Raw genomic sequence first — 72,089 nt, forward strand, 5'->3', positions numbered from 1 at the left:
CTCACACAAACCAGTCCTTCAGTTTCAGTTATGTTCCTGCAATGCCCTTATTCTTATAATAATTAGGTCCTCCTCGATGGCGCAGTGGTTGCATAGTCGTCTTGTAATCAAGGGGTCCCGGGGTTCAATACCCAGTGGAGGCACATAGTGGTTCGGATCCCACTTTAAACTGTAGGTCCAGTCCCGATTAGCCTTCTTGTGCATAAAGTGGACTTAAAACAACAAATCAATTAAACCTTATAAAATTAACATAAATTACTGTTACTTAATGAAAATGTGCAAAATATATATATATATATTTTAGTTGACATTCAATTTGTAGGGGGTGTCCCCCCCTTCCTGATGACCATGCACATATTTAACTCCATGATGATTTGATCATTTCTAAAAACCTTGTGTACTTGTTTTGTTCAAATATGAGGGAAAGTTTTTGCCAAACAAAATATGAATGCATTAAAAACTACAAATTAAGAAAATTCAAACCCTTACCTGACACATTACTTACTGGAAATGTGTAAATAGCTCAACCAATGAATAATTTCATCTCTCCCAAATAAATTGTGCCAGAATTACATTTAATAGGATAATCTGGGCTTCCCCAATGATGTAGTGGTAATACTGTTGACTTGTAATGATGAGTCATGGGTGGAGGCTCAATGCAGTGGTTTAAACTTTAAACTCTAGGTTGTCAAAATTGGCCTCTTAAACCTCGAATTTTGACAAAAAATAATCTGGTCTTACTTAGGACCAGTGCTTTTTTTCTGGGAAGAAAGGCTCCAGTACTATCAAAGTAAATTTCTTATTGTGTTCATCATAAGAACTTTCCAGAATACAAAAAAATGTTATTAGTTTTAATTTTCACCTACATAAAGACACTGGTATGGCGTACCGTTACATGCCACCAGAAAAAAAGCACTGCCTGGATTTAGCACAGATAGCATGTAAATATTCCAATCTAACATGCTTTTTCCTGTGACATATAGCAGGAGGCAAATCTAAACCAGTGGTGTATTCTGAAAATTTGACCTGGTTTACTGCAATAACTTTTACTTATTGTATACGTTTATTATTTAATTAGATATAATAGAAATAAAACATCAATGCAGGCATGCAAGTAAAACAAATATTGAATTACGACAATTTCCACATATGTGAAAAAAAAAAGATGGATTAGCAGCGTAAACCAGATAACATGGATGAATACACCACTGATGTAAACTCAATGAAAGGGGGGAAAAGCATCAGTCATCATCATCCACAGAAAAAATCAAAATTCAATTCAATTAAAAAGAAATCCCATTCATCACAACTTGCATGTTCACATCTTCACTTAAGAAAGTAAAAAATGCAAGAATTGAATTCTCTTCACCCACACTATGTGATCAGTTAATTCCATCAGATCCTTCTTATGATAAATTATTTTCCAGCAAGAAGGAAATGTAATAATCAAATTTTCATTATCGTTTATGTGGATGTACGTCACGGACACTGCCGGCTTGTAATGAATACACTGACTTTCAATGGAATCGTTAAAAGCCGGTAGTGTCCATGATGTACATGTTAAGAAGTGTTGAACATGTGGAATTATTATTTTCATCAAAATTTGAATGAAACTGAACAGGTAAATATGAGATATATATATATATATGTATATATATTATCTGATGATAAATTGATCACATAACCATTGCTACATTAAAGAGTAGCATTTTTCATTGATTTGGCCCACTTCTGCAGAATATTCAACATCTAAGAAATAGCAGAAGACCCTTGACAGGCAAACTAACAATACTATTGCTTTTTCTTACAACCACTGCAAGTCTTTTGTGGAGAAATGCAGTAACAATAGGCAAGCAAACAAAAGGATAATATAAACAAAGACGGATACTCAAAATTTCATTATTGTCTCTAATTCATCATAACAGTACAGAAATATGTAAGAAAAATATATAAATTACATATGAGTAACTGTTTCTCTTTGTAAAGTTAACAAAAGTACCAGAAACCAAACCTCACCTAATTTTGTAATTTGTGATCAAATGAAGATTGATATGACATTTTAACCTATAGCCTATGATTGTTATGATATATCAACCTATACTTATATTGGATTGATAAACATTGTTCATTGCTTATTGCTATATCAGCTGAAACCAATAAACTATCAATAATCTGTCCCTTCTATTTTGGGCAACTTCCCTGACATGAATGGATATGCAAGGAAATACACATGCCCTGACCCAGACTTGAACCGGAAACTTTGGTTATGAGATCATTCCATGTGTTTGGACACAGAGATAGGACAAATAATATTCCAAAAAAAATGATTGTTCAGTGAAAACCCTTACTAACATGTATCTACACTGTGTTGCAGCATTTTCTTTATTACATGCCCAAATGCAAAAAATACTGGGTCTTGCACACAAACAAATGTGTTAATAGTTGACTTGCAGACTCATGCAGATCATTGTCACTATAATTTTAATGCAAAAAAAATAACACATGGGTTTATTTCACAATGTACACTTCTAAAAAGACTGAATTGCAGTGAATATGTCTTGGTTATTAAATTAAAAAGAAGCAAGAATTCCCTGAAAACTTTTGGGACTAGACAACAGAGCAAACATTGCAACTTGCCATCAGGTAGGGAATCTATACCCCAAGCTCCATCAAAGTATGAGAACAGGTTGTCAAAACAAGAACTTTATTTTAATTTTCATGAAATTTCCTTCATAACGCTGACACTATTCATTGTAGAGTACATATACCCTTGTTTTTCAAGTACCAATCTGAAATACTCTTCTTATCTCCCCTTATTCAATAAAGATACATTAAATCTAATAAAGGAAAGGGGAAAAAAGACACCTGCAAAATATGCAATTCCTCACAGTATATCACTTTCTCGCAAGCGCGCGCGCGCGCATGCACGTACGCACACACACACAAACAAACAAATGAGCAAATGACCACAACAAGAATTGAACTTTTGAAGAATCAAAGCACTCACCAATTACTTTTATCTTGACGTAAACTATATAACAAGAAAATATTTCAAGATCAGAAGATTTTGGAGCATGGAAACACATATTTACGCGTTTATGGTTGAGCTATTAGAATATATTCCACAACAGGACATCTTTGCACAGTGGGGCAGTAAAATTAATATCTTATGAATTTTTACTTCATTTCACACTTGTCACTTAATCTGAGCTGAAACCACTTTCACATTATGTATAGACACTGCACAGTATTTCTCCGCATTGCGCACTTCCAGGACTGGTCTTACAACAGCATCCAACCAATGGGAACATCTGTAAAAGAAAGAAGAAAAGTTAAGATTACTTTCACTCTTAATTGATAGTTGTACACACATGTAATGAAAATCACAAATGCACCCTAACTAGGTGATCTAAACACACACACACACATGTGCATATGGAATTCAAGATCTGAAGAAATTGGAATTTGTAAAATTTAAAGTTTGTTCACATGATGCTTATTCTTTATGTTGGAGTACTAAATCAGAATTTTAAATTTTATTTGTTATGTACCCTAATTACCCTATGAGTGTGTGCCTTGGCTGCCACTACTTTCATCAGGTGGTGAGAAGGTACTAATTTACTATAGTTCAAACAGATTTCTTCATTTTTACACAAGAAACTACTTACCGTAATAAGTTCCTGTAGCATTGTCTAACATATGGAAGGTGTTTTCTGTCATGTCTGAATGTATCATAGCGGAAATTATTTTTTTTTAACTATGTTTGCCTAACCTAACTAAACCTAACCTTACATAATGTTTCTTGGGGATGGAACAAATTTTAACTATGTTTGCCTAACCTAACGTTACGTAATGTTTCTTGGTAATATTCATTCCATCCTCAAGAAACACTACGTAAGGTTAGGTTAGGTTTAGTTAGGCATAGTTAAACAAAAATAACAATTTCCGCTATGATACATTCACACATGACAGAAAACATCTTCCAGATGTTAGACAATGCTACAGGAACTTCTTACGGTAAGTAGTTTATTGTGTAAAAATGAAGAAATCTGTTTGAACTACAGTAAATTAGTACCAAAAATGGTTGCTCGCACGAGAGAAAATGCATTCCGATGTTTGATACGTGTCAACAACTAAAGAGTGTATGCATCAGTGTAACAGGGCACGTCGTAGATAATGTGCATGCACAGCTAGCTCAAAAGCTAGCTTCATTGCGACATAGGTGTGTGTGTGTGTACACACACTCTTTCTTTCAATGTGTTTTCTTCATTTCTTCATTGAGAAATTGCTTTTCAGTACTGCTTTACAAACATATTGTATTGTGGAAGCATTTACTTATGAAGCAGAAAAACCTATATTCGAGTTTTACAGACTGAGCTTCTAGAGTGTTGAACTCACAATTTTGCCTCCAAAGGTTGTTGGTATCTTAAAAGTACTCCTAAACGTCTCCTTAACATTGGAGAAAAAACCCATAAATTGAACGGTGACTCCAAATCAAATCACCAGATATCCGTTCTTTTTGCCTACGTCGAGCTTCAGCCAACACGTCTTGCAGGTCAAAAGTGTGAAATTAAGTGAAAATAGAGGGTGGACCAAAGTATCATGCATCCGAGTTACGAATGTCTACAATCATATACGCACACCCATACATAATAATATATATTTATTTTTGGCAATCACACTATTAACAAACTAATAATTTTCTAACTACATTTTCTTAATATGAGTTAAGATTTATTGTACATACCTGTCTGGATTCTTCGGAATTCTGAGAAACGAAAGCTTCACATGGTGTTGATTTCTCCCGCAAATCAGACGAACTCGTAATTCGCTCGTACGAGGCACAGTGGGCTTTAAAATGCACTTCAACTGTTGCTAAGCCCCGCGACAGGTTAACCTTGCAGCAACTTTTCGCATATATAGACCCAAACGTGCGCGCAGAAAATAGTTCCGCTGCAATACTGCGGATTTTCTCACTGTCTGTGATATGAACAGCTCAGCGGTTAAGGTGAGACTGGCACAGGGATGCTGAGTGCCGCTCTAGAGTGGATTGATACATTAAACCTGCTGCAAACTTAACCTGTCGCGGGGCTTAGTGGGCTAAAGAAAACAGCCAGAAAGCATCAAAACAACACGCCAAACACGGAACACGAACAAAAATCAGCGTCCGACCGACGCGAACGAACATAGACGGTTACCCATCAATTTCAAATTCAAACCTGAGCACAGCGCAACGCCACCTTCAGTTGTCAACAGTGGAGCGCTACGTTAGTTGGGGGAGATGAACGAGATGCCGCTAGTGTCGCTGAGATCCCCACTTCCCCTCACTTCCCCTCCTAGCAGACGACGTGCGATTTCCACATTTGGGCGGACTTTCCCCTCTCATATAATCCCATTCTCTTTGTACGGGACCTTCTGACAAGGGGACGGAACCCAGCTGTGCAGAGAATTAAAACACCCGCGCGAACTAGCCCTCCCGTCACCCTGGGGCAATTTTCGAACAGAGACATCTAGTGGCCAAGTGGCGAACTATCATGAATGAAATTCGGCTGAAGCGGCCGTATCTTTCGCCGTCGATAATACATGACATTTTTAAACAATCATTTTGGGCTGTGCAAGTGAGTTTTGAAAGAAAAGTCCTCCCTAGCTTAGTCATAGAAGGATTGAGCATTACGTTAGTATGCATCATAATGGCCATTTTCGTTGGTTATACCCACAAATCCTATAACCATTCTGTGCTTATTTACGTATTTCCTTATGGGAAATTGAAAAAAAAATAATGGAATTTGTGCACATTTATCGAACTGAAATTGCATATACTGAAAGTTTCATCAAGTAACTTCACATCTACTGCGTGTTTTCCGGCAAATTTTTGTCCTAAAACGTTATATTCAACAAAATGCAAAAAAGCCCATGTTAAATTTAAGCACTTTTCACGGCGACCTTCGCCAAACTCCACCTCCCTCGCCTTGAATAACGTAGTGCGGAAAACGACCCAAGGAACTGGTTCTCCGAGACGATGACAAGTAGATGGCAGTGCGATCGACCCAGGTGCTAATTTTGTTATGAAAGTAATGCGGCTTTGTTAGTTTTTGGAATATATTGTGTAGATTTGTTTCTCTAGAAAAGCGGTAAGTGAATTGATGGAAACAGTTATATTTGTGGACTGATTTGCAGTCATGAAATGGCATTAATTTAGAAAGAAAAGTAAAATAAAATTAATAAATAGTAAATAGCATGCGTAACACATCGCAATGTGATTCCAGACGTCAAGTCTTGGACTGTGTATTAGAGTTTATTTTTCTATGTTATTAGAATATAAATAGTATCCTGAGAGATATATCATACCGAGGCGACAAACCACAAATGTCGCTTGAAAGCGAGCAGTCGGAAATCAATGCAGCCTTTCGAACCGTAGGGAAAAAAAGCTCTGACTGCACCGTTTCCTCAAGGAGATTTTACACCAAAGCGACACGCGACAAACGATACGAGGATTTCACACCAAAGCGACATGGGTCCTTCGGTCCAAGGCAACTTTCATACCGAAGTGGCACATGTTGCTTGGAAACGAGCCAATGAAGAGCAACATTTCACATCGTATCGGCATGACGGGAAGCACAGGCCAGCGTTCGGTTGGTGAAATCCTCAAGCGATAAGTGTCGCGTGCCGCTTATCGCTTTGGTGCGCAATCTCACTAAAGCAAGACACTCATTGCATCGCGTAAGCGCGAACAACAAACCACGGCAACATGTTGCAAGCTATTGAGGAAATGGCCGAGTTTGAGCGCCGCAGAAGCGACAAGGCGACACGTGTGGCTTATCGTGTCGCCTAGATCTGTTGTTGTAATGTGCGGTTTATCGTGTCGCCTATCTGTTGTTCGCAAGCAACGCTTGCTAATAGACTGAAGGCACCATGTCGCTTGTCACTTAGTTGGGAACTCCCCCTGTAGCGCGTCGCTTCGGTCTCAGCACCCTTCCTTTAAGGAACTTTCCGACCGAAGTAACAAGTAGGACGCGAATACGCCATATGAACGTGTCGTTTGCTGTTTGGACCCTCATGTGCAATGAATGCTATTTTACAGTCTGGAAGTGTGTGTCACTAGTGTGACAGTGTGAACATCCAGTGTCGCTTGTCCCATTGGTTTGAATGTTGCCTTACACTCATGTCGATGGCACTAAGAAAGTTTTGTGGGGTTCCCCTTGTCGTTTCATGCAATCATCATTATCATCATCGCCGCGATTAGTTTAAAGCAGAAGAAAAGAGACAGTAAATATCAAAAATACAAATGCTTCAGTGTGTATATCTTTAAAAGAAATGATGATGATGATAATAATAATGAACCTCATTCATACACAAAAATTTAGTAGCCAAGAACATTCCACGCGTATTTTTTCTCACGTATTATTAACGAAAGTATGACGATAACAGGACGTGGTCGACTGGCTAGAATGTTCGTTAATATCTTCGTGACGACTGTACCAAATATCATAGCAATTATCACATTCATAGAAATGCTTCATGTAAAAGAATCAGACGTTGCAGAGAAAACTCCATTTACTTCCATTATAAGCAGTCGAACACCAAGCACCGGGGTCAACACCAGCGCCTCTAGCGGATCATTTTCGAGTGGAACCAGCCAGAGCGTGCAGAACCATGCCGTTTTCCACACTACGTTATTCTAGGCGCTGTAACTTAACTAAGCAAGGGGGCTAGCCCCGTGAAATAAAAACAACACTCACGATTAAATTTAAACACTTGAATTGACTGGTCTGGCAGGGGTGTGAGAGAATGATAGACAAGTATTTTATAAACGTTTGTTACCTGTAGATCTCTAAGTGACGATCAACTCCCTGGTTCGTTGACAAAACTCTGATGAACTCTCCTGAAATAAAGCTCCTTTCCGATAGCGTACTACTCCTCGCTGTAACTCCTTTAGTAATGTACGGTAATTCGACTTTAAGTCAGAGGCAACAACTATTCACGCCATAACTTTCTTAGTTCAACAACTTGTATAATTCCGAGGCACTGACTGTGCATGCGGTAGATTTCAGATACCGACTGTGTGAAGAAATATTCTCCTGAGCTATTTAAACGAAATTCGAACTTTGGCCATCGAGAGAAACGTCTCTCAACAACGGTGCTTTCAGAGTAAAGCTGTGTTTGCAGTATCTTTCCTGCGATTCCGGAAGAATTCGTATCAGCGAATTTTTACATCCGCTGAAGATGGCAGGTGGAATTTGCTTGAAAGAAGCTCTTTCCAGCTTCTTTATTTGGGCCCTTTTTATGAAATGATTAGACTATCGGACTATGGTGCTCGGGGTCCCAGATTCGAGTCATGCCTTCGGCATGTAATTCAGTTCAGCGTAATTGATGAGACAGTTTCTAAAATGTGACATAGAGAAAGAAAATTTCCAGCATGATTTGATAAAGAACTTATACAAGCATTGAAGGTTAAGGAGCAAGAACACAGAAAATCAAAACTGCCAAAACTGTGTTATTATATTGAGTTTCTGTGCACAGGTCAGCATTTAAAAAAAATGCATAAAATGGAGTACAGGGGATATTTATATCAATTTGGCTGAGGAAATTGAAACAAATCCTAAAATGATTTGTGGTTATATCAGTGACAAATACAGGAAAATAATTTATCTTATGGAAATGGCTATTTCAACAGTCACTCACCCAGGCTCGAACCTGGACACCAAGTGACAAGAGCGTTGCACCTCAGCTCTGCACCCTGTCCATGGGGTTCCCCTTACTGAGAAGAACTTATTGCTTACAAATCCCGCAGGAAGAGTACATTATCTTTGGTAACGACCACCATATAAGTTATATTTTCTGGAGTTCTTTGTTCCAATCAGTATATTAGGACACTACAGTAAATGCAAAGACAATATTTTCAACAATAAGACATTAAATACTCATTTATTATTATAAAATTTTCATTACAGATTATTCTAACGAACTGATAATAACCAGCATTACACAATAAACGCAGTTTGAAGTTTTCTTTATATAAAAGCGACAAAAAAAACATTCTCATGTTCACATTAGTTTTTTAGGGGGTAAAAATCTAGATTTTTGGTCAACTAATCATGTGTATTAGAAAGTATCAATGTCAACTATTAACTAATAAATTCTGGGGAAGTTTGAAGTTGTTTGTTGCGGAACCTGAATCAACTGCCCTTATCCTCTCACCCCCCTACTATAGGGCTGTTCCTGGATGAGAATTACAATATTATATTCTACCTTAATATTATTATGAAGTACTTATCTCTGTGAAGGAAAGCTGGTCTCCATGGCGGAGTGGGTAGCGCAGCGAATCCAGGCCTGGGGATGTGTTTTCTTTGTGAGTGTCCCTTCATGAATTTAATCATATCATCAATTCATCCTCATCTTCGCGATTAAACAAAAGTGACACAAAAGCGAAATAAAATAAACTAGCTTAATCAATTTGTGGAGGAGAGAAATTCTGTCCTTTATTTTCTTAGGACTTTGGTATCCACAGAGCGCTTTCAAATTGCCACAAACCAGTGGCGGATCCAGAAGTTACAGCTGGGAGGGGCGAATTTCATTCGAATGTTTCACCTCACCGAACCTCAATTCTAACATACACTTGCACTGCTATATATAAACAACATATTATACTGTAAACAGGAACGAAGCTGTTTTTTGTGTTCTAGAAGATAGAGAATTCCTTTGCAAAAATAGAGGTCGAGGACTGGAATAGGTAGTTATTATTGTATCATAATGCCTCTTGACCTCCTATTGCCACAATGTAAACTGAATGAGCAGATATGAGAAATATAGTGAATACGCAGAGAACACAAAAGCCTGTTCCCTCAAGGGGTCTCAGTTCGATTTCATTTTGAAGCATATTGCACAGTGATTCAATACAAATTTAAACTGTAGTGTCAGTTTAGATTAGCTTATCTTGATCATAAAGTTGACTTATTTTATAAATATTATCGAGCCTTTTAAATTTGGGGATAAAAGGCGGAACATCTGAGTCTCAAAAATATCAGGTATAATATCATATCCAAGAACTGGCAGTTGGGAAGGGTGATCGCTCCCATCGCCCTCCCAGTGGATCCGCCTGCCACAAAAGTTGTCTAAACCACCCCCAGCCCCAAAGATCATTTCTTTGTTTAAAGGACATTCACTTTCAGTGTCACTTGTTGCGAGTCACGCGTCGTATACCGCGCGCTTTTCGTGGGGACCAATCGAAGGACGTCTGGGACAAGCAGGAAGTCATCCCAGAATAGCCTTGCCGTTGACATTGTGTGAGGTCGTCTGTGCCGTGGGCCAGAATAGTTTGTCTGCTGAGTGGGTATTTGAAAGTGAAGATAAGAAAGCAGGATTCGAAGGTAAGTAAGTTCAATAACGTTTTCAATATTTTTACACTATAAGTTTTCTTTATATATGCTCAGATTGTCCTATCCGAAATGCTTAGACTAAAATATGTTTCACATTTCGAAATAATGACAGTACACGGTGAGAGGGCACTGTTTAGCATGCAGTGTGAGCCCTTTCAATAGTTCTCGTCCGAAGATTGGCATTCGTCATGGTTTGATTTGATTTGTTTTATTTTACTTCGCGGTTTGTGACGCTTGGCTAATTTTCAGAAGATGGGGATGAGTGATGAAATTGATGAATGGACATTTACAAACAACCATGCCCAAGCGGGATTCGAACCCGGGACCCCTGGCGTCGCAGCTCGACGTGCTAAGACATTTAAATAACTAGCGAACTCACAAATATTACTCTTTATTACTTTGCTCCTCAGGTCGCCTAACTTGAAGATTTTAACAAATGTGAAAATTTTGGGGGTCCTTGTCCTAGCCAATTTACGCCTATGGTTACGGAGACTGAGAAATCATGGTTTAAGTTCGTTTCCGTCCTTCCCACTCCCATTTTTGGAAAGAAATAACTGGAAAACTATAACGATAAAAAATAAAATTTCAAGTGCACAAACGAAATTCTATCCAAGAAGTTTCTTGATTTTTTCTTCCTTCATGATGGGGAGCTTTTAGTTGTTTAGTTTAGTTATTTCAATGGTACAAACGTAATGATTTTGTCCTTCATTTTAAAGTTGGGGGCGAGGGAACTCCAAATATTAATTTAATTTACTCTCAAATCGTTACAGTACAATCGAAAAAATGCGCTGGGATAAAACTGTACGGGCTACCTGAAGTCCCCCCCCCCAAGTTCAATTTGTGAATACTCGAACTCTGTAATGTTGCAAACGAAAGTAAATACGATACAATCCGGTACAAACGAAGGATAATCTTACTTTAAACAGAATATGTGGATGTTTGGGGGAACAACGTCACAAAGGTTGACCGTACTACAATTATCACTGCTACTAGGATTCTCTATCATCTTTATTTCTTTCTCCGTTTTCATATGTTTCAATTTTTCTCTGCTCTCTTGGTTCCTCTGTTTCCATTTCCGTTATTCTTCTTTAACTTTTCTCTGTTTCTTTCTACGCTTCCTTCTCTCTTTCCCATTTCCTTCTTCTATTTATGTTCTCTGTCATTCGCTGTCAATGTATCTTTCGGTCTCTTTCACCCTCTCTCTTTGTGTTCTTCTGTTCTTGTGTGATTCTCGCTGCGCTGAAAGCAATCCCAATTTTTAACTGTTGGCTATTTGTGTTAGGAGGAGATGGGCCAAAAATATTTCGTGGTGGGCTAGAGCCCCCTTTGGTGTCGACTATTCTGACTGCGACTGGCACCTTCGTTTGGTGTGTGATGTTCCTAAAGTTGTAAAGTAACTTGTTGCGCATAATTCATAATCTTTCGTTATTGGCTGTCGGAACGTACCCTAGAGGGATTTGTAATTGATTTTTAAGTAAAGAGGCGAAAATAATGCAGTGGGATACTGTGGGACGTAAAGTTAATTTGCATGGGAAATATTATTTACAAAACAGGCTTCTGTAAGAGTTTATAAGATTTGTAAGCTGCTGCTTAAACTCCATTCATTCGTTGTAGTCGATTGCATCTAATTCACAATTTTTTAAAGGAAAAAAGACACATTGTAAACAAGGGCGTGAAAGTTAAATATACCTTGACATTAATTTTCGGGAGCAATGATCGTCTTCCCACATTCAGACGCTGATATTCGTGAGGTTTTATGTAGTGTGCGTCCATAGTATCTTCTAATTTTCGGTCCTTGGGGGGATTCTAAACATTAACAATTTAAGTTAAGAAAACTTACAATTTCGAGCAGCAGCTAGAATTTCTTTTAGAGTGTTTGTCTTAGATTTCTTTTACACATAAATATGGTTGTGTAACATAAAATTTTAAGTATTATTTTAATTTTCAACTCCTTTTCAGGAATGTGCCATGCATAGAGAGGAGTGAATACGGATAATACCCACAAACACACTTGCCTTAGTTCCAATCTACACTGAACATTACGCCACTCATCACTGACAGCAGTTTTTCAAGGATCCTGCATGGGTTGGGTTTACACAGATGTGCAATGTAAGTAGAGTAGTTCAAATCTAATTTTGTTCTCTTTTCAAGGGAATTTATTATTCATTATTTTCATAAGTTTTAAGCTGTAGGAACTTGAAATGACGGAGGTCTCTTAGGAAGTAAGCTTATATGTTGAGATGGGAGGGCCAGTGGCGACCACTATATGTACCTAGGTGTAGCGCACGCTAGAGGTGGTCAGCTAGTATTGAACATTTAGTCAACATAGTGAGTGTGAAAAGAAAATTAAAGTGTCAAAAGTACATGCATACTTAAATACATGTATCAAGGAGTCCGAGGTTCCATACTCGGTAGTGGTTCAGATTTCACTTTGAACTTTAGGTTCAGCCCCGATTAGCCTTTCTGTGCATAAAGTGGACTTAAAAACAAATTCAAACAACAAATCTGGAAATAGGAAAGGGTGGGTGGGTGTCTCATAGCTTCGGTTATTTCTGTTTCAAAGGGAGTGTTCGCCACTGGGAAGGACAGTACTAATAGTTATACACAGTGTAGGCTGGAGTGTAAAACTTTGTTGTGACTGTCTTAAGAAGTATTTTGAAATTGATATGGCATACTAATTACACAATGTGTACAGCGAGATGTTAAAATATTACCAGGCAAGTTGTTCATAATTTTCAATATTTTTTGACGTCCTATGTGTATTTAAGGAATTGAACTGAATTGAACTTTTCCTGGAAATATTTATGCATCTCACTCTTTACATACCTTTCATAATATCTTTGTTACACAATTAATTTCATGGAGGATCAGTGAAAAAAAATATGGTTGACTAGACCGCACAGTAAATATACTTCTGTGTCAGCATCTTTAAGTTCTGAGAATCGATTGCTGCTTGTGTACAATTTAGTGTTCTTGTGGATGTGGGATGAAGTAAGTGATTCCTACATTTTATTTGTTTTCCCTTTTCAACTTGCAGAGGGTCTGTGATGTTACATATATTGGCTATCAGTTACCCTGTAAAAGCCTACATACAAATTTTGTCTTTGGAAATACAAATTCATTTTGAGAAGTTATGTAGGAGAAAACACACAAATAAAGAAATTAATTCTTATTTGAAAAGTATCTAAACTTTAATCATTCTGGGTTTCTTTCACTCAATCTTCCACTGTATGTATAGACATTCCATAGGAAAATTAAAATTTCTGGGGGGATCCAAATGATACTAACTTTGCATGATAATTAACTTTTATATGTTAAATCTTCATGAACGCCTCAAATAGTCTACAATCTATTAACAAATGTAGTTGTACAATAAACTGTTGTATTGAAGAAGTTTAATTTTTGCTACTTTCAAGATTAATCTAATTTAAATTTATTCCTTATTTCAGACATTGAATGCTGTTTAACTAAAATAACCAACTCTGATGTTTGAAGATGATCCTGATTTTGTAAATGGAAAGGTAAGTAAATAAATCAATTAAGCTGTATGTAATCTGAAAATGTCAGAATCACATAAATAGAACTAGGAACGTAAAATATAATGCTGCGTGTGCCATACATACACACCTTTCATTTTGTAATTAATAATCTTTGGATATGAATTTCCAAAATGCACTTTAGCATGTTCTCTCTAATATACAAATTATAATCTTTATGCATTTCTTTCGTAGCCTACTAAACTTTCAACAGAACTTTATTTCTGCTACTTGAAAACAGAATCATATCCATGCTTTTATTTTTGGAGGGTTGTCTTGGAGCTATGTCTTGTTTCTATAGAAAATATTTCTAAAATTGTCAAGGGTATGTGTCTCTTGTCTGCTGGGTGAAGGGATGGAATGAGGCATCCACTCACTTCTCCTTCTGGCACTGACCCTGTTACATGCTGGTATAATGTACAGAATAAATAAAATCTTTTTGCCTTTTCGCTACATGATGTTTATACATACACATTGACAGGACTGATCTACAGGGTGCGAAATCATTGAAAACTGGTGGGGGGAAAGAAAGTTCTTAATCTACAAACCCCCTTCCCCCACATATGTGTATTATTACAAGTAAAAATAAATTACTCAATTAAAAATATATTATTATTATTACTAGTATTATTAATTAAATAAAGGAAATTAATTTGTTACTTTTATACATATCAGATATTGCAAGGCAGATAATTAATTCCTTTAGTAACTGGTTAACGATGTTAATAAATTATGAAATAGTTGAAGTGCTTTTATTATGTGTAAGTTTTTGTTTTGTTTGTGCTTTATTATAAATCAATTACATTTCATAGTTATAATTTTCTTGCATTCTTGTTTTACTTTAATTGTGCGCATTGGTGTAGATTTGTTAATGATCTCTTGAGAGAGAAAGCATTCAATACTCACATCTACACTAATTTGTATGTGTTTCCGATATTATTCTTAGTACAGTATATTTGAAATTAAAAGTAATTGCTTATCTTTCATTTGTTAACAAAACATCTTCGGATACCACTTTGAACCACAGGTCCGGTCTCGATTATCCATACTGTGCATAAAGTGGACTTAAAAAACCAACTCAATCTATCAATTGAACAGCTTGACTGATTGATTTTGTTTATTTTTCTTCGCATCTCTGTCACTTTTGGGCTAATTGCGAAGATGAGGATGAGTGATGATATGATGGAATGGATGAATGGACACTCACAAAGAACACCTGTGCTCAGGCTGGGATTCGAACTCACCACCCCTGGCGTTGTAGCATGCTTTCGTAACCACTCATCCACGAAGGATGTATGCACACATCACTAGTATACTCTTTGGGTATATATTAAGACTCATAAATGTTATAAGTACATTCTGAACTATCACACTCTGACCTAAATGCATTGTTGGTTATATTCTTATTTACTCTTACATTTTTTTCTCCTTTCAGATCATGGACGCCTTTCCATACAGACATTTTAAAGAAATGCAACATGCATATTTTTATCAATGAAGTAAAATTGGTACTGAAAAATAATTCCTCTTTTTTTGGATAAAATTGTGAGAACTATGTTGAATTATTACAAGATGAAAAGTACGTATATGGTAAATAAAGTTGAAATTTTTGCTAACTAGTGACTTTATTTCTTCAACCTAATCTTTGGGGTGAAAAAATTAAGCTCGGTATTTGAAATAGAGTGGTTAAAAATTATGCATATGAACATATTTATAACTTTTACTAAATTTGCTCTGCCTTCTTAAGAATGTACATTTTCCTTTATAATTAATTTATTAAAGTACTGAAATAGGTTCTAAGAGCACCAAAAATAACTCGCATTGTAATGATTGTGGCATTGAACTGAGTGTGCAGAACCAGCAGCAAAGGAAAGGTAAGGTTGAATTATTGCTTAATGTGTATGCATTTAGTGGCAAGGTAGTATTTGTCAGAGGTTATCCTCTTACCATGTATGTAAATACTTGCATCCCATGTATCGTACATAAAATTTATCTACGGATATACAAGTATACAGTATTTTGTTGTGTTAAGTATGTCATTTATATCCTAGCAATGTATGATTGTATGTGTGAGCATGAGTTGCTTTCCAAACAGTACAGAAAAAAGTTGATATTTTGTAATTAACGGGTGTAACTTCTGAAGATCAATCTCCTTCATGTTATATTGTACAGTCAAGGACACTTCTGGGTTGTAACAGCACCATTGAATTTCAATTAAATCATTACAACCCAGCAGTGTGTGTGACTGTACATATATCCAGTCCCAATTGGCTTCTAAGCATCAAGTGGAAGTCTCAAAAAAGACTTATTGGACAATACGTATATACATTAAAAGTTGCGACTTTTTTGTATGATTTAGAAATCGATACATAATATTACTTGCAAGCTTCATGTAATTTATGGATGGATTGTTCTTCTACATGAATACCTTGGTGAGCGTGCCGCATCTAGTTTCCTCTAAGATTTTTAAGCTTTGTCAAAATTTAATGCTAAATTGAATGATATTCTTTTCATAAAGAAGACAATTAATCACATTAAAATCTGAACACATTAAATGAAGAAACACTGTTTCCCTGTGATGTCGTATATTACACAATTCTCTACTTTGATAAATTTGCTATCTGGGAAGAAATTACAATGAAGTTATGATTGCTCTATCTTATTCTGCATTCATATTGTATAAGATAGAAAAGATCTGACTGATTCTTCAAGGTTAAAGGTAAGCATTATTATACTAGTTGAAGATCATTTACCTCTTCCTTACGAACCCCTCAAACTCACACTATGGGAGGAAAGACACACACTATACTAGGGTGAGAAAACTCACCATGTGGGAGGAAAAACACACTATACTAGGGTGAGAAAACTCACCCTATGAGATGAAAAACACACTATACTAGGGTGAAAAAGACTCACCCCATGGGAGGAAAAACACTATACTAGGGTGAGAAAACTCACCCTATGGGAGAAAAAACACACTCTATACTAGGGTGAGAAAACTCACCCTATGGGAGGAAAAACACACTCTATACTAGGGTGAGAAAACTCACCCCATGGGAGGAAAAACACACTCTATACTAGGGTGAGAAAACTCACCCTATGGGAGGAAAAACACACTCTATAGTAGGGTGAGAAAACTCACCCTATGGGAGGAAAAACACACTTTATACTAGGTTGCGAAAACACCCTATGGGAGGAAAAACACACTCTATACTAGGGTGAGAAAACTCACCCCATGGGAGGAAAAACACACTCTATACTAGGGTGAGAAAACTCACCCCATGGGAGGAAAAACACACTCTATACTAGGGTGAGAAAAACTCACCCCAATATGGGGTGTGGAAACTCACCTTTTGGGGACGTCTATTTGTGACAAGCCAAACTCACCCCAAAAGGTGAGTTTCCACACCTTTTTTTTCAGTGTGCAATTGCCATCTGAGTATGAGAAACCACTTGCATTCTAGCCGGGTTCGATTCCTGGTGTAGGCACAGTGGTTCATTTCCCACTTTAAACTGTAGGTCCACTCCCAATTAGCCTATCTGTGCATACAAGTGAACTTAAAACAAGACAAACTTTCATTCTAACCTCAGTCACTTGTGGGAGCTGCTTAGAAGTAGTAGTGTTGCTGGCATGGTGGACTTCGGTTCTTACTTTTGCTTTTAACAGATAGATACATTTTGAATAATAGTGAAATCAAAGTAATCGATTATTTTACCGAATGACAAAGTTATAATGGAATTGTGTTATCACCATTACAGAACAACTACCTAATCTCATTCAATTCCAGTGTTCTATCTGATAGATAGATATATCAACCTTTGCAATGATGTAAAATTTCAGTGCAATGGCGACAAAGGTCCAATAACTATAATGTCAAACTTTAAAGGTTTCCTGACAAAATGAAAAATGGACAGATCACTTACATTCTCAATGGACATGTTGAAAAAAAGACTAATATTAATTTTTTTAATTTCTTTTTTAGTGCAGGTAAAAGGAAGTCACTTGAAAAAAGTGGAATATATAATCAAAATGTCCATCAGCTATTCATTGATTTAAAAAAAGCATATGATTCGGTCAAAGAGATAAATTATATAATATATTAGTCGAGTTTGGAATACCTACGAAGCTTGTTAGTATGATAAAAGTATGCACCAGTGAAACAGAAAGTAAAATTCGTGTGGGTATTAATGTGTCTGACAAATTTACAATTCATGATGGGTTAAAACAATGAGATGCATTATATCCATTGCTCTTTAATTTTGCCTTAGAATATGCTGTTAGGAAGGTGAAAGAAACTAACGAAGGACTAAAATGGTGTGACTCAGTTGTTAGCATATGCAGATGATGTAGACTTATTAGGGGATGATGTAAATACAATTAAGAATAATGCTAAAATACTTTTCAAAACTGCTAAAGACATAGGTTTGGAAGTTAACAAAAGGAAAACTAAATATATGCTTACAGGCCGAAACCAAGTGTTAGGTAATAATCAAAATCTAATTATTGATAACAACTCGTTTGAACCAGTTTCCAAATTCAAATACTTAGGAGTAATATTAACAAATGAAAATTATATTAAAGAGGAAATAAAAAGTAGGCTTAATTCAGGAAATGCATGTTACTTCTCTCTTCATAAACTTTTGTCTTCTAGTTTAATAACTAAGAAACTAAAAGTTAAAATATACAAAACAGAAATTTTGTATGTAGTGCTCGTATTACAGTATATGGGTGTGAAACTTGGTCCCTTACATTGAAAGAGGAACATAAATTGAGAGTATTTGAAAATAAGGTTCTTAGGAAAATATTTGGACCTAAAAGAGATGAGGAGACAGGTGAGTGGAGAAGGTTACATAATTTAGAACTACATAATTTGTATTCATGTCCAGATATTATTAGACTAATTAAATCAAGAAGACTTAGGTGGGCAGGCCATATGACACGAATGAGAGAGGAAAGAGGAGTTTACAGGATTCTTGTTGGGAAACCTGATGGTAGGAGACCTATAGGAAGACCAAGACGAAGATGGAGGGACAACGTTGAGATGGACCTAAAGAAAATCGGTGGGGATGGAAAAGAGTATATAGAACTTGCTCAAGATAGGGACAGATGGAAGGCCTGTGTTGCTGCAGCCATGAACCTTCGGGTTTAAGAAAGCTAGAGAGTTAGTTATTTAGTTAGTTTAAAAGGAAGTAGCTAAAAGTGAGTAAATAAAAGAAATATTACGTGGCAGAGCGGTTAGCACAGCGCGCTACGACGCCAGGGGTCCCGGTTTCGATTCCCGGCCTGCGCATAAGTGTTCTCTGTCAGTGTCCCTTCATCAGTTTCAGCATCCATCGCTCATGCTCATCTTCGCTTTCTGAACCGCCAGATTACCATTTCGGGTGTACAGCACGTGGCGTAGCGTTTCGCGTCCGAATTCCAGGAACAGGCAACTTACTGTTACCTGACCAAGTAGCGTTTCGTCCGAGGGCTACCATCCTAATAGTGTTTAATGAAGCAAACTCTTGCTAACACTCTTAAATGCTCCATCCAAGAAAATATTTTTTGTTTTAATATTTCTTTCCCTCTGGAAATTGCAAATCTCACCTTCATAGTTGTCAGATAGTAAGAAAGCGTTGCCATCTGCCATGACTAAAATTTCTAGATCCAAGTTCACTTCCTCTCGACGATTTGTTTTGATTTGATTTGTTGTTTCAAGTCCACCTTATGCACATTAAGGCTAATCGGGATTGGACCTACAGTTTAAAGTGGGATTCGAACCACTTGTGCCTCCACCGGGTATCGAACCCGGGACCTCTCTCTCGACAATTTGCCTGAGTCTGCACTCCCTGTGTTGCACTCCGCTGTCTATGCAATGTAGTTTTAAAAGTTGTAAACCGAGGTATACTAGTCACCAATTCCATCGCTGCCGAACTGTAGCATTTTTCTAGAAATTTCGCTTTCGGACGAAACGCTACTGAACCGTACAGCAGTCCCAATGCCTGCTCAAAGTTGCACAGCTGCTTTCGGAGCCCTTGGTTTGGAAAGGGGATGGGGATGAGGAAAGTGTCTTGATTTTTTATACTGAAGCTCGTTCATTTCGTTCTCCTATTTCTCTTGGTTGAATTTTCTGAGATACGGAATCTACCTCATTTTGCTTTTCATTACGTTTTATTGCGTCACCCACGGTAGGCTTACATCTACTTAACATTTTCAATTTCCCTGTAACCTTTGGTTAGGTACGGTAAAAATAAAAAGCTGGCGTTCGTCAAAAGTTGTATTTTTGTTTTCGTTACCTATTTTTCTCGTACTTCAGTCAGGGAGCAATGCAGCTACTGGTAACAAATGTAGTCAGGAAGTAGCATGAATTGTTCCTTCCCCGCACTGTAGTTGACCAGTAAAAAAAAAAAAACAACTATGTATTCTATTACCACAAATTTGCCGCGCAACATGACGCGCGGCATGCGACGCTGCATGTGCCAAGCATTTGTTGAAATGGAAACTGTCTGCAACATGCCGCGGCGCAAGTGCCGGGGACAAAATTGCCCCAAACGATTAAGACGCACAACATGCGCCGCGGACAATGGAAACAGCCTGCAGCAAGTTCCTGGGGCATGCGCACTAGAGTAGAAACAGACGACGCGACTACAATCTGTAGTCCAACAAGATTTAATAACAATGCAAACTCACTTACAGTCATTCTTACAAAGTTTTCGTATCAACTTTGAAGACGTAAGTCTCTCATCAACGAGTTATACGCTCCTTCCGAATTTATTTTCGCTAGAAAACTTCTAATCCACCATCTAGGTTGTTTTCGCCTCTTTTTTATACATGTTCATGGTATGCGCCTGCCATAACCACAAAACCCGCCATAGTTGTATTGTTCATCTTTACACAATATAAATCACTACCAAATTATTACAATACACGAGAAGAAACACTGACTACTCTAAGGCACAATGGAACAACGCTACACTCAAGTCCTGCACTCCGGTGTTGTTGCGGGCGTATTTTGCAGAAGTAGTTTTGAATTGGATACAGTGCACTAAATGACGCGCAACATGCGCCGGCACATGTTTTGCGTCATGGGTCTGAAACTTGTCAGAATGGAAACGTAGCTTAACAGAAACAGAAGGCTTTCACGATTTGTCTGAATATTAAAGTGATCTCTTTTTTCACACCCAAACATAAATAACTATTTTCAGATTTGAAAACGTAACAGGGGTGTAAGGGGTGACCTTCCACGTATTACATCCAATCCTCAACTTCATTCCACGTAGTACACCCTGGACTGCTCTATGCAGACTAACGCGACTCTGGCGACTGGCCCTATGGCCAGTATAATTCTGTGTGTTCTCCAGCTTTCTGTCATATGTGCTGAGTGCCTCTTTACAGCCTCAGCTTTTAACCTATCAGAATATTTTAATATTTCAGTTATGCGACATTACAGTTATTTTATTTGTTATGGTAAGGGGCTGTACCCCGTATAACGTGGCGGGTGCAAAAGAGCCTAAGTGCTGACGCACCCAAAATTAAGAAAAAGTTACATATAACTTAAAGAAATGCGTATAAATATTTCACCATCGTTTATATTTATGTACGTACATGTTGTTAATTTTCAAATATTGTGAAGAAATGCAGCAAAATGCTACGTATTTGATTACTAATGTGAGCCACTGTATATGTTATGTTTTTATTTCATGAACGATGTATGGTCAAACATTACTTTGCAGAGCTCCGTGGCGGAGTGGTTAGCACAGTGCAATACGACGCCACAGGTCCCGAGTTCGGATCCCAGCCTTTGCATTATTTTCTTTGTGATGTCCTTTCATCAATTTTGTCATTTCATCACCCATCCTCGTTTTCGCGATTAGCCAAAAGTGGCATAAAACCAAAGTTAAATATAACAAATCAAAATCAAACATTACTTGGCGTGACAAGAATGGATAGGTTATTTTGAAGCTGGTGCTATTAAAAGCAAATTGTATGTAGCTTTCCTAGACAGAAGTTTCACACACAGAAACTGATTGATTAGATAACGGCTGCGGATTCCTACTCGAGCAGAAAATATATATATTTCCGTTTATTACTTACAACAATAGCAGACTGATTTCCCGCTAAATCAAAGAAAACTTGCATTCACACTTACAAATTGACGTGTTGAATGAACTTAACTACAGATTTCTCTCACTCCAATTCTGATTAATCGAACAGCACACCACAACGTGCGTCATTATCAGTGGCGTAGCGATATATTACGCCCGTAAGCCCGGCGTTCCCAGATTTAAAATTTCAAAAATGCGTAAATGCTGTGAATATAAAGTAAAACTTGACTAATTTCATATATGTTTGACCTTCATGGGATTATAATAGCTATTTTTCGCAATCCGCTTTCAACGCTCCACTCTCAACACTCGTTCTAGCATCTTTTTTCAATGTCTTTCCTGGCCGGACGCCGAGCAGGTTCGGCGTAAAAGACTCTATATTCCTTGCTGCCTTTCTGGAGGGAAAGCTCCGATGTCTACAGCACGCGCGTAAATGCTCTCTCATACGCCAGCGTACGGAGCAGCAGAGGTCGGTCTACCGTGATTGGTTCATGTGACCCTTCCTGCCTTCTGAAGCAAACGACAGCGATAGAATTTCTACCTGGTTCTTCGCGCTCATGGAACTCGTGCTATGTGATGCTACAATACGCAATATTGACTGACGTAACTTTACCAATCTCAAATACACCGCTTCTTAATGGCCACTGCATTGTATAATTTATCGCACGAACAGCGATGTGCATTAGAAACTAAAAGATCAACACAGTTTTTGTCAAATAATTTGGTGAAGTCCTCGTGGTAGAAATTCAGCCTGTGGCTGCTCTACCACTTAACCCGCAAAACTATTATTTTTTTATTATTATTTTTTCGTTATTATCTAACTGCTTAATATTGTGTCAATGGAAATGTTTAGCATTCATTTGAAAACTCTTAACATCGAATGGTCTCTGGACAAAATTATTTTAAAATGTTTATCAGCATTCTCAAGATGTAATAAACAGTGGTCTGAATTACCAATCGGCACTGTTACGTCAGTAGAGTGTACGATATTTGGATCATCCACCCACCTCCGTGTCAGAGTGCTTTGGACAGTGCGCCAAGACGACAGAGGTCCGTGGTTCGAATCCCGGCGTGAGCACGGGTGTTCTTTGTCAGTATCCCTTCATCAATATTATCACATATTCATATTCGCGATTAACCAAAAGTGGTAGAAAAGCGAAGTAAAATAAACAAAATCAATCAGTAGTTGGATCATCCAGAACAATGACGTCTACTGTTGTGCAGAGGCGTTTGTGATTCAGGTAGGTTTTTTAATGACTTGCGCCATGCAGAAAGATATAAAAAAAGGTATAAAACACCAGAGTTCAAAACATTTGTGGCATAGTGAGGCACAACTATAAAATGTAGGACACGTCCGGAAATAAGAATGATTCTTATAAGTATTTTTATTTTCTTATTTAGCGTCGTTTTTCTTTCACCTCTTGCTAATCGCGACGACGAGGATGAGTGATATGATGAAATTGATGAAGGGGCACTCACAAAGAACACCCATACGCACGACGGGATTCGAACCCAGGACATCAGACATCGTAGCGCACTGTGCTAACCACTCTGTCACGGACGGAATTCTTATAGCCCTAATCGTTCCTCAAGCATATTTCCTATCTTTAACTACACACGAAACATAAAGAAAAATCTAAATAAACAGGTGCCAGTTCACACTCTAACCGTAAAAAAACATATGCATGTGAAAATGCAAAATAATATTTATTTTTAGATAGTTGTGACTTATTATTGTATATTAAAGAAATATATTAGCGATAAAATGACGGAAGTAGAGGAACATCTCCAATGAAACACTCATGCCTTATGGATATTTTTATTTCTTGCCGAACAAGGTTCCGAGTTCGGGTTCCGACCAAAATGGATCCATTGTATTGTTCATTCATGTCTTTAATGTAATCATAAATCGTCATCATGAATAATTTAACTTCAGAGGAAGAAAACTGAGGTAATTACTAGTAAAAAACAATAACAAATCAAATTTGATCTTAAAGCCCTGGCTTTGCGCTACATATTCCATCACGGGGATCATAGGCGTGCGCCCATGGGGCCAGGGGAGGGCAAATGCACCCCTAATCATGGACGTCTGCAGATTTTTTCCACGAAGAGACAAGCAAGGTATTTTTCCATGGGGCATATTACCCCGATAATAGTGTTGCATTATCGCATTGCTGCATCCTCATTATAATAATTAATGTAAATTATTATGACTGAAAACAAATTATACATGTGAAAACGTACTTTTTGGTTGACATTCGTTTTCTAAGGGGAAGATGTGGCAATCCTTGCCTCCCTTTCAGACATCTATGCCCCTATATTATTATAATTTCACCTAGAAATTTAGGATAGATGAATCCTATCGCCGTTATTAAACTATATTATACTCTTAAAGAAAATTAAGTATTTTCAAGCCGATGAAAGTTCAAGGCAACTACGGGGGAAGGGGGTGCAGTGGGTAAACCACAGTCCCCCACAACCTTGAACGGAAATCAATTTTAGGGGCAAACATGGAAGTAAAGGAAAGCAAGAGTAGCAGGAAAAAATGGATACTCAAGATGGATTTTGTTTTCACGTCTTTCTTGCATTATTTCTTCCAGACTGCCAAGAGCACCTGCGGAGGGAAGGGGAGGGAAAGAGCTGCAATTGCCCCCTTGATTTCAAATTTTATACAAATATAAATACCTTTTGTAAAATGTTCTTGCTCGCTTCGCTCTCAATGTCTGCTTTTCTTGCAGTCTAGTCAAGTTCAGAGCCGTAGCTAGGGGTCGGCGGGAGTTACCCTGGACGCCAAACGATCTAAATGAAAAAAATTGTAAAAGAGAATAATATGGCGCTCCATGAATTTTGTTTCCCAATATTAAATCGACATTGTTTTCATTTTGCAAAAATTTGGATCTGAAAATTTATTGGTCGCTTTGCTCGCAATTTGTTTTCTGTAATGCATTTTATATTACCGAGGAGAGAAGTACTGCTGCTAAAAGGTTTTTCTTAAGTGCATGAACAATTGTTGGGAGGAAAAGGAACGCGCAGATTTGAGAGACAATTTATATGATTTTTACTGTTGGTATATATGTATGTATGTATTTATATGTGTGTGTGGGGCGGGGGGAGGGGTGTATATATAAACACACCCATCAATGCAATAAAATTTAAACAAGTGAGATGAAATTACGTTATTCTTTTCCGGCCTGAAATATAATCAAGGATATCTCCCCCTAATCAGAGGGTCTGCGCACGCCTATGACGGGGACTGACACTTTACGTAGGTGTAGACACGCTTCGTACAATTTGATGGTATCGCGATTACGTAATGGATGTGCAGCCACTTAACTGAAGCCCCCAAAATTCACATTTTATTACTAAATTCTAAATTAGCATAATATCACATAGTTTACGTATTCATAATATGCGCCGCTTTGGTGCACTTTGTGGATTGTGCATTAATCAACATCAGGTTAATCGCGGCAGGCAAAGTGGAGGGAAAATGACAATGAAGCACAACGAGGGGGCCCTTGGTTCCCGATTAATGAAACTTTGTCTACATGCAACTGAGTCGCTGCGTGAAATCGCTAAAAATGTCATTTATTAATTTCTTAATTTTGCTTATTTTATATTGCTTTTCTACCACTTGGAGTCCACAAAGGCGATGAGGATGATTAATGAAGTTATGAAATGGATGATAGTACATGATGATCCATGTCTTACACAAAATTCTAAGTTGGGACTAATGATCATTAGTCAAGTAGTTGTTTTTAACTTCAATCTTTTTCAAGGACTTCTGGGTTGACAGCATGTGTGTTGCGAGATGATGATTTGACGAAAACCACCATTTCAGTGAACTTTTTTGACAATGACTCTAATATCAGTAAAGAGAACATTTTCTTACGAATAGCTGTTGTTAAGAAACCAATTCCTGAAACTTTTTCTTGTGGTCTCACGGCACCCAGCTGTTGTTTGTTATGGCTGGGCCTGGGGGTATGACTCACGCTGCTGTCAATACTCAATCATTCCCGAGAATCCAGGTCCGCCAGGCAAACCCCAAGCGACAATTTTGTTATTTGGGTTGCATAGACAACAGGCTTTAAGATGTTACGATATCATAGGTCTCGTGGCCCAAGAACTACTTTCCATGAGTGTACATGTTAAAATTCATCTTGCATAAATAATCAAATGAGAACAAATTCACATAAAGCGATTAAGTATGCAGAAAAGAAATATATTTGTGATAAATACATAGTTAATAAGTAAATTCCAATAACCAGAACTTTTGTCACGCCGAATCTTGTTTACGGATGTTTTCAAACGTTTTGTTTTACAATTTATTTTTTTCACTGACATCCAAAACGAAAATACGTATTATAACTTAGTGACTTTCAAGGGGTCAAAGTACTGTAATGTTAGTATGCTGCCGATCATAATTATGAGGCTTCTTCGAAAACGCCTTCCATAACGGTATTTGCTATTCGTAACGGATATGTGTATCACTTTTTCGAAACAGACTTTTGTGGAGGAAAAGAACTGTAACGTTACAAAAGTAACGAGCACAATTATACCAGAGACCTATGTTATTCTCTCCGGAACACGGCATCGGACACGGTATTGCACATCGGAACGTCTGTATGATACCAGCTATAAATAACGTTGTTGCTTTGAAAAAGGGAGTGTAACGTTTTTACAGTCGTGACCTCAATTTAGTTACTGGTTAATTGTAACGTTACTATCACTTTCCACATACACTAAAGTTACTAGTCAATACGCGACGAACCTCTTTCTTACCCTGTAACGTTACTGGTTGCCGCCAATGGATGTAACGTTAAAGCGTCACCTAACGACCTACTGCTTTACAAATGAGTTATTTTTCGGTGCCGTTATGCACACCTGTAACGTAATGTTTATATACCTGAGGTAACGTTTCTGTTCACGAAAAAAGTTATTCTGTTTCTGGTTGTAACGTAACGGAAATCGCAATTGAAAATACCGTTCCATTTCGTTACGTTACGACTCCCTGCCCAGAACCCTTGGCACCATACCAATCTGTGATAACTAGAGCCCGGAAGTTCAGGCATTTATTTTCGTTAAAATAGGCAGGCAAAAAGGCATTTATAATGTGGAAAATAGGCACTAAAATGAAAAAAAAGGCAAAATAAACCGAAAAAATGCACATTTGGAAGTCGCTTACTTTTATCTATAATTTCTGGCAAAATATTAAAATCTACATTGGGAACAGCATTTCAATTTTCTCCGTCTTGATTGCACATAACTACAAGGTGTTTTTTAAGTTCTCAACATTCATTGATAGTCGTCTTCTCAGAGAGAATGTTTTTCATAATAGAAAATGATCTTTCTACTTCGACAGAAATTATTGGAGCATACATAAAACAAGCTAATGTAGCTGAACTCATTTCGGTAACAGCATTTTCACCTTTAAGAATATCACAAATTGTTGTCAATTGTTTCAAGTCATCATTTGCACTCACTACCCGTTAGCACTTTTCCGCAACAGCTGACCCCTTTTCTCCTGGCACTTCCATCATCTGCTGCATAGATTCCTCGTAGATTTTCATGGATGCTATAATTGTAATTGTCTCTGGCAATGCACGTAATGTGCAACAATAAACTTGAATAGCACAGGAGTTTTTTCACTTCACGAATTGTAGCCGCTTCATTTTCTGGAAGAGCATCGATCACCTCACTTATTTTTTTTAAGGTTGTTAGCATAATATATAGCTGCTGATATCCAGGTTCCCCATCTCGTCAAGACTGGTTGCGGAGGTAAACTAAGCTCAGGCGCAACTTCCTGAAATTTTCGGGTTCGAGAGGGAGATTTCAGAAATATCTTCTTTGTGTTCGAAATCAACCTGTCCACTTCAGCAGTCAATCATGCACAAGGAAATGTTAACCGAAAGGCAATATCCTAACTGAGCATGAAATACATTTTTCTCACACTCTTGTCCTTCAGAAATGTTGAAACATGCGTGAGTTCAATATTACTTAAATAAGGCGAAAATTATTCACATAATAAACGGAAGAAAAATAAATGCCAACAACGTATTTTGTGAGAAAAATAATTTATATACACATTTTTTTTTAAAAAAATTGTCAAATTTAATTGAAAAAGGCAAAAAAAGGCATTATAATTAAAAATAGGCAGTGAGGTCCCAAATAGGCAAAATAGGCAAAATGAAAAGGCTTCTAAAACATTCGAAACAACATAAGAAACGTATATCCAGAAAAAATTTATCAATATATGTAGTAGATAAAAAGAGGCATTTTGCCAAACTTCCGGGCTCTAGTGATAACCAATCCACCATGGAAAGTTGGCAATGAATCCTTCAAATGAACTTAAGAATAAATAGCACATGTCTATCTGATGTTTGAAACTAAGTTATCAGAAAGCACAACACATGACTTCTTAAACTGTCAGTAATGATTTAATGAATTAGTGGGCATTATACAGGGTGGAGCATTTTCGACTACACAGTTTGAGGTTGGCAACACTGCAAAATAGATGCATTATGAGGGCAGTTTCCTCCAGCCCCGTGTACACTGTGATCTTGGATTTCAGTAGCAATGGAACGTTGGCCTCTACAGCAACGTATATTTTGTGTGGAGCAGCTTGTGTTGACGAAGTCAATTGTACCGGTGCAGCGTGCATTCCGCAGGGAGTATGGAGAATAACAATGCCGTGGACGAGTTCCTAACAGGAAAACAATCAATGAATGGTGGAAACAATGGCGTGAAGTTGGACGTGTTCAAAATAAACTGCATGGGAGAAAAAGAACAATCAGAACACCAGAGAACATTGAACGTGTGCACGTTGCTGTGGTTCGCAGTCCTCGGCGTTCGGCAAGGCATCATGCTCAGACAGAAAGAGAAAGAAAGTTTTTGCAACCAGACCCGAGACAACTGATGATCTGAAGGCATGACTCAAAGAAGAGATTGCACGCATTAATACAGATGTTATTGCACGTGTCATGTGTAGCTTTCAAGACCGTTTGCACAATGTGTTGCCTGCAGGGACGTCATTTGAAAAATGTTATTTTCAAGAAATAATTGTGTGCACATTGTTCATGTTTACATTTTATGTAATCCAAAGGTGCAATGTTTGTTCTAGAAATGAAAAATAAAAGTAAATGTAATCAGCAAATCATCTGTCTTCATTAGAAGTAGGTCATTTGATTTGGATTGACAGAATATTTTTGGTCACTGAAAATTGGCTAACTTTCATTGCGCACTTTGATGTTTATTTTTTAATTTGTGCTATAGTAGCATATTTGATGCGAGGGAGGGAATTTTGTTCTTGTCACATGGGCAGCATTGAAGTATTCGATTGATTTGATAGCAAAGGTGGATTAGAGATAGACAGAGTACAAGGGATGCACATATTATGAGAGAAAGACATGAAGTTATATGAGCTGAAGAGGCCGCTAGGATGTCAGGGGTAAGTGCGGAAGTCTTGCTAGGACTGCAGAGATGAATGGGTAAAGGTAAAGTAAAAAAGGTAAAGTGCTCCCCTGTGCATTGCACCATGCCATGAATGTGTATAGGGGGTATGGAGTTAAAGCCCCACACTTTTTGATCACGGCCGAAGGTGGGGGTGATGTGATCAGCACCATGCCCCTGGCTGCCTTTGCCCCCCCCCAGAGTTGCCTCCAGGTACCCACTTTATATGATGCTGGGTGTGTGCTGGAGCTGTTTGAACAGGTGGAAAAAATCCCGGTTCTCTCCCACCGTGGATCGAACCTGGGTCTCTCAGACATCCTAATAACTGAACTACCGTGGCTTGTGAGATGAATGGGTAATTGCAATATTTTAATATTATAGAGTAGACCTAGGGTGAGAAGGAGGAACTGTATGAAAATTATAATTAAGGCTAAGTCGGGTTGTAGAGTGGGGTTACAGGAGGGACGTGAAAGATCCAGTCTTTATGGCACATTGCAGTGGCATTTACTAGGGGGAGAATTTTAAATGGTGTGTTTAGGCTACGTTTTAATACATAATATTTTTTTTTTTTGTAAAAGATTAAAACTCATCTGTTTATATTTGTATTGTTGGCTAGAATTGACAATAACGGAAGCTTCTATAATTTGAATCCTACTTTTTATACTTACGAAAAAATTAGTCACGCTGGTTTATCTGATGTTCACATGTTGGGGTGAAGTGAAGAAATTAATTATTGAATTGTAGGAGTTGTATAATAAGCTTCTTCATTTTGGCATTCAGTCCCCATATAAAGGTACGTAAACCATGTTTGTTGACATAAACAATTGACTATCGCAATCGGTTACACTGTCTACAGCATTGCAAGACTGTTGACTTGAAACTTGGAAATCATGGATCGTGCAGAAATGACAGAAGATAAGAGTAAGAAAGTTGTTAATGTATCACAGATCATGAAATGGAGTATGGAGGAGGATGGATGAGGACTAACTATGATTCAACGTAAATATATATGCAAATTTCAAACAGAATTCAACCTTTTTAAAATCATGTTTTCATTCATATTTTTCAATATTTTCATTAAAATGGACTCTATAGAAAAAGGCGGGGCTGTGGTAGCAGTAGGGGGCGGTAGGTCAATACCCCAGGGGCGGAGCCCAGAATCGGAGGGCAATTAATATTACTTTTTTTCCAATTCTGATTCTTTCCTTACCTCAAATTTTACATTTATGGAATCCTTGATTCATAAACTTTCCAACGATGTATCTAACATATTTTAAGAGGGACCGATTCGACATCCTTAAATCTTTGAGTAAAAGGAGGTTTGGCAACAGTGCATCGAGCATACAAATTTACTATTTACGAAAATGGCGTGTTCCTTGAAGATATAGTACTACTAAATTAAGATTTTTCAATCGGTAAGTGATCGCAAATTAGCAAATTCACAGTAAGGTTAGGTTAGTTTAGGTTAGGTTATGTCGGGGTAATATCAAGAACATATATTTTTCATTCTGAAATGTAAAATATTGCGATAAACATTGTTTACGTGGAAAAATTCGGAGTTTGTGTTCAGATCAGGGAGAGCTAAATTTCACTTATTTTGCAATTTCCAGACATGACCCCCAAACTTTAACTTCATACTCGTGATTAGAAGGTCTCATTTAGTGTGTACGCGAAATATTAACCAAATCGGCGAGGCTTCCAGTAATGTCAATTCACTCCATATTGTTAATGTTTTTTTCATTGTAATTAATAGTGTCAATTGTTTAGTACGTTAGATGATGAAGGTTATATTAATTTGACTTACAATGTTAAGTTTTCGAGATTTCTTGCTTTGAAATTTCCTTTTCTCTTTCTCCATTCTCTTGGCAAGATGTGTTGGGCTTGGAGCATTCAGCTTGGAGTTCGTTTCTCCTTAGTCGGCTGTTTCCGTTTAGGCACATTGTGTCACGTTTGTTGATATACATTTTGCTCTGGGGCTCTGTCCAATGTCTCGCAGAGACCGATGTCAGATAGAGCCACGTGATGGTTTCATATTTAGTATAATGAGTCATTTGATCAAATTAATTATTCCTGGTGTTAAAAAGAGATTTCTACTTATTATATAACTATATCTGTTGTTAGCATTATTATCCTTTTCTCGACTGTCGTTTATTCTAACCTACCTTCTAGGCCTCCCCAATCGTGCAGTGGTAGCAATGTCACCTTGTAATCACGGGGTACCGGGTGCGATACCCGGTAGTGGCACATATTAGTTCAGATCCTACTTTAAACTGTAGATCCAGTCCCGATTAGCCTTACTGTGTATAAAGTGGACTTAAAACACCAAATCAATCAATCAATCAATCTAACTTACGTTTTCTTTGTAGGGAGTGAATGGGGAAGGGGGAAGGTGGGAGTCACTTTGATGTACAATTATTACGACATTTTTAGTATCTTTTTCCTCGTGGTCAGGTAGTTTTCGCATGTTAAAGGAACACTTGTGCATTGTGATTTATTTTGGCATATTTTTCTGGCAGCAAGGGGGGGAGGGGTTAAAAGGGCCTAATAGCATGCCTGGGATATTATTAATATGGTGGATTTATCGCTCATACACTTTGCATGGTTTGTGCATGTATAGTGATGTGGAAATATGTTATGCATGGATCTGGGTTTGAGTCTTCGGAGCTTCCCATGGGCATCTTCTGTCTATTTCATCTCTCTGTCTGCATATGTATTCTGTTGTTGGGATCTTATATTTAAGTGTTTGTGTGCTAAGTCTCTGGCAGTTTGCAGTAACTTTAGTCTTTCATCACTGGAGGGAATTTCAAGGTTCATTCTAACGGTGACAGGTAAGTTGATGGGGTTGTGAACTAGTAAGAGGAGTGGGATATGATTTATGAGTGTATTCGGGATGAGGATGTTATAGGTGAGAAGAGTTTATTCTGAGGGTGTGGTTAGCAGGTTAGTTGGGGAAGTGTGCATTGTGTTCACTGGTATGTAGGCTATGTTGGGATTCTAGGTTCTAGAGTGAGAGTGTTCTTTAATGTATTTGGTCTAGTTTTGTCCTTTGTGGGTTTGATTTTAGTGATGATTTTTTCAGGGTTTGTGTTAGTTCGTGCCCTATTGGAATAGTGATACTTTGGCATGTATCCTCATCTTCTTATAGTTCAAGTTTTGTTAAATGAGGATATATCACATTTCTTGTGTTTTTATAAAGTCATCGCCAAGTATGGGGGGAGGGGGTAAGTCTTGAGTTCCAATTACTTTAAATGGGTGTGTGTGTATTTGTAGTCCCCTATTTTGAGGGCTAAGATTGCTACTTCTTCGATTGACATTTTATCACTATGCTATCGGGGAGGCCCATGGCCTTTTCTAAAACCAGCCTGGTATTCTCCTATGATTGTTTCTGCATATGGTTCCAATCTGCTTCTCATTATTGATGTGAATATTTTATATGGTGTTCACAAGAGTGAAATACCCCTATAGTTCTTACATTTCAATTTGTCCCCCATTTTGCATATTGGACAAATTATGCTTTTCTGCCAGTCCTTAGGAATTTCTTCTCAATTCCATACTTCTGTTATAAATTGAAATAGTCTCTCATTGAGTTTGATCCCTCCATTTTTTCATAGCTCTGCTGGTATGTCATCTATTCCTGGAGCTTTATTGTTTCTTTGGGCTTTTAAGACTTTCTCGAATTCTCGCATTGTAGGGGGTTTCACTGGTTCTTCATTTTTCCTGCAATTCTTTTCCTGATAGTTTCTTTGTGGACATTCACTGACTGTGTTGAATTTTGCAGTCTAGAGAAATACTCTTTCCATCTATGTTTGATTGTTTCCTTATCTCCTAGAAGTAGCCTGTCCTTATCTTTACAAAAGTTTGTTCTGGTTTTAAATCCTTCTTTGATAGATCTTACTTCTCTATATGCCATATATGTATTGTTGGACTTAAAATGTTGTCCAATTATATATTTTTTCTCTGTTATATACTTCCTTTTCTTTTTCTTGTGTACATTTTTATTCCATCTATCCAGTTCTTGCTTTATCCTTCTTGTTGGATGACTCAAACATGTATGGTATGCTTTTTTTTTTTAATTCAATGATTTCCTTGCAATCTTCATCAAACCATTCCATTTTGTTCTTCTTGATGCCTGTTCCAAGAACTTCTTTAGCTACTGCCTTGACATTATTCTTCATTGACTCACATTTATCCTCTATGTCTTTTATAGGGTCATCTTCCTCGCTCTGTAGTTTGGCTGATAATGATGATCTGAATTGTTTCCTAGTCTCTTCATCTTGAAGTTTATCAATGCTGAGATTTTGAGCTTTGGAAACACGATCTGCTCTAGCTTTCATTATATGGCATCTTAGGGTGGCTTTAACTAAGAAATGACCTGAACTACAAATGGTACCTCTGTATGTTTTTACATCTATTATATTTGATGTTCATAAATTAGTAGATGATTGAATCACATTTTGTGGATGTCTTTATGACAGGATCATTATTACTATTAACTTTTAATATATATGTCAGACTTATTTATTGTGTGTTTGAATAAGCTGTTTGCTTATATTTGTTTTGAGGAAGCTGTTATATTCGTTAATCAGATATAATAAACACACTCAAAAGCATATTTCTGAAATGTGTTGAGTACCTTTTTATGATAGAGGAAACGGTGGAAGTATTTCCACAAAGTGAATGAGTGAGTGTGATATCTGTCTTTCTTGGTACTACAAAACTCATCATAAATGAAACCTAGATGGGTCCCCAACTTCTGACAAGTTTCTGTTATCCCAAATTTTTAAAGTTCAAGCAATAAAGTCTTCTTTATTTCAGCAGGACCTCTGGAGAAATGGGAATTATTTCTAATGTTGGCATATCATAGAAGGCTAGGGTGTGCAATATTTTTGGAACACTGGATTGTTAAGTTTGGGATAGTTTTTTTCTGTAAATTTTTTAAAAAAAGGTCCCCTTAGTTTTTGAATACAGCACTGACTATTCCACATTATGTTCTTGGTAGTAGTAGTTACTTGATTTTATGATTTGTATCTAACAAGGATTACATTGTACAATATTTGGTCATTGCTATGAAAGGATCGTAAAAAGAAAAAGTGGATTCGAACCTTGCCCATATTGACCAGCCCAATACACAATGAAGTGATGGCAGTAGAAAGATGTAAAAAAAAAAAAACCTTCACTATCAATACAGTGCCATGTTTAATCAACAATGTTTTTACTCTAATTATGTTAAATTTATTTATATTATTCTGTTGCTAATGTACTGCATAAGTCTATAGATATGAATTTTGATATTTCATAATTCAAATTACACATGTTTAAATTGGTGCATTGATAAAGGATTATGGAAATATGCAAAAAATTCAAGATGGCAGACATTTTTTGCAAATGATGAAGACATTCATATGGACACAACCAGACGAGAAGGAATGGCATTTTGAAGATCTCAGAAGGTGCCGTCAGCATTTTCCCATTTGGTTTTCTCTTTTCATATCCGTGTTTATCCTCCTTTATCTTTTTTGCCTAATTAGGAATGTGTATAATTGTGACCAAAGTCTTACGAACCCGACTGAGCTCTAAACTGTTCCTCTGTAAATTTATGTTTTACTAGTTTACTAGTATTGTAAGGCAGTGGCATATTCTGAAAATTTGACCATGTTTACCACAACAATTTGTATTTATTGTATATATTTATTATACACCCCACAATAGAAATAAAACACCAATGCAAAAATAAAGACGCTGGACATCTTCCAATTTTCTGGAAATTTCTATATTTTCCATAAAATTTCCCTTTATTTCCCTTTTTACCTAAAATTGAATATGCTATATTGGATTTCCCTTCACCGAGGGAAATTTCCTTTCATGTACCAACATTACCTCTGCTAAGCATGGATCAGAAAGCAGGAAGGAACAAGCAGTGTTCTCCTGTTGTTTGGAGCAGTGGAACTGAAAGTGAAAGCTGAGTTTTTTCTGTGTTTCTTTAAGTAGCCACTCGCCCACTTTCTCTTTAGCACTATCTCCCCCCACATGTACAAAAAAGGAGGAAACTCGGTCATCTGAATGGTAGGATAGACAATGATTAGTGGCATACATTAACCAGTCTATAATTTACCTAAATTGTAATTTAGAATCTTGTTTTAATAGTGTGCATTATATATAATAAACAATTATCAATATATTTTATCTGAATGTATAAAAATATATGAAAAGTTGGTTTACCAGCAGTAAACATGATAAAATATCAAATACACAATGGTGGTAAAAGCATGAATAGCTTGGTTGGGGCAAACATACAGTTTGGGCAGATGTAACGACACTACATGTGGGTATTTCCTTGCAGAGGACAAACATTGGCCACGAACATGGCAGCTGTGCAAATCCTGATGTCACATGAAACCCATCTATAGTCCAATAACATTGCTCTTGTGAAAGATGTAAAAGTTCTGAACTCATTCATTCCATACCCTGTAGCAGTGATGGTAAATGTAATGAATGTGATAATATCAGTGATAAGGATTTGTTAGTGATTGTGATAATGTAAAGGAAAAGAAAGATAATTTGGAGATTGAACTGGAATGTGATGGTGGTTTGAATGAACAGCAATGTGGCTCACATAAATAAATGTTTGTGAGATGACAATAAACATCATGCATAATGCTAAATAAATGTTTTCAAGATGCTTACCAATCATTACATGTGTGACCAAAATAAAATAATGTGAAAATTAAAAAGTTATCATGAAAATATTAGTTTAACAGCATCTTACGGATACAGTGAGACTGATCATGTTACTTTTCCAGGTGTGACTGATGAAGAGTTTAAATAACAATACATGTTCGCATTATCTGGAAAGATTAGTATGTAACTATCCTTGTTAGTAGGCAGGCAAACTTGTGCCTATTATGCCCTCATCAATGACGATGCCCATGTGAAAGACCTTGAAACATATATCATTGTAAAGCTAATTGTTTAACACTTTAGCTGCCATGGGCATTTTAGTTAATTGTCTATAGTACACACTGTTGTACCGGCTGCAGTTCAAGTGTGTGTATTCCCAAGAGACCAGTTGTCCCGCCAGCAATAAAGTGGCTGTTAAATTTGAAATTGTCATGCTTTGTAAGGCTCTCTGCGCAGATAATTGTAGAGTCAATGTGGCCTGCTGGGAATAGTATTTTCATTATATAAGTGCAATATTTATGTTATTACTTTTATTTATTCATTTTATTTATTATCTTTTAATGATTATTGATTATTGTTTTCTTTCGTACCAGTTAAAATATTTTTCTGTAAATAAATTCGTTTTGTCTATTTTTTCTAACAACAGAGCCGCTGTGGTCTAGTCGTTGTCAAAAGTGGAGTACCAAAAAATTCAGGAAAACAATAAAAGGAGCAACAGGTGACAACAATGATATTTATCAAATGAAACAATTCTAATAATCCTACTGTTGGTTAATCTCCTTTGAGAATATTCAAGCATTGAAACATTTCAACAATGATAAGCAGGTTTCAATCCCTTGAACTGCCAGCTGTCATGTTGGCCTCACATGAATCAATTAATGGTAAATCACAAAGAGTCCGACAAAGGAAAAATACAATTATCTGACATATTATTGTCAATAATGGGTCATGCAAGTACTTACAGAAAGTAAAGAAATACCAGGTAACCAAGAAAGTTCATGCGGTTTTTAAAACTGCCCGTAGTTTTCGTGGGATAGTACGCAGTTCAGCCGCCAGGGGTACATGTATGTGTGATTGGCGGAAAGCCCATTCCTTGGCACGTTGGCTAACGTAGATAACAGGTCGCAGTCGATAGTTCGGGAGCAAGTATTCGCAGTGAACCATGGCTGTGTCGAATGCAGTAATCAGGGCGTGTTTACTGTATGAGTAGAAGTTGGGCACAAAAGGAGCGGAAGCAGCAAGAAAAATATGTGCAGCGTTTGGAGAAGGTACAATTAGTGAACGGACAGCGCAAAAGTGGTTTCAGACCTTCTCGAGTGGCGATGAGACACTGGCAGACAAACCTCGATCGGGCAGACCGAAATCTCTCAATGTGGAGCAACTGAAGGCAGCAATTGAAGAGGATTCAAGTCAAACGTGTCAAGAACTCGCTCAACGATTTGCGGTAAGTGCTGAAACAATTCGTGTGCACTTGCACGAGCTTGGCAAATCATGGAAATTGAGTAAGTGGGCCCCGCACGAGCTGACTGCTACAAACCGTCTCAAACGACTGAACATTTGCGCTTCCTTGCTCACTAGGAACGACAACTGTCCAATTTTGGACCGCATTTTGACGTGTGATGAAAAGTGGGTAATGTACGATAACAAGAAACGCTCATACCATTGGCTATCGTCAAATGACACCATACCTTTAACTGCCAAACCTGCTCTTCATCAGCGGAAGGTGCTGCTGTGTGTCTGGTGGACTACGGCTGGGATTGTGCATTATGAGTTCTTGGAAAGTGGTAAAAATCATCAACAAAGAGGTGTACTCCGCGCAATTGCAAAGAGTGGCCGAACAGCTTGCAAAAAAACAACCTGCATTAGTGAATAGGAAGCGTGTTCTTTTCCACCAAGACAACGCTAAACCGCATACAGCAAAGATGACCCTGGAGGTGATTTCTTCACAGAGAACTCGAAATGCATCAAAGCGAATTTGATGCACTTTTAGTGCATCAAATGACACACCCAAACGTGTAATCTTGGATTATTGGAAATTGTCTTCGGATTTGATGCACTTTTACTGCATCAAATCGAATATCGACTGTGGAGTGTGTCTTTTGATGCATCTTAGTGTGTTAATTGCACATCCGATGGGATTTTATGCATCGAAATGCATATTTCTCAATTTATACACTTGCATGCATAATTCTTACGAAGCAATTGTTCAGTGATTTTACTTAATTTATACAGAAAATAAATTTTGATATTACGATAATATGAAAGGAATTCTTAATTTATAAGCTCATAAATTGATCGAAGTAAAAAATATAAAACGTTTTTCACATAGTCCCAACTTATGGTTATTTTGGCTCTAAATTTAATGTTATTTCAAATCCTCCCCCCCCCCCCACCTTCAACTTGCCCGAAACGGAAAATTCTTTGTAAACAACTCCTGGGTGACTGACTCATCACTGAGGGGTGCTCGCTGATGCTATGCGCTTTCACCACCAGAAGCGTGCATTCCATTCAGTTTCCTTAGTTGGCGTTTTGTGAACTGGTGGTGATAACGTGTTTTGTTGGTGGTTGCAGATTGCACCTGGAGAGAAGATCTACAGATTTTCGGAGTAAGGAAAAGTAAGTATCTATCCAGGTTATTTATAATTTTCCGTTTTGATTTTTCCGTTGAAGTTCTGATTTCAGTACTTAATTCCAAATCCTCGAGTAAAAATTAAACACGTGTTCAGTCCCAACAGTTGAATTAAAATGGGAGATCAGCTTCAGGACCCAATATTTAACATAGCACAATAGAAGTGTTAGGTGTGAACATGGACGTCCGCAGGTTTTTTTCCAGGGAGGGCAAGGAATGTATTTTTTTCGAGGGGGGCGAACAAAGCACATTGTCTCCAAAAATAGGGTTGTTTCCTTGAAAACACATTGCTTAAATTTGAATTTATGATGTTCATGTAATAATTAACACCTATTATTGTGGCTAAAATGAAGTTATATGTGTGAAATACATAATATTTGGTTGACTTTCATTTTCCAGGGGGGGCCACGGCCCCCCTTGCCCCCCTTCCGGACACCCATGGGTGTGAATTGAATGTTTCTTTGCTTTTATCTGCCTATTTCATAATTTATTATTTTTGCAATTGAGGACAAACCCAGTGTCGTGAAGCGAATACATGCATATAAAATTTGGTTCCGAATTTCTTTTCTCTTTTTCGAACCTCTTGCATCCTACACAGAATCTTCTCTGTGCTTCCTATTTACTTCCTCTCGTCTCGAACATTTCTTTTTATATATTTCTCCTCACATTTTCGGTCTGTGTCTTCATTATTCTTTCTCTCCATTAATCTTTTACTATTCCTCTTCCTTCTGTCTCTTTCTGGCTGCCTTGTTTCTATATATTTCCTTCTCCCTCGTTCCTCTAATTTCTTACTCTCTCTTTTCTATTTCTTTCTCTGTTTTCTATTTTTGTTTGCTCTTTTTCACTTCTTTCTTTTTATTTATCTCTGTCTTTTATTCTCTCCCTCTCTTGTTTCTCTATTTCGTTCGTTTCTCTATTCTTCTCTCTCTTTCTCTTCCCTATTTATTTCATTTACCTCTCGCTTCTCTTTTTCTTTCTCGATTTTCATGTTCTTCTCTCTCCCCTCTCTCTGCCTGGCTTATGTGTCTCGCCTCTTTTCTCTCTTTCTTACGACCTCCCAACATCGTCGCCTTGTAATCAAGGGATCTCGAGCTCGATACCCAGTGGAGACGCATTGCACGTTGGTTCGGATCCAAACTTAAATTGTAGGCCCAGTTCCGAAGGTGGAAAGAAAGAAAATGGAGAAAAATAAGAAAGAATGACAGAAAAATAAAAACAAATTAAGGGAGAAAGAGATTCCTCTCCTCCTGTACCGCTTTCCGTGACTTAATGTCATTGTAATAATTAAATTTCCAAGCCTTTTATGGGTAGCTTCATGGGTAGCTCTCTGCCTGGCTTATGTGTCTCGCCTCTTTTCTCTCTTTCTTACGGCCTCCCGGTGGCGTAGTGGTAACGTCGTCGCCTTGTAATCAAGGGATCTCAAGCTCGATACCCAGTGGAGACGCATTGCACGTTGGTTCGGATCCAAACTTAAATTGTAGGCCCAGTTCCGATCAGGCTATCTGCACATAAAGTGATTAAAAGAAAAACAATTCTCTTCCCCTCTTGTCTCTCTCAAGCGTGTGTGTGTGTGTGTGCGTGCGCGCACCTCACTTCTTTTTTTCTTTATCTGTCTCTCACTTGTGATTGTCTTCTTTCCTTCACTCCGTCTGCTTTTTAATTCTCTTCCTTTCTCAAATTCTCTGCCGCTTCTTTCATATCTTTTATCTCCCTTAACGTGCTTCTTTCTTATGATGACATGGAACATGATGTCAATGTGTCTAACTTGTTTACATGCCATCACACTCATAAGAGAGAAGATTGAAAAAATCGGACAGAGAGTGAAGTAGAGAGAAGAGAATCATAAATGAAAGATAATGCGAAGTAAATAAGCGATACACAGACATATGCTGAAGATGTGTGGGGGGATGCAAATCTGGGGAAGAGAGGGACAGGCCGAAGGGAAGTGAAAGACATGGGAGAGAGAGGGGAGGACATAAATAGGGAAACGAGTGAAAGACAGAGAAAGATGTCGAAAAGCAATCTGCGGGTTCCGATTGTCGCCTACACCAATCACCAACCACATCGAATTTACCTCAGCTGGATTTCTGTTTTTTCTTTTATAGAAATTGAGAAGGCGTACATACAGTAAAATTCTAGAATATCTTAATCTTATTTACGAAAGTTCAGAAATATTATTTTAATATCCCTGAATGTTGGAGACAATAGTTCTACCTGAGTAGAATTGGCCCGAGATCTGACCAAACAATAGACCCTTTAATTGACATTAATGTTTTTTTTATTCATTTTCGAGGGGTGACGCTATTGTTAATTAATCTAGCGCCACGTGTCGGGGGTGGAGGAGGAGATGAGTCATCGATGACTCATGCACACGTGTGAGTTTGAAATTAATGGTTTTCCATCAGTGCACAAAATATACTATTATGTATTCCGTTTTTACCCTAACCTAACCCTATTGTTGTATTTTATATATGCGTTTCTGCCGGATATGAGTCATGGGTGCTTTATGCACACGTGGGAACTTGGAATTAATGGTTTTCCATTAATGTACAAAAGACACTATTATGGAGTTTGTTTTTTTACTCTAACCTAACACTATTGTTGTATTTTATATATGTGTTTCAGTTATACCATAAGCATTGCCATGACAGTACATCAAGACAGAGTTCTATCTGAAAGCTTCGTTGGAGTGTTTGCAGACAATACGTTACCGAAAAATATCAAGCTTCCAGCTTCCCTGATTATCAATACAGACAGAGATTCGGGGCCTGGAATACATTGGACTGCCCTGTACATTGATTCGAATTGCCACGGAACATACTTTGACAGTTTTGGTGAAAACCCCAGTGCTTCTGTGACAGAGTTTTTGAAACGCAAGTGCCTTTGTTGGTGTATAAACAGTACAGTTATTCAGAATCCGTTGTCCAGTGTGTGCGGATTGTAGTGTATTATGTCCCTCTATTATGCCAGCAGGAATCTAACTATGGGATACTTTCTATCTTTCTTTGGGAAAGATTTGAAAAAGAATGACCGCATAGTGAGAAAAAAATTACAAATGCGTTTTCTTGACTTTTTCAACAGTGTGGATGCAGTGAGCACCTAATCAGGGAACAGAGCTTTGTAGTAGCTGGAGGTTCATTAGCCTCAGAGTACTTGGGTAAAATGTGAACATGGATAGCAGAATTTTGAGTGAACAGTAAAAAAACAATCAGCCTGGATATCGCACTTGTGATGAAATTATATTAGAGATAAAAAAGCGTTAGTATAACGCTACTTTGTAGTAGAATAGTATTCTCTGATATGTAACAATTGAAAAAGCTTGATGTATTACATACTTTCTAGTAGACTAGTTTGTAAAAATAAAAATTTCGTGTGTAGAAACCAATTCTTTCATTTATAAAAAGTGGTATTGAGTTACTAAAAAAGGTACTTGAAAAGTAAATAAACCACCACAGTATTAAAAATAAACCTAAACTTCAGCTAAAGTTGAAGAAACACAGTTTGCGTGTCTAAATTGCCATGCAAACTCTTGCTTGAATCGTTCAAATAGCGTTTTCTGAGTAAAAATACACAAAAAATGCGAAATATTGGCCCTAAGAGTAAAAAATCTGGTCAATTTTACGTGAATCATGATGTTTATAAGTCAATAATCAAAGGGTCCGTGGTTCGCAACCTAGAAATAAGGGCAAATAGTAGATACTGGAACTGATTGTTCCTAGTTCAGCCAAATTCCTTACGCCTTAGGTCAAATAGTCTTTGCAATGTTACAAAAGGCGGAAGAAAAAAGAACGCGTAAATTACTTCCACAAAATAAAATTGGGAACCTCAAAGAAAATCAATACACGCGTGTAAAAAATTGGCGGGACCTGCCTACCATTCAACTCCGGAAGAAGACCGATGGGGGACATAACAATAGAGTCGTTTCTCCAATCGTGCGTCCATGATCGCTCGCGGATTGGGGTGACGATGAATGCAAGCATGTAACAGGTTCTTGCGGTATTGTTCCCTTTTTTAAGAGCAATTATTATTAATAACATGTATTCTGCCCCTATACTTCGTTTTCATATAGGTTACATCGTTCAATTTCTTCGCCTTTAAAGCGAACATAGGCTAACGCCATATATTGTGTTATAATATCGTCTACCTCCGATCGATCGCATCGGCACCGGTTGAATTCTGGTAAATCCAGATCCTTAATTATAGCTAATATAATCCACCACCGTCGCCACATGACGTAATCGACGCCTGGAAACCTTGCCTGACGCCATCAAATGGCTTGTACATTAATGGAAAAACCATTAACTTCAAGTACCCCGACTGTAAAAATCATCTGTGACTCATATCCGGCTGAAACACATATATAAAATACAACAATAGTGTTAGGTTAGAGTAAGAAAACAAACTCCATAATAGTGTCTTTTGTACATTAATGGAAAACCATTAATTCCAAGTTCCCACGTGTGCATAAAGCACCCATGACTCATATTCGGCAGAAACGCATATATAAAATACAACAATAGGGTTAGGTTAGGGTAAAAACGGAATACATAATAGTATCTTTTGTGCACTAATGGAAAACCATTAATTTCAAACTCACACGTGTGCATGAGTCATCGATGACTCATCTCCTCCTCCACCCCCGACACGTAGCGCTAGATTAATTAACAATAGCGTCACCCCTCGAAAATGAATGAAAAAACCATTAATGTCAATTAAAGGGTCTATTATTTGGTCAGATCTCGGGCCAATTCTACTCAGGTAGAACTATTGTCTCCAACATTCAGGGATATTAAAATAATATTTCTGAACTTTCGTAAATAAAATTAAGATATTCTAGAATTTTACTGTATGTACGCCTTCTCAATTTCTATAAAAGAAAAAACAGAAATCCAGCTGAGGTAAATTCGATGTGGTTGGTGATTGGTGTAGGCGACAATCGGAACCCGCAGATTGCTTTTCGACATCTTTCTCTGTCTTTCACTCGTTTCCCTATTTATGTCCTCCCCTCTCTCTCCCATGTCTTTCACTTCCCTTCGGCCTGTCCCTCTCTTCCCCAGATTTGCATCCCCCAAACACATCTTCAGCATATGTCTGTGTATCGCTTATTTACTTCGCATTATCTTTCATTTATGATTCTCTTCTCTCTACTTCACTCTCTGTCCGATTTTTTCAATCTTCTCTCTTATGAGTGTGATATCATGTAAACAAGTTAGACACATTGACATCATGTTCCATGTCATCATAAGAAAGAAGCACGTTAAGGGAGATAAAAGATATGAAAGAAGCGGCAGAGAATTTGAGAAAGGAAGAGAATTAAAAAGCAGACGGAGTGAAGGAAAGAAGACAATCACAAGTGAGAGACAGATAAAGAAAAAAAGAAGTGAGGTGCGCGCACGCACACACACACACACACACGCTTGAGAGAGACAAGAGGGGAAGAGAATTGTTTTTCTTTTAATCACTTTATGTGCAGATAGCCTGATCGGAACTGGGCCTACAATTTAAGTTTGGATCCGAACCAACGTGCAATGCGTCTCCACTGGGTATCGAGCTTGAGATCCCTTGATTACAATTCGACGACGTTACCACTACGCCACCTGGAGGCCGTAAGAAAGAGAGAAAAGAGGCGAGACACATAAGCCAGGCAGAGAGCTACCCATGAAGCTACCCATAAAAGGCTTGGAAATTTAATTATTACAATGACATTAAGTCACGGAAAGCGGTACAGGAGGAGAGGAATCTCTTTCTCCCTTAATTTGTTTTTATTTTTCTGTCATTCTTTCTTATTTTTCTGTCATTCTTTCTTATTTTTCTCCATTTTCTTTCTTTCCACCTTCTTTCTCTATTTCCCCTCTCACTCTTTGTCAGAGAGATATAGCTTCCTTCACTCTCTTATTTCTTTCCTACCCTCTTCCCCCTATATCTCTCTCTTAGTCCATTTCTGTCATTTGAATCGAGTTATCTTACTATCTATTGCTTGAATACTAAATTATGGCATTTGAAACTATATTTTTTATTTTTGGTTAATTTCTGATTTTGATATAATATTAATTATTAGATTTATTTTTATTGCTGGAATAACAAGGAGTGCACAAATGCCGTTTTCTGCATGGTATATATGAGAGTCTCTCTTTTAGAAAGAGAGAGAAGTAAATATATGTGCTTGTCATGTCTCTCTCCCCTCTTCCTTTTTCTCTGACTGCATTTCTTTCCTTTTTCAGTCTCTCCAAGAGAGAGAGAGAGAGAGAGAGAGAGAGAGAGAGAGAGAGAGAGAGATTGCAAGAGAGGAGAGAGAAATATGTGTATTTGAGAGAGGATCAACTCTCTCTCCCTCTCTAATATCTTATGCTTGTTATGTGGGAGAAAGAGAGGTGGTGGGAAGGAAAAGGATGGAATGGTGGAGGGAAGAGATGGATGAATTATAAAGGGTTTCCGATTGTAAATCGTATACAAATTACACCATTAAAACTATGTAATATTTTCAGTTCTGCTTGATCTCATCTGTATTAGTCCACATATGTCCATAATTATTTTATTTTTAAAGCTCCAAATCATGTTCCTCTGTGATAAAGTACCCACTCTTTCACATTCATATACAACAGAAAAAATTGCTGTCTTCCATTTATTAAATCATATTTTTATATATTGATGAGGATAAACGTTTATGAACAGAAAAGTAATGTACATTAACTGAATTGAATGTTCTCTATTTGTTTCCTGTTTGTGCTTTTCAATTGCTAATCTTCTTCGTAACTCGTTGGATTTGGAAATTGATTTGAACAGGTTATCAATAAGAAAGTTTATGTTTAATCTGTGTGTATTGTGTAAAGTATTATGTCACTTCATTTTGGTCTATAAGCATATAACAGAATTTGTCTCCTTTAAAGTTTTACAAAATTATTATTGCTATTATATTTACACCAGTTACATGTGGTAATGTTTTCCCAGTGCCAATTGACGTATGATGTTTTGTAATAAAATTCAAGGGAAATATCATATTTATGAGTGCTTCATTCATTTATTTTCAGGAAGCATCACCTTTTGCTAACAGAAGATTTTGAGAATGATGCACCTTATATGGCACTATTAGTGGAAGGAAAGTTGTCCTGGTAGCTGGATGCTAGAAAGTGCAATGTACCACTTTACAAACATTTATCTGTGCACTTGTTGGCATGTACTATGTTTTTGAATTAGACTACTATGAAAACTGTGGTACATATATGCAGTACATTAAATTAGGCACACACAGGTGATGTACTATGTAGATTTTCAGCGAAAAATGCAGGCTCGACCAGGACTCGAACCCGGGTCTCTGGCAATCCGTGCCATTGCTCTACCACTAAGCTACCGAGCCGGCCTGGCTTCCCCTGCATTTTCGCTGGCGCTGTTTTACCTGTGTGAAATCGTCTCTGCAAGTGCTACTGCAACGGGATCTGTTGCCTTTGAAACACTATAGAGGTCGACGTTGCCTGGTTCCTCCCAGCGTAGAGATGTCAATCCATTAAATTAGGCACACACAGGTGATGTACTATGTAGATTTTCAGCGAAAAATGCAGGCTCGACCAGGACTTGAACCCGGGTCTCTGGCAATCCGTGCCATTGGTAGAGAAATGGCACGGATTTCCAGAGACCCGGGTTCGAGTCCTGGTCGAGCCTGCATTTTTCGCTGAAAATCTACATAGTACATCACCTGTGTGTGCCTAATTTAATGGATTGACATCTCTACGCTGGGAGGAACCAGGCAACGTCGATGTCTATAGTGTTTCAAAGGCAACAGATCCCGTTGCAGTAGCACTTGCAGAGACGATTTCACACAGGTAAAACAGCACCAGCGAAAATGCAGGGGAAGCCAGGCCGGCTCGGTAGCTTAGTGGTAGAGCAATGGCACGGATTGCCAGAGACCCGGGTTCGAGTCCTGGTCGAGCCTGCATTTTTCGCTGAAAATCTACATATATGGCAGTAGTCGAATACATACTATTAGGTCATAAATAGAGACTGTCGCCCCAAGTCATCTATCTTATGTGCAAGGATTTAAAACAGAATGTGCATTAAGCATCAGTGTATCTGTGTCAAACAATAAATGTTCTGTCTCAAGATCATCTGTAGGCTATCATTTGTTAGTATGAATAGCACCTAAGTTCTTTTATTGTTCACTAACAACATTGGTGTGATTGAAAATGGTATTCATAGATTTTCTATGTTATATAATAATTTTAGGTTACAGAGTGTTGATTTTTTTTTCTGTTTAATGACGATGCATTTTACTCCTACGTCACTTAATTCTTGTTCATAATTGAAAATTATTTGCTTTTTTGATTTTTCTGTGATTGTTAATCTGCATGTTCACGGTAAGACATAAACATGTAGATTAAATGGAAAAGAAAATCAATATACTTCTTTTTCTCAGCCTAAAAATTATTACAATCTCTCATTTTGTGCAAAAGTTATTTTCAGTATGTTCTGAAAGTGTTATTTTTATGTATTCAATTCAATATTTGCACATACAACCATGAACTCACAAGGCCATGCCACAGTGTGTTTATATGTGCAGAAATGTGAACAAGAAAAGCATAATATTTAGTTAAGTGTAGCTTAACACACTAATTCCCTTGCACTAGAGAAATTTACACTAAGCATCCCTCCATCTAAAAATTTCCAGTAATAAGTAATTTGTTCATTGTGTGCTGAGAAGTGTTTTCAGCATGTTCTAAATGTGTGAAATGTACTATAAATGATCAAAAATAATTAATAATGTCTAGAATGCACTTTACACACTTGCAGAATATTTAATATTGACAATACTCCTGTCTATCACTTTTTCAGCTATTTCTACACTTCTGAAGCACATTAAATGTGAAGTGCTTCAAGAAAGTATTTGTAAAATGCAATATTTTTTACAGTGGAGAAATGTATTGGAACTTTTCCCTTGCAGGTATGCAACCCCCTTGAGTAAGAAAAGGGAAAAAAAGACGCATTTGAACGTGTCACTCTACACACTAAAAGTGCATCAAATTTTTTGACTCCAACGACACGTTTTGGTGCATCAAACGAAATATCCACTTTAATGTGTCATTTAACACATTTATTTTGATGCATTTAGGTGCATCTTTCAGTTTGATTCATTTTAGTGAATCATTTGACACATTTATTTTGATGGATTTAGGTGGATAATTCAGTTTGATGCATTTTTAATGTGTCATTGGAGTCAAAAAGATGATGCACTTTCGTGTGTCAATTGACACACTTTGAGTTCTGTGTGTTCTCTCGGCTGGGAACTTCTGCCACATCCAGCGTATTCATCCGACATCGCTCCATCAGACTACCATCTTTTATTGTCTATGGACAACCATATGCGCAATCGACATTTCCAAACTCGCGAGGAGGTTGAAAACGCGGTGGTGCAGTTTTTTGCGGCCCTGCACAAAGGCGTTTTCAAACATGGCATCTACAGGCTTGTACAAAGATGGGAGAAGGTTGTAGAAGCGGATGGTGGATATTTTGTAGAATAAATATAAGGTAAACACATTTGTTTTCGACCTTTTCTTCTTTGTACTAAAACCGCATGAACTTTCTTGGTTACCTGGTAAATCAGACTACATTACTGAAGATGAAATTTTGGCCTCCTGGGTAAGCCAACCGAAATCTCTGCTGGCTTGCTAGTAAAGCATGTGCTTTTACTGCCAGCTGTACATGTGGCAGCTAAAGTGTTAAGGAAAAGAGTTGGACTAGATGATATTTTCCCTAGTTAAAAAGTAAAAAAATATAAATTCATGACATAATTGAAAAGTTCATAACTTATGAGAAGGAAACTAGCCTTTGAACTGTTGTTTATTAAATGTCAATTAATCCTACAATATTAATTCTTATCTCACAAGAAAGGTAATTTTGTTGGTAAAAATTTCCTAAACAGAATAAAATTTCAGATATGCAATATATACACTGCCTGCACCTTTCAGTGGAGATTATTTTTTTAAGGAGTATATTGGGAATACTAGAAGGGATAGAATAAGGAATGAGGAGATCCAAAAGGCAGCGGGTGTGGAAACTTTAATACAGCATACTTCAGGTACATATGAGATGGTTTGGACACATGAAGAGGGTGGATGCAGAGAGACTACCAGTAAGATCTTACAATGCACAAGGAGTGGGAATAAGGCCAAGTGGGACACCAGGATGTCAGTGAAAGAGCAGATAGTGGAGAGTGTTAGGAGAAGAAGACAAGATTGGATCACCATGGAAAGGGAGGAGTGGTGGAAGATGAAGAAAAAATGGAGAGGCTTGACTTCTATGCTGACCCAACCAGAGGCAGGGAATGGCAAAGCATGATGATGATAAGAAATATGCAATATATAAGCCAACATGTTGGCTCATGTTGCATATGGTAATACATGGTGGCCACTTTGAACAATCCACCATACTGCATGTATGCCAACTTGTAGAGTGGTAGACTTTTCAGATTTCACACCTGTTTGTTCAAGACATTTAGCTACAAGATAATATTTAAATAAATTGGTTTATTACTACTAGTTTCAACATTAAAAAGCCTAGACTACAGTGTGTAAAATTTACTGAAAAGCATACTCTTGTCATTTTATTTTTCTTGTTGCAAATGATGGTATGATGTAGCTAACAGTATCATGCACAACATTTGTGCATTTATTTTTACATTTTCTTTAATAGCAAAGGTTCACAAAAATTTCCGTGGAACCACTGATCCCCTAGGGCCACATTCATTCTGTACTTGAAAGAAAAATCTCTTGACTTTGCCAAATACAAAGTTCCAAGTTTCGTTTAGAAATGTCATGCCTGATTTCATTCAGGGGCAAAATGAGGTATCTATCTGCTATGAAAATTACCAACACCTGCAATGAGATACTGTTGCAGAAGAAATTTAATCCAAAGAACTAAATTTATGGCAGTTGCAGTCACCACATGAATTGTGATGAAAAGGTTGGAAGCAATTTCTTGCTTTACTCTCCGTACTAATCCTCCTACAAAATATTTATTTTCCTCTCCTCCTCCATCACAGATATGCTAACCATAAGAATAAACAACTTAGTCAACTGAGTGTCCATTGTCTGTTAAATTTATTTATTGCTGCTTGTTTGTATCATTATGTTGACCAAAGTGGAGAAAACGATTAGGAGGAAGGAAAAACAAGGCATTGAACATTCACCATCCCATCATTTAAAAATTAAATATAATAATAAGATATTTTATAAAATACATAAATTTACACACATAAACAATGTGTGTGCATATATATATATATATATGTATACGTACACACCAGTGGTCAGAAGAAGCATGCTACTTGTAGCGTCGCTACTGTAGCTAGCTACAAAATTTTTAGCTGCAGCTGTACCGGTGCTACATTTTAAAATTGCAGCTGTAGCAGTAGCAAAGCTACAAAATTTCTGTGGTTGTAGCGAAAGTTTCTAGCTAACAGCTACATATTTTTTTGCTGCATCGCTATTTTGGGGAAAAATGTGCCTCGTATTCAGCACTCCTGGAAAAAATACATTGTTTGTGCCATGCCCGGAACAAATCCTCTGGTGTAAGAGAGAACAAAATGTCCTTACTTACTGTGTAAAATATATATTGCAGTGCAAAAACTAGCAATCCATTTTCCACTACAATGACAAAGCAATAGTGACAACAATCAATGGTTCAGCATTAATCATTGACAGTATATAGGATCTCACCAGCAAGAAATTATTGCTACAGAAAAGATACACATACACTTTCTGCAATTACAATTACTTTCAACATAGTGTTTGTTCACAAATTTTAAAATTGCATAATGGTAACGCGTCTAACTACCATGCTCAAGGTCCCGGGTTCGATCCCCGGCTGGTTCAAATCCGGGAACTTTTCTAACGTTGGAAGCGGCTCCCACCCAGCATCGAATGACATGGGTACCTGGGGGAAACCCCGGGTGGTAAAGGCGGTCAGTGGCATGATGCTGATCACATCACCCCCACTCATGACCGGATCAAGAAAGTGTGGGGCGTTACCTCCACACCCCCTATATGCCTTCATGGCGTGGTGCTAAGCACAGGGGAGCACTTTACCTTTTTTTTTTATAACACACGGGATTACACGGCGGTTTCCTCAATATATTTTATGATATTGTAAATCATACATACAAGCTATTGACTTTCCTGCAGAAATGACAATTTTCATTAGTTTATATACAGGGGTTAGACAAAACAATATGAACACCCACCTAATATGGTGTGGGACCGCCTTCGGTTTTGAGAACAGCCTCAATCCTCCTGGGAATGGATGCATACAAATCTTGGAGGGTAGTCAGTGGGATGCTATACCATTCCTCAACAAGAAACTACTCGAATTCCTTAAGATTGGCTGGCGGAAAGAAATGGGCCCGTACTCTGCTATCCAATACTGATCACAATGGCTCGATACTATTCAAAGCCAGGGAAGCTGTGTAAGTGTGTCATCGTGCTCATCAAACCAATCTTGGACAGTGGCAGCAGTATGAATGGGGCCATTATCGACCTGGAAGATGGTATCCCCTGCTGGGAACAATGCCTGTGCCACTGGATGGACATGGTCACCTAAAATGCCTTCATACACCTTGGCAGTTACCCTTCCATTCAGTATGATAATAGGGTCTTCCCGATGGTACAGTGGTAGTTTCATTGCCTTGTAATCAAGGGTTCCAGGGTTCGATACCCGGTGGAGGCACATACTAGTACAGATCACACTTTAAACTGTAGGTCCAGTCCCGATTAGGCTTACTGTGCATAAAGTGGACTTAAAACACCAAATCAATTAATCAATCAATCAGTTTGACAATAGGACCCAGTGAATGCCATGAAATGACCGCCCATGCCATTACACTACCACCACCATGCTTTAATGTTGATACCAGACATTCTGGATTGTATGCTTTGGCTGGTGTTCGCCATTCATAAACACGTCCACTGGTGGGGAATAGTGTAAAGGTTGATTCGTCGGACCACATAACATGTTTCCATTGGTTGGTAGTCCAGGTTTGGTGCTCCTGACACCACTGACATCTCAGTTTGGCATTGTCCTGCATTGTCTGGCAATAGCGGCTATGCCATGGATATTCTGTTTATGCAGTTCTCGGCACAGTTTTCATTGACACTGCATTATCGACATGCATATTCAGTTCAGCAGTCACTTTGGTTGAGGTGGTCTTCCTCTGAGAGCCAACAATCCTCCTTAATGCCCTCCTGTCTCTCTCTGTCAGTTTAATCTTTCTGCCGCTATTCTGTTTTGCAGACATCCTTTTCCCCAACTAATCGGGCACCAACAATTTGCCCTCGTTGGAAGTCTGTAAGGTCAGACATAATGGTAGCACAACACGAAGCCATTTATATGCTTACTGGTGGCTCATACCTCTAGCAGAGGGATCATAGGACACAGAGAAAACAAAAGATGTGTTCCATGCATGTCAGTGCAGTCAGCACACAACTCAGAAAATTAGGCTAATCTAATCGGGTGTTCATATTATTCTGTCCAACTCGTGTAGTTTACAATTGTATATGTTTTTCCTACTTTTGTGTTGCTTTTCTGTAACTTTCGCTAATCATGACAATGAGGATGAATGAATGGTTTATTTAGTAATTCTCTTATCTATAGTCGCTTTCTTCCACTTTTGGCTAATTGTGAGGGAAATGGGGGAGCAGGAGGATCCCATCCTCCCAAGTTCACTTCATGCACAGATAAGCTAATCAAGTTTGTATCTGAACCACTAGTGCCTCTGCCGGGTATCAAACGTGGGACTCTTTGATTACAATGTAACAAAATTTCCACATGTGTCTTGAGGCAAGCGTTTGCAACAGGATAACTTACGGAAAGCATCACTCCACCTCTTTCTCATTTATACCTAAGAAGCATCCTCCAAGGTTCGTGCAAATATACCCCCACCCTCAACTAACATTTCGTTTAACGGCTAAGAAGATAAAATTGATAAATATCAGTTTTTTATGTTATTCCCCTTTTGCACAACTCGTTATAGTTAATTTTGATGCATATGATAAATTTTAGAGATACTTTTGATATGACTTAATGAAAACATGCACACGTTTCATTTCATTAATCTTACATGTGGACAGCAGGAATATTAAATAAGAAAAATGATCATAACAAAGCAAACCTATGCTCCTCCTTCCATTATTTCATTACTTAAACCTGCGCAGATGGTAAAACTGTCCCACATGTTGTCTCTCCGTAAGCATAATAATACGTCATTTGTCTATGGTAATATTGACTCTCAAAGAGCAGATGACAAAACTGACCCGTGGCATGACAATATGGTTTTGAGTTCCCTGCTGTTCTCGCAATTTTGGATGTCTCACTTTCTATCTTAAATTGAATGGACAAAAATGCGAGAATGTCATGGGGGCATGATTCTATTGTGTAGTTTTTAAATTGTTCTATATAATCTTTTAGTGGAAATGTCAGTTAGAGAATAATTATTTTATCTTAATGATGGATATCAGTCATATTTATATAGATATTCACAAAATATGGTTATCCATCATGTTCACGACAATTATCATCCTTGAAAGGATCAGTTCAAAATACTTCCTTTATATCAGTCTATTAAAAATGAAATATTTATTCTCAAGAAAAATATTTTGATATATAATCATAAATAAAATCCTATCAAATTTTATTTGTGCATAGTTGTAATCAATAATTTGAATAACACTGAAATTAAAGGACTCAATGTCAAATTTGAATTGACATGCCACCTACATAGGTACGTTATTCTCAAGAACTATAATAAAATCAAAGAGTATTCTGTGTCTGTGTTAGGAAAAAGTAACTGAAGTAACAAAGTAATACTGCTATCAAAATTATCGAATGATGGGAATGATGATAATAAATAACAGAATATATTTTCCAGTAAGTCCCACTATCATACTAAGGGATTCTTTTGAATGTCCATATGGTTGTTTTAATTTTTTTATATGCAGAAGTTGCGCAAAAAGTAGTGAGTAGCGAACAAGAGTAGTGTAGCATGCTAGTTTTTGGTAATTATATCTGTAGCTGTAGCTGCAGTCAAGCTACTTTTAAATTGTAGCATTCTGATCACTGGTACACACACACACACACAGACAAACATATATACATGTACCGTGCGTCCATTTCGATCTTCAGCCGAGAGATCGGGAGAAGCGTGGTGGGCGGCGCTGACGGAGTTGCCGACATTTGCGGCCTGTAATGCCCGCTCATTTTTATGGACATATGAAGACATTTATATAAATATTGCAAAACGAGCACTAACCTGTGTTATAATTCTTCATCTGTAATTCATCCAAGTTCTGCCCTTATATACACAAAAAATACGCTTTAGAAACGATGTTAAGAACCACAGATAATAAAACATTTTAATCATAGTTTTGACCAGTAACGTCCTGCTTAAGTTTATATCCTTGAAAGAGTTTTGTGTCGATTGGGATCGTTTGGAGGTTTCGAATGTGCAACACTGTATCAAGATTACGCTGTAGACGAAACCGTTAAAGTCAATGGTGTTCGTGAGCTTCCTTGCAATCCGAAATCTCCGAGCTCGAGTTTTTTGTTCCTTCGCGACAGAGCTGTGAATATAGTGGCGAGCAGATGTAAGCCAAGAGCGTGTTAATTTCGTACTGTGCGCAAGAGTGTTATTATTAGTTACTTGCAGTTACTTGTTTGTGTTATTGCAGTGTGTGTGTGTGTGTGTTGTGTCAGTGAGACGATTGGAATGTCAGCCGCAAGGTTCACGTTACGAGGGGGCTGATAAGTTCTCGGCCCGACCCAGAAGGACTTTAGCTACAGGCACGAAAGTTTCAGGCTATTCAACGTATTCTCCCCGAAGGTCTACACACTTGGCACTTTGTTGCTCCCACTTCTCTAATCCCTCCAAAAAAAAAATCTGCTTTGCAAAAACCTGTTCGGCAGCTGCTATAGCCTTGTTATCACTTCTAAATTTCTGTCCTTTCAGAACTTTTTTCAGTCTAGGGAAGAGTTAATAATCAGAGGGCGCAAGGTTTTGTGAGTAAGGTGGGTGGTCAATGCACTGAAACCCTAGGTCCTTCAGAAAATCCATTGTTCTTCCAGAGCCTTGTGAACGGGAGCGAGCATTACAGGCCGCAAATGTCGGCAACTCCGTCAGCGCCGCCCGCCACGCTTCTCCCGATCTCTCGGCTGAAGATCGAAATGGACGCACGGTATATGTATATGTGTGCGTGCATGTGTGTGTGTGTGTGTGTGTGTGTATTATCTATCTATTTATCTATATATATATATATATAGATAGATAGATACATGCATACAGTGCAACCCCGATTTTGCATTCCTGGATTTTATACGAGAGATATTTTTTAATCAAGGTCTGATCGGTCGCAAAATAAAAACCACATTGAATATACGATGAAGCTGTGCGCAGATATGTTGCGCAGTGTCTCTAGTATGCCCGTTGATCGCGTCACGTCGCACGTGTCAGTTTGGAGTGTGCAGTGAGCACAGAAACATGCCTAGAACATTAGAGTTGCACGCCAAGTGTGTAGTGCGTGCAGTCATTCGATTTCTTCATGCTGAGGAGTGCAATGCATTCATTGATGAATGAGTGCAGTGTGCGCCAATGGTGCAGGAACTTTAAAGCAGGACGTACAGACGTTCATGATGCAGGTGGTCAGGGAAGGAAGCGAGTGTCAACCGATGATCTAGTTCAGCGAGTGGATCAGGCAATTCGAGAAAATGGTCGGTTCACAATTTCTGTGTTGAGTGAGTCGTTTCCCAAAATTTCACACATATAATACGTAACACTTGTTAGGCAGGCAACATTTTATTTTTTTGTACCTCAACTTTTGAAGCATTTATTGGCTGCCTCTTTATGATGTTTGAATATGTATCATAATCTCTATGATATACTAGGCTCATAAAAATTTTGGGTTGTTGCATAATTTCATAGCGTTCTTTTCATTGTGGTGAAAGTTTTTTTTATTTCATACTCATTTGAAATGAACAAAAGATGGAAATTAGACAGTAATATAATTTCCATCATTGTCTATTCCTATCTACCAATGCTGGGACGTCTTTCGATTTCACGCCAGAAGAAAGCAACTGTTTTGTGGTTAAGGGCATCGTCAAGCCAAATTTGAGGACCATTTTCATTGCACTTATGGCTGAAATGTAGGTATTTTCCCATATTTTGAGTTTTGAGTAGTTGGTGGATTATGGTAAGAGGTGGAAAAAAATTAATACATAAAGAGAGTAAAAGTACCAAAGGGTGTGAATAAAGCTAAAAATTACTGTAACACATATAAACTTATCACTTGTTAGACCGGCAACATTTTATTTTTTGTGTACCTGAACTTCACCACGGCTGCGAAACCAGGGAGACCAGGGAGGCCCGGGCCCCTTCAGTTCTAGGTTGCGCCCCCCCATAGGGGTCCCAATGTATAACTCTCAACATATTACATAAGTTTTACACACAGAAAGTTCACACACAACAGGTGGGATGATACTCAGGATCTTGCTCTGAAACGGGCAGGATCAATAATGCGGGGCTATCACTATGTTTGAGTTTCTTTCTTGTGCTTATGTGATTACTATTTCAGTATTTACTTTTTCAAATCAACAATGAATTAAGGAAAATGCATGGTATGTTATGAATGAATATGTGCAAGAATAGAATCATGGGAATACTGTAGTCTTCATGCTCTTCAATCAACCAGTCCATTTCAAAATAGGCACCTTTGTTTCCCTTTGGAAAGTCAAGCAGAAGTTGAAAATATTCTGTTTTAAATATGCCGCTGTTTTATATAATCAGGATTAGTATTTTTTCACACGTACGTGTAACCATATATGTGCTACTTTACACTGCATTGATGTGGCTGAATGTTGCAGTGTTAAATATTTATAACCATGCTTATCCAACATTCAAAACAATACGTGTGTGTGAGTGCGCGCGTGTGTGAGTGGCTTAAGGGCCAGGCACTGCCCTCGATGGCGCCAGACCAGGGGGTCCCAATTTAGTAGATTATTTCTGATTACCTCAATGTGGATATTTGTTTTATACATAGTTTGATTTGTGTAGAGAAAAATTAATTGAAGTTACTTCTCAATGACAAATGTATATTGCAAAATCATGTATCAATTTAAACTAAGAGACTACTGTTATTTTGATATCAACCTACTATATACCCGTTCTTTGACAATAAGGTATAGAAAAAATAAGGCTATTATTTATTGTCATTAAAACTGAAAATATACAACACTGTCATGTTTCTTTATTGGCCGAAGGTGGAAATTAGTGGGAACAGGGTAGAAAGTTGAGCCGGAGGTGACAAAAATCGACCTCGCCTGGATGAAAATTTTATCTGGGGCCTTACCGTTTTATGTAAATATGTGTGTAGATATTAAACTCCTATAAGGGATTGTAGGGTCTATAAAAGATTGTAGGAATAAGTATTATAAACCGAATGTGATAATCAAATTCTCAGCCAACAGTTACATGCAGAGTATTATGTTGGACAATTACATAATCACAGTAGTACAGTGAATTAATTTTTTTTCCAGCTAATAAAGTTCGATGTACCCTGATATGATTTGTTGTCAAAACTAGTTATTGTAATTACAATTTTTCAAAGGTTAACTCAAGTGTATTAGGTCCCAACTAACCCCTCCCCAAGCCAACAGAAATATATCAGTATTTATGCTTAACTTAGCTTTGCTCCCTCCCAAATCTCTGAAGATATTGGCGCCTATGCACATCACATCCATCCCATTTAAAAACTTTGAGTTGAATTCAATATCGTGGCCACCAATATGGCGGACATCTGCTTTGGAACACACTAATGTGGTTCCTCCTAAGCCTAACCTGTTTCAATCATGACCAATTGTACCCAGCCTAACTCATTAACTTTTGATAGGGAGCATTAAGGGACTTTTGAATTAACCTATAGGCCCTGGTAAACGTCATCCTAGTTGGTAAAATGCTAATAATAATGTGTGTGAATGTGTGGTTACAAGCCGTCATTGATTGATTGTATTTTGTAAACACCGAGTGCTTTACTCCTTGTGCTATCCGAGGTTTGCTCTTTGATTACAAAACAACATTTCTGAGAGATGGTGTTGTAATCAAACAGGATAGATAAAATCAGTACACAGTCTCATCGTACTGTGGGAGTCACATCAGTTGCGCTGTACTGCATAGTGAAAATGGAACCTTACAGCAACGAAGAGTACACTTTCCAACTAGCATGACATTTACAAACAATGAAGTCAGTGGCAGCTTGTAACCACACATTCGCAATTATCTCGAAAATGGCTCGTTTGTAGACCCATGTTTACTGAGACTTTTTTTGCTTCTATTATCGTGTACTTTCACCTGTGTCTCAGTTTGCAGTATTAATTTTGAGACACCCTGTATACACACACACACACACACACACACACACACACACACACACACACACACACATATATATATATATATATATATATAGAGAGAGAGAGAGAGAGAGAGAGAGAGAGAGAGAGAGAGTGCCAAAAAGTTACTTAACACCCCCGGTACAAGGCCACTGCAGCGCGCAACATGGAAATGGTGATGACCAATCGTTATCATGCTTTTCATCTGATAACTCATTTTCGACAGATCAAAGCTGAATGGTCAATGCTGGCAAGTTAATGGTGTGGCGTGCTGTGTGGAACACGATTGGTTAGTCAATTTTCCATCAACGGAACCTTAAATGTTTAGTGCTACTTGGATTTGTTAAATAAACAGGTTTTTCATCCTTGCTTATGGAAGAATGTACTTTTTACAGTTTTTTTCAAAATGGAGGAATACCAGAACACTATGGGAACGTTGTGAAGCAGTTTCTGTCCAAAGTTAAGTGACTTTTTGAGCCACACTGTGCGTATGTGTGTATGTATGTATGTGTGTGTTTGTATATATATATATATGTGTGTGTGTGTGTGTGTGTGTGTGTGTGCATGTATATATATATTCACTTACTTACTGGTCGGCGCTACAGTCCATGTAGGTCTTTGGCCTTCCTGACTACTTCTCTCCATTCATCTCGATCCTCTGCTTTTCTTCTCCATCATTTTACTCCTAATCTTCTTAGGTCATCTTCTACGTCCTCTATCCATCTTTTCCTTGGTCTACCTCTTCTCCTTCTCCCTTCCGGTTTTCCATTGAATATTTTCTTGACAACCCGTGCTTCTTCCATCCTCTGAACATGCCCAGACCATCGTATTCTACCCTGTTTGATCTTCACTACAATATCTGGCTGATTAAAAAATTCCTGTACTTCCATATTTTTTCTCATTCTACATCATTCTTTATCTCTTACCGCTCCAAATGTCTTTCTCAGTATTTTCCTTTCCCACCTTAACAACCAATCTTCCTCTCTTACCGACATCACCCAACTTTCTGAACCATACATTACTATGGGTCGTAATATTGTTGTACAACCTCTGACAATAAAGTTCGGTGAATGATCCTGAATATCGAAAGTAGACGAATTCTTAATGAAACCTATATTACTGTCCTTCGAAGTACTCCCCTCCCATGGCTATGCACCGTTGAGAACGGCTGTACATGTCCTGGAAACGTTTAGAAAAGTCTTCTTTCGGGATAGTATTCAAGACCCTCGTCACGTTCTGTTGGATGTGCGGAATATCCTCAAATCTCTGACCTTTCAAAGCGATTTTGAGGCGTGGGAAGAGAAAGAAATCTGGAGGATTCAGATCCAAATTTCTTGCTGCCTCATCTCTTTTCCCGAACGCATTAATTAATTGGTTCACAACCTCATCACTAGGGATCCTATCGAGCCGAGACATGGCAGTCTTGGTTTCGTTCTCGTTGAGCGTTGTAAATGTCTGTCTCGTGTTTATTTGAAAATGCCTCGTTGACAGTCTCGTTTCGGTTTCGAAGGGCAATTCTAGTTCTTGCCTCAAGTCTCGAAAAAGATAGAATTGACAACTTATGCAAAGGCTTATCGTACAAACTTTCCCAGTGCATAGTGATCATAAAGACAAAAGAAGTTTTCTTATTTTTTTGTTTGATTGTTTGTTTGACTCCTCGTTTCAACGCTACGAGCCTTCTAAAACTGGACATTATCCTGCTTATACGTGTATATGTAAACCAAACTGCCGATTCAGAATTACCACGAATGAACTGGCGTTGTAATTATTATACACAAAATTAATAATTTAACTGAGGAACTCACATGTTAAAGGTTTGACTCTCGAGCTGGGCATGACTGTTCCTTTGTGAATGTCTTTTCATTGAAGTGGGAGTTGTTTGGTGGAGGAGGGGGGGGGGTTGCTCGAGCCTTTGGGGACAGTAGGTCTAAGGCGATACTTCTATTGCTAACGTTAGTGTTGCTCACGAGACGAGACATTTTCCGTCTCATCTCATAGAAGGAGACGGGAAAAGAGAATGTTTTGGAAATGAGACGGGACAGACCAAAGTTTCGTCTCGTCTTGTGGGCAGGTTGGGTGATACTTATATTGTGCCGGTTGGTGTTGGTGGAAGTGGGGTGGGGGAGTTTCTCCTGCACCCCGACTTCGAATACTGCTCGTAGTCATTGTCGCGATTACCCAAAAGTGGGAAGAAATGTGACATTACAGAAGATACATACTAACCATTAAACAATATGACGGAAAAGCAACGTAAAAGTAGGATAAATACATAAATTTGCCATATATATATATTAACTGAAGAAAACTGTAGTTTACTGCAGGAAATTTAAAAATTTCGCGTACCTTTTTTTTCTTTTTTACCATATCACCTCTTATATTGAAGAAATTGGCGTGTAAACCCTAGTGTTCTAAACGCAGGGTGCGAAATCCAGGGGGGAATTCCCCCACCAATGATCTTGTCCTGAAATTTACCCCCACCAATCTCTTCTGGGGAAGAGAGTTTTTGTTTTAACAAGAAACATAAACAATTAATTTTGGATTCGAATATATTTGACTGGAATAATATTGAAAACGTACAAAAGGAACGGACATCAAAGAGCCTCATCTCTAAGGACACTGAACACAGATATTCCCAGAACACAGACATAAGACCGACTTATTTCTTCTCAATTTCTCATCGGCTTTCGTTTGCAACCGCGAAGTATATAAATATATTAATAAAATACGTATTATCATTTATATGTGGATTTTATACTGGGAACTATTATCTTCTCTTAATGTCTCTTAATTTTTGTCCCTCCCTCCTTAGGCAAATCATTGTTCATAGCATCAGTAGTAGCTACATTAAAATCTTCAATTTGCAATTACATTTTGAATATATTGTATAATTTAATTTCATTATTTAATAATTGACACTTATTTAATGACATATTATATGTATGTGTGTGTTTATATATACCTAGATATATAGTGTGTATGTGTGTGTGTGTGTGTATACGTATATATACCTAGGGATATGGGGTGTGTGTGTGTGTGTGTGTGTGCAGTGACGTGCACTAATGAGTAGCTAGTCTAGCAGAGATAGATTAATCAATCTCACATCTATAATTATTTTCAAATCACAATATGTATTGTCTTGTTAAAGCCACAGTTCATATTCAACACTTTCTTTTTCACGCGCTTCTCGTCCATCGGTGTGATCCGCGGGCAAAACTGGCCTAAAATGGAAGATTTCTGCCTCTACCTCCCTTGTCCCCTCGACCAGCTGCAATGGTTGAAAGCCCGTGGTTTCAGGTCCCCCAGTCTATCTCCTATAGGACAGATAGGGGATTGTTTTCCCTTGATTCTTTGTAAATCCTCTAAAGTACTCGAGGGAAAATTTTCTGCAGTACTTACATATGTTCTCTGTATTTACAGAACCTTATGGGATGTAGTTTTATTATTTATGAAATGGGAACGTGTTGTGTGCAGACAATAATGTTATGCTTTCTTTTTTTTTCAAATATGGAATACGTATATAATGATTAAATTACAAATATTTGCTCAGGCCCTCTCTCGCTCTCGTTTTAGTAGTGTTTTATTTAAATATACTAATCTTTTGGCCTCCAACGGATGTATTTATTTGGGCAAGAGAACGCACGTTCATATTGTTGTTGGTTTGGTTTATTTTACTTCGCTTTTCTGCCACATTTGGTTATCGCGAAAATGAGGATGAGTGATGATATGATGAAATTGATGAAGGGACCTCGAACAATCCAGGCCGGCATTCGAACCTGTGATGAGCGCGCATTCTTGTTCCTGTGTTGTACTCTGCAGTGAATAATGAAATAATTTGAAATGAAAAATGTATCTCAGAACTCAAGAAGCCAAATTAATATTATTGAAGAAACTACAAAAAAGTGTGTTTTGTTACCTGTTTTGTTTCTGTGCATAAAGTGGACTTAAAACACCAAATCAACCAACCGTGGGGGAGTGGTTATCACAGCGCGCTACAACACCAGGAGTTCCGGGTTCGAACTCCAACTGGGCATGGGTGTTCTTTGGGTTTGTCCCTTCATTAAATTATCGTATCATCTTCGCAATTAACCAAATATGAGAAAAAAGTGGCGCTAAGTAACAAAAATCAAGTCAAATCATTGATTGATTGCTTGATTTGGTTTATTTTAGTTTTCTTCTCCGCCACTTTTGGCTAATCGCGAAGATGATACAATATAATTGATGAAGGGACACACTCAAAGAATACCCATGGTCAAGCCAAGATTCGAAACCAGTATCTCTGGCTTAGTAGTCAAATCAAATCATTTTTATTTTCGAATGGGTTGGAGGTTACGTGTACTTTTTTTTAGTACTCATTCATCATTTTGCAATCTTTTCCTGTTATTTACGTTCTATTTTGAGGAATACTGTGTCCTAAAGGGGGAGGGGTATAACCCACACCAACCCCACCTCCTTGAGCACTCCACTGATTTCTACCACAAGTGTCGACGTCACCGCACGTCACTGTGTGTGTATGTGTGTGACTGTCTGTTGCTTCCCCCCACCAATCTGCAGTGATTTCGCAACCTGTCTAAATGTATCGTTATTTTAAAAATTGCGAAGAAAATATGAAGAAAATAATTGTAATTCCAGAAAAGACATTTTTGTAACAATAATTTCTTGCCAGTCAGAACCTATGTATTGGCAACGAACAAGGTTAGTAGTTATTCACCCCCGTTGAGGTCGATAAATCAATTGATTGGAAAAGATCGATCAAAGATCAATTGATGACCAAGCAGTGTGGGCAAGCAAGGGTGTTGGTTTTGGGTGATGACGTCATAAATGGGTGGGGTTTATTTTGTTAGGAGGGATTTGATTGGTGTGACGTCATTGAATGGGTTGTGATTAATTTGTGAGGAGTGTTTTGATTGGTTGTTGGGGGAGGAGGAAAAGTCGGTTGGGGTATTTGATAAGGCTGTTTCCTGTTGTTAATGATGAGGTGACGGTTTTCTGGGAATGTTGATATGGGTTGGGGTTTCCTGTTGTTAATGAGGAAGTGAACCATGATATGGGTTTCCGTTTCGGTTGGGGGCGTAAATGACTGTTGAAGTTGATAAGAGTGGACTGTTGAGAAAATAAAGGAGTTGGAAAGGAAATGTGTTGGGATGTTGAAGTGATATGGAGAGATTGTGTAACACGTGTTGGGACATGTCGGATGTTTCTTGGAATGGGCGTGTAGAAGTTTGTGGGAACGTTGATAAGGTATGACTGTGTGCAGGATACGTTAGTAGGCGGCGGAATGGAGAGCGGGCAAAAAGGAAAAGAGCGGATGTGTCTAATTGTTTTTTAGGGGCGTTGGTTATCAGTTTAGTTGAGATAAATGCTATTTGTGTAGGAACATGTGCTGATTGCGGTTGGGACTGTAAATGCAAAGATAGAGAAAATGTGATACTGTTTTTGCTGGATGGAGAACGGAAGGAAAGAAAAGAAAAAAGTACGTTTCTCCGAAGAGGTGGATGTGTATGCGATACCTGGGGAGGAGGATCGACGAGGTACGTGGGCACTCGACGCTCTGCGCGAGAGGATGCGCAAGGAACTTCAGGGAGAAGTTATCAGCGAGGAAGAGGAGGGGTAGGTAGGTATATAAAAAGTTCCGTTGTGTTTGAATTTCACTATTCACCAGACATCTTCAGCTGTGTACATCATTGGAGATAGTTGTTACCGGAGGAAGCGATAGAACCGCTATTCGAAGGTAAGTATGATGGGTTTGGTGTCCTGGGTGTTGACGTTTGTCGGTGGGGTGATTGGAAAATTATCCCCAGCTGAACCAGTTTCGGATTGTAGTAGTGACGTACCTGCTCCTGAAAGTTTACCGGAATCATCGATACGTCCAGGTGGGAGTACGGAAGAGAAATGGTATGAGGGTATTTGTGTTAGCGAAGCAGAATTTCGACGTAGTTGGGAGGAAAAAAAATGCCGCCCATCATGTATACGAGAAACTAAAAGGTTGTAGAGGAAAACGTATCGATGATGACGGTAAACATTCAAGGAGGAGGAAACAGAATATTCTGAACCCCTTATATGGCTATACGGAGTACTCTCCATGTAAAACAACGTGTCTGGCATACCCTGCTACGATTTCTGGTCTAGGGAAAGTGGAGTCGTCGGTCAAACCCAAATTGTCTGGTGGGAAGAATTGTGAGTTGCTGATTATAGATGCACCTGTAAGATTCCGAGAATCTCTTCTGGTCACATATTACAGCAGGAATGTATCGCGTGAAAGATCTTTGGAATTGGACAATGATGGATTTGCGATCAGTATGTTCTATTCCCGACATCGTACGCACGGATTATGCGAGACACATTTTGTTACAGAAAGAGCTCCCGTGTACAGCCACTTACCGTACTGTGTGTGGTCGGAGAAGGTAGCAGATGATATAGCTGCACACGGGTACCAGGCAGGGCCGTTCATTGTAGTTACGGGGGTTACCTCAACTAACTGTATATGCCAGGAAACAGAGACGGAGTTAAATTCCGAGCATATAAATGTAGATTATCTGCATGTTCCTCCTCAATGTGTTGCCACAAAATATCTGATGGGAGCCGGCGAGAACTTGAGACATTCTGTTTCAGGCATCGAGATGGTTCGCTATGAGAATTTGGAGGAGCTAGTTAGTGAGGAAATCCCACGTGTCTACCGAGTAGGGTGCCACAAGTCCTACATGATAGTTGATTACTGTGACGTTTCAACGTTAATGCAGATGTTTCGAAAAAGTTACCGAGACTCTGTATTAACGTTGAACGAGATTTTCAAATGGTTCCACACCGGTATAATGTTAAACAACTCGATGGGCACGGTAATGGGTGTGAACGGCCATGTTTTGGATCCTGCGGAATTACTGGAGTACGGTAACGATCCGACAATAAGTGGACTAAAAAGAATATTCATTTTTCTTTCCAGCATATACAAAGTGGAGGAACAGTTTTCCGGAAGTAGAACCCCACCGACACGGCGGTACCCAGATATCATAGAAGAGACGGACACCTCAGAAATTGACGAAGAGTGAACGGTGAGAAAGCATATTGTTTTTGTTCTGTATTCCGGAGTAGGGTATAATTTCCGAAACTGAGGGTAAAATGAAAAGATCGATATTTAAAAATAGTAATAAACGTGTACATATATATTTAAAATGAGCTATGAATACAAAGTTAGAAGCGATAGAATATAAAAATCAGAAAACTCACCGGAGATTCGGTACTTATACCTGTTGAGCTTCTTCTTCTTCTTCTCCGGAAAGTATCTCCACTATCTCCGGTTGGGGGTTATTTCCACCCGAAGATAGTGAAGTAGTAGAGTTACCAGCATTCGGTATCAGGGGGGAGGACAGGCGTGCGAAAAATAGAGCAGTACTCGGAGGGGGAATTTGTGGAAGAGCTGCAGGTTCGAGAGGCACGGGTTCTGTAGCAAGAGTGTGAGTAGTAGAGGTAGAAGGTTTGGAACGGTCGAAAGGTGACGGAGGCGTAGGTATTCGGGACAGAGGGGGTGGGGGGTTTACTGTTGTGGAAGATGAAGAAGTTTGTTTTCGTCTTAAACTCTTCCCTGATGCTAGATGCTGGCAACGTCTTACATGTCTTTTTCGGAGAGTATCGAACCTGTAAATAGATAGAAATATTTTGTGAGAAAATGCATATAAATATATAGAACGAATTAGTAATGATTAAAATGTTTAAATTTAGAAGAACGTTTGTAAGTATAGGACAGTATGTTTCTATGTGTGAATCGGGAATTATCAGATACTTTAATCGAAAAATTGTAAATATGCGTCTATAAGAAATTATAATTTGAGAATTCCAGAAAAAATGTATTCCAATATAATAGACTTGTTAAAATATTGTATTATAAAATATGGTATTTACCCTTTTTGGTGGGTACGGCACTCGTCCAGAATCTCGTTCTGCATATCATGAGTACCGAATCTCCGGTCCAGCTCCTCTTCCATCTGGTCCAACTGTCCCCTCATGGAGTCTATTTTTTGCTTGAAGAATTTTCTGTTTTGCTGATTTATCCTGTGATATTTCGCCAATATATTCCTTATTTTTCTGAGAAACGTCTCTTCCGTACCCGTCATCACACCGAATATCTGCATTAATATGAACTGTGTCTGCATCATGTTGCCCATGGTGAAAAACTTTTGCTGAAAACAAAAAAAACATATGTCTTACTTTTTGTTTTTTATTTCCAGATGGCATCCCTACCGTTCGAATTTGACCTCCTACACGCGAATGTGAAAAATGAAGCTGAAAGTGGAGGTGAGAGAAGGAATCTATGGAGCAAGACCCATGCGAAGCAGGCTGAGAAGCAGATTGCGTGCTTTGTAGATTTTTGCGAGGAGAATGGTTTAGCTGGAGAGTTGTTGGAAAATCTGGAAGAGGTGTGCAAGGATATGGAGGTTAGGCTCGACAACCTCGTCAAGCTGTTCACGTACATATGCGACAAGAAACAAACAAGTCCGGTGTTCGAGGGGTTTATTGAAAATATAAGAAAAGCTACCTATGTACCATCCCACTTCAGCATGAAAGTGTGTTTTTAACTGATGGAAGTTTTCAAAGGTGTGCGGAAGCAGAGAGGTATAGATAAAATGGGCGGTACAGAAGGTGAAATGGAGAAGAGGATGCTAGAGATTTTGAAAAAAACGAAAATTGGATAACTAAAAACTAACAATGCTAACACACTAATCATCTTATTCAATTTTCGTTATTTCTATATATGTAATGTATATAACTTGACATGTGTGCAGAGTAACACTGTTTTTCTGATCCATATATGTATTTTGAATAAATGGAAATAATAAACATATATTGAATATATATAAAAAATGATTATGTTAATTATTTACTTGGAATACTTACAATGTTCTCTCTCTCCATATTCTTGATGGATACTATAAGATGTCAGAACAAACACTGTCAGTGTATTCGACAAGTTTCATTTTCCATTCGCAATATCAAAAGGAAATGGGTGGATGTTGATATCTCTGTAAGGAAATGGGTGGATGTTGATATCTCTGTACGGAAGTGGGTGGATAGCGGTATCATATTCTGCTAACGAGAATGACAAACCATTCGCAGTATGTCACAGAACCCGCTAACACACATAACTCATGGTTAAAGTGTAAAACCGTATACCTTTGTAACCGTAAGTTAATGACCGCTAATAACAGAATATATATATATATATATATATATATATATATTGGTAACCGTAAGTTAATGACCGCTAATAACAGTATATATATATATCACACACACACACACACATATGTCAGAGTATATATATATTACATATACATATACACCTTGACCTTGACCTTGACCTTGACCTTGACCTTTGTGCGAAAATTTAAAATCGCTATATCTCGACTCCTAATTGAGCTAGGAGGATGATTGATAGCTTGTTGGACTCGGAGTGAAGTCCTCTTTCCGGTGAACCAGGTTTCATTGTTCTAGGACCGGCCGTTTCCTACTTTCTTTATTTTTAATCGTAGACCCCCCCCTTCCGACCACTCTACTGAAAGGTCTCGACGTGCAGATTACGAATATATAATCAGATTCGCTCTACGTCGATTAGGGGAGGAGCTATTTCCTTATCTACGTCCTTCTTCCTTTGTCGATAGATAAACATTTCAGACGTTCCTTCGTTAAGCATTTATCTACATCCTGTATCCCGCGTTTTCAGATAAACATAAAAACCGTTACATAGTGATATCAAAGAGGAAAACATGTGGTGAAGCCTGTTAACCATTTCCGGGATAATTACATAGGGTCAGTAGAACCGTTAGGATCGGAGATAACTGTTGCGTCATGCTTGCATATATAAAGAACGGCGTTCTCTCCACAAGACAGTCTTCGTGAAATAATCATTGTACGATCATGGACGTACAGTTATCCGCTGACGATCTGTTAGTGCTATATCGTGACGGATATTACACAACATCTGCACAATTACGGGAAGTGTTGGCGATCATTGCGCACAAAATCATCGCGGGAGAAAGTATCTCATTGGTCGAGGAGTATGACCACTTACTACGGACAGTGACAACATCCGCACCCGATCTTTCAGGAGGAGGATGGACAGGTATTTCCGAAGAGTCCCCAGGCCCCCCATCGACACCTGATCCTGTATCCCGAGTCACCAAGGAGACGCAGGCATCCGACACAGGAACTTCTACAAACGCTGCATCCAGATCACACCCGGAGCCTTTGCCAGGACCGTCATGGAGACCGGACCCACCAGCAGGAGGAGGATGGACAGGTATTCCCGAAGAGTCCCCAGGCCCCCCATCGACACCTTATCCTGTATCCCGAGTCAACAAGGAGACGCAGGCATCCGACACAGGAACTTCTACAAACGCTGCATCCAGATCACACCCGGAGCCTTTGCCAGGACCGTCATGGAGACCGGACCCACCAGCAGAACAGCCATCAAATGGGAAAGGTAAGAAAAGGAAACGTGCTTCAGTGTCTCGTGAACAGATAGGGAATATAACATTACATAACATTCAAGAACGTGAATATCCTAAATTCCGTTCCAAGGGACGACGTGTTGAATTCAGTTTCTCACAGCCACCAGAAAATGTCGATCCTCACACTTGGATTCGCGAAGGTGTTGAAAATCTTCTCATCTACGTTAAAAAAGACACCAAGGATGAAGACAAAATAGGTTTAACTTTGTCTAACATATCTGACCCAACTGTGAAAGATATTTACATCGGGTGGCATAGATGTGATCAGTTGCATAGTGATATGGTGTGGAACATTATGTACAAAATACTACAAAGTGCGAAAACCTTCACTGCTACAGATCGTTTAATTTTACGAGCAGACCATGTCAGTATACCTGTTGGAGGTGGGGGTAATCGAACATATTGTTTACCTAATTACATGTTAAGCACTCAAAAAAGAAGTATCGTCGGTGTGCCAAATAGAAAAAAACCACTCTGTTTAGCTGAAGCGCTGGTCATAGGGAAAGTCTATGCTGATAACGATCCTTCCTATATTCAATACAGAAGAAACAGAAATCTTCTCAAACCTGTTTTCGAAATTATGCGAAAAGCAGATGTAGATCTGACAGACAATACGTGTGTCGGAAGTGGAATTCCCGAACTGAGAAAATTTCAGCAAGTTCTCCCAGAATATAAAATTATTGTATACAACAATCTTCGTGACGTTAAAGATGTTTTGTTTGAAGGACAGGTTGAAAACGCTTCCAAATTTATATATCTTCTCTACGATAACCTGAGACAGCATTATGATGTGATAGTGAACCGTGTTGGAGCATTTGCGGCAAAACAAGAATGTCGCGGGTGTAACGAACTCATATTTCAGAAAGCTCATAACCATCTGTGTAAACAGTTATGTTCTATGTGCCGTTCAACTCCACCGTGTGTGCCTGAACAGGGTGTTCGTAGAATATGTCAAACATGTAACAGAATTTTCAAAAATGAGAACTGCTTCACGAATCATGTTTCAAACCCGTTCCGAAACGGTACTGTCTGCAGCGAAATCCAACAGTGTCCCCGATGTTTCAGAATTATTCTCACGAACAATAGATATGAGAAAGTACATAGATGCAACATGAAATATTGTACGGTATGTAATTGTGTGAAACCTGTAAATCATTTCTGTTACATGTCTATACCGAAACCTAAACAGAACTCAAAATTTCTATTTGTGTTTTACGACTTTGAATGCTACACTGACATTCCTTATTTTGAGAAAGAAAAAACTTTTCTTCACGTTCCGAATCTTATTGTGGTGCAGACGGCCTGTCACGCATGTTACAAAAAAGAGGATTTAACAGTTCCGTGTTCTGTTTGTGGAACAAGAGAGTTTATGTTCTGGGATGACCCTGTAGACACATTTCTGTCCTATTTCGAATTGCAGCATAAGTTTTCCGACATAATCATCTGTGCACATAATGCACGAGGTTACGATTGTACATTTTTATTACGGAGGATGTTGGAGAGAGAAATGAAACCTCGTGTCATCTTAGATGGTACCAAAATCATCAGCATGACATACCAAAATATTCATTTTGTAGACAGTCTCAACTACGTTCAGACAAATCTTGCAGGCTTTTCGAAACTTTTCGGTTTGCCTGTTCAGAAAGGATATTATCCGCATTTGTGGAACACCTACAAGAACAGAAATTACATTGGACCGATGCCTCCTCCTTCTGCATACGGTTATGAATACATGAAAACAGTTGAAGATCAACACCGTTTCATGTCTTGGTATGACGTCGAATGCATGCGAAACATACCTTTCAACAACAGAAACCAACTTCTCCAATACTGCATCAAGGATGTTACCCTGTTGAGACAAGGATGTCTGAAGCTGAGACAGAATTTCCTAGACATATGCAAAATAGACATTTTCAAGGATTGCCTCACAATAGCATCTGCCTGTTCACTAATTTACAGACAGAAATTTATGCCTGCTAACACTATAGGAATAATTCCTAAAGGAGGTTACCATCATGCAGATCAGATGTCGAAGTTTGCATTGAAATGGCTAACCTACGTTGAAGAACAGAATGATGTAATACTTCTTCACGGCGGACGTTCTCGTGAAAAATATGTCATAGGAGGACGTTACAGAGTGGACGGTTATCACGAGGAGACGAAAACAGTGTATGAGGCCCTGGGCTGTTACTGGCATGGTTGTCAACGTTGCATATCCGTTAACAGGGATATGTATCCGAAAGATGACGATGAAACCGATCAGGATAGTAACAGTCAGAAACACAGTGACATGTTGAACACTGCAGCCTTCAGATACGAGACAACATGTCGTAAACTTGCGGCTTTACGTTCTGAAGGATACCATGTCGTCACTATGTGGGAATGATTTCAACAAAATATTGAAAGCAGATCCTGAACTGAATAGATATCTATCGACACATCCTATTGTCTGCTGCATTCCTTTAAATCCACGAGACGCCTTATATGGAGGAAGAGTTGAAACAGTCAGGACTTATTACAAGATCAAGGAAAACGAGAAATTGCAGTACAACGATTTTACAAGTTTGTACCCTTATGTGAACAAATACTGTGCCTATCCTGTCGGACATCCTACAATTTTTCTAGGAAATTCTATTCCTCCGGTAAATGAGGTTTTGAACATGGAGGGACTCATCAAATGTACTATTCTGCCACCGAAAACCCTTTTACATCCTGTTTTACCTACAAAAATGCACGGAAAACTGATGTTTGTATTGTGCAAGGAATGTGCTTTTAGATTAAAATGTGAAGGTACATGCAGCCATTCCGATGATCAGCGTATACTTTCAGGAACTTGGGTCATAGCCGAGGTGCGTAAAGCTTGCAGTTTAGGCTACAAAGTGCTGTCAGTGCCGGAAGTGTGGAAGTATGAAACATCGATGTACGACCCTGTCACAAAGACTGGAGGACTTTTTGCTGGTTATGTCAACACCTTCTTGAAAATAAAACAGGAAGCGAGCGGGTGGCCTTCATGGTGTCAGAACGACGAGGATAAGCAGAAATACATACAGGAATATTTCGATAAGGAGGGTATTCTGTTGGAAGAAAACAGTATCGAAGTCAATCCCGGGAAACGTACACTGGCTAAACTCTGCCTCAATTCTTTATGGGGCAAGTTCTGCCAACGGGACAATCTTTCCCAGACAACCATCATCAAGGAATCGAAGGATTTCCTCGATAAAATGACTGACCCAAATATCATAATCGGAGGAGTCGTATTCATCAATCAGGACACCGTTTTAGTGAACTGGAAATATGTTAAAGAGGCAGTCAGTCAGAACAGGAAAGTAAACGTTCCTATCGCTGCCTTCACAACATGTCATGCTCGTCTGAAACTTTATGAACTTCTAGAAAAATTGGGTGACAGGGTATGTTATTGTGATAC

General features: G+C 38.2%; 1 protein-coding gene across 1 annotated transcript; it reads right to left on the reverse strand.

The window, feature by feature from the left end:
* Nucleotides 1–2,971: 2,971 nt before the first annotated feature.
* LOC145983618 (uncharacterized) lies at nt 2,972–31,907 on the reverse strand. Its single transcript, XM_083116681.1, has 3 exons — nt 31,797–31,907; nt 4,748–4,897; nt 2,972–3,311 (listed from the first exon to the last, which is right to left on the reverse strand). The coding sequence occupies exons 1-3, from the start codon at nt 31,905–31,907 to the stop codon at nt 3,228–3,230; spliced, it is 345 nt and encodes a 114-aa protein (XP_082972807.1). The 3' UTR covers nt 2,972–3,227.
* Between the last annotated feature and the right edge of the window lie 40,182 nt (nt 31,908–72,089).

This window comes from Lepisma saccharinum, chromosome 2 (genome assembly GCF_977018435.1).
Source record: "Lepisma saccharinum chromosome 2, izLepSacc3.1, whole genome shotgun sequence".
Lineage (NCBI taxonomy): Eukaryota > Metazoa > Arthropoda > Insecta > Zygentoma > Lepismatidae > Lepisma > Lepisma saccharinum.

Bases quoted from the DNA above. Each gene is read 5' to 3' on its own strand.
- LOC145983618 (XM_083116681.1), bottom strand. From the start codon at position 31,907: ATGCGAAAACTACCTGACCACGAGGAAAAAGATACTAAAAATGTCGTA. The intron at 4,898-31,796 runs GTAAGTTAGATT...AGTTGCTGCAAG, and splicing joins TCACTCCCTACAAAGAAAAC to GTTAACCTGTCGCGGGGCTT. The intron at 3,312-4,747 runs GTATGTACAATA...TTTCTTTTACAG, and splicing joins ATTCCGAAGAATCCAGACAG to ATGTTCCCATTGGTTGGATG.